Source organism: Copidosoma floridanum, unplaced genomic scaffold, assembly GCF_036245765.1.
Source record: "Copidosoma floridanum isolate Cflo_tuat_1 unplaced genomic scaffold, Cflo_Japanese_pri ptg000013l, whole genome shotgun sequence".
NCBI classification, from domain to species: domain Eukaryota; kingdom Metazoa; phylum Arthropoda; class Insecta; order Hymenoptera; family Encyrtidae; genus Copidosoma; species Copidosoma floridanum.
In genome coordinates this window covers 30,853,305-30,924,900 of record NW_028321890.1, presented here as the reverse complement: position 1 = coordinate 30,924,900, position 71,596 = coordinate 30,853,305, and the positions used below count along the sequence as shown (strand labels likewise).

Below are 71,596 nucleotides of genomic sequence, written 5' to 3'. Positions count from 1 at the left end.
CTCATATCGCCCGCCCGTCACGCGTCAAGAAGCCACTCTCTATATCCTGTACCCTCCTCCTTCTTCGCGTTCATATTTCTTCCCTGCCTACACCAGAGCCGGCAAAAAGTCGAGCGAGAACATATCTCCAACCTCCACTTCATTCATTACACCTGTGTGCTCCTTATCGAAGCTCGACGGCGCGAGCACTGATTTACGACGTGGATTCCCTTTCTTTTGGCACGCGCTTCCTATACGCTTGCTCGGCTTTCCCGTAGTGCACTGGACGAAAATTCAGAGGACTGCATCTGACGGTAAACAACGTTGGCGATCAAAGTTGAGGAAAAAAAAGAGTATAATAAAATATGTATCGCTCGGAGGTGGAGAAAAAGGGGAGGAGCAGAGTGGGCGACAAGCATCTAATAAAGACTATATTTTCCCGTATACTTTTCCATCCATGAGCCCGAGCGGCTTTTACGAGCAATGGTATAGAGAGTTCCTCGGGCTACGTGCAGGATATTGTAACACTTTACGCGTCTTGTCGTAAACCTCGTATACCTGCGAGTCAGGATGCTCCACACCTTTCCGAGATTATTTACAATGGCCTTCTTGCAAACGATTCCTATTTAGTTCTACCATCGTAGTTATTGTGAAAATAACAAACGGCACCTTACACGCGTTCGTCATAAATGGCCCTACAGCGAAACCCAGCGAATAGAGTCGAGAAAAAGAGCGGAGCCAATGAGTCAGGGCAGAGAAAGATGAGAAAAAAAAAAAAACTAAGGTGGTCGCATAATGCGGAATTACCACACTCGTGAGAGCTCCCCGTAATTTTTAATCCTTTTCTGTTGCGGGAGCGCGCACTTTGTGCCGCAAAGACAGGGTGAGGTGAGAAAGTGCCACTGAGCCGCTGCACCGGCTAACAAAGCGCAGGGGAGGTGGCTCCGCGAGAGTTTCGCGTCAAAGAGGGCGAGACAACTGCGAAATTTCGAGGAGATGACCTCTGCCAAGCTTGGATACAATGGCGAGAGCACTCGAGGGGGGCCTGAACAAGGGGAGCTTGGAGAGAGGAGGATACACTACCGGGTGGTAAGTTGTTTTTGATGCTGTGAGCGAGGATGATGCATTTTTTTTGTGCCCTCAAATGTTGGGCGAAATAATATTTTCGACAATGAACTCTGTGGGGGTGGAAGTGAGCACTTGTGGGTTTTGTATGGCTCCTTACGTAGAACATTCACTATACGGTTCAGTGGAAATTGAATTATTTCGTTTCAAGTTGTGTTACCCAAGTGGATGTTGAAATTTCGATGCAATTGTGTAAAGGAACAAAAAAAAAAAACATGCCACATCCATTTTTTTTTTTTTTTTTGCTAGAATATAAACTAGAATTTTAAATGACCATGGTTTTGCATGCAAGCTACGATAGTTATTATGATAAAAAAAAAAACAGGGATTACAAAAATGGAAGGTACGTAGTTTCAAGCTGAGCTTTTGTCATGTAACTTTTACTGTTTCAGAGCATAGTCTTCTGCAAGCTTACGAAAACAAAGTCTCCAAAACGCAAACACAGTTATTTTTCAGTAGTAGAGTTAAATCGATCCTTATAACTGATGCATGATTTTTGTATAAATTATACAAGTTGCAAATTGTAAGAAATTTTTGTTTGATCGGACAAAGTTTGTTTCCTACATGTTTTTAGAACTCTTGGATAAGTTTGCGAATTAGATCAATGGGTAAAAAAAAAGAAAAAAAAATTTAGCTGGTCTTAACCGTATGAAAAATTTATGTGAGAAAATTAATTGCGTTAATCATAATTACTGTTAAGGCAATTACAATATCACACATGCCTGTAATCCAATAAAAATAGTCTCGACCAAAGTTTCAATGAGTTTGGACGCATGTGCGCGAAAGTACGAAAAACATAGCAAAGGAAGAACATAGTTTCTTGCTGATAACTTTGCGAAGCGGCGCAATAACAGGGAACAACTGGGAGAGTTAAGATGCACAGTAATAACAAGCCACGTGATCAGCACAGAGAGCGAGGAAAGATAATGATAGTAATATAGCTAAGGTGTTTCCTAACTTTTACTCCGCTTCACCTTCCTCCTCTTACCTTTGTATGTACGCACACTTTTTTTTTCCTTCTCATCACTTTCCTTCCCCACTCGCTCCTACGTGTATTTTTTCTGACATCTCCAGCCTCCATGCAAACACGCTCATACACTCTTTCGAATGTCCCTCGAGTAATATAACAGTACCGAGATGAAGAATTTCCCCTCCCGGCCAAAGTATACCTGCGTACAAAAACTCACAAATCAAAGTGCGGCTGTTCATTTTCTTTCTCTTTTCTTATTCATTGTGCTTTTTATGTCTCTTTTCTTGTACACCAACTCCCACCTCGAGACGCATTTGTTTAAGCTACCCCGTCCAATAACAGAGATGACTGACGACCATAGTACCGTATACGACTTTCAGCGCCCAACTTTTCGCTCAAAACAAAGTTTAAAACAAAACACCGCACGCATATAACTGGTACTGGGGATGGTAGCGTTGCGAAAAGCTCTGCGTGTTTCCACGTGATTTCCCCCTGCGCCGGGCTAATTTTTCACTCGATCTCCGTCGAGTTCGTGCAAGGCACAGGGGGAGAATTCGGGAGCTCGAAAAGCCAGCCACGCGTGACTGCCAGCTGTTCAGTAGTACGAGACAGTTTTGGTCAGACCGCGAGTGATACACTCGGGAGGCTGTAGTAGAAACCACCGAGTATATACATATTGTTGCAAACAAAAAGCACCTTAATATTCGTAAGTAAAAGACCTCAAAGCTACTTTTCAGCCCTTCTTGTTACAGTACACGTGAGCAAAAGGAACCACGGACTGGCTCATTGTGTCGTCCACGCGCGCAAAGAGGAGCTCAAAGTCTGCAGGCACCCAAGAAACACGCCTGTACCCGGGCAGCTTGAAAGTTCTGGCTTGGCTTAATTAGCCCAGGCTGCGAGTATATACATAGCACCGAGTTACCCCGGCCAGTTGTCATTCCAGCGTGATAGTAGCACCGTCATCAAGACTCGTTTTTCCCTTTAAAACACGCTAGGCTTGCAGTGTGTGAAACACTAAGCCGGCAATTTTTCAACTCTTTTGGCCCGCCCGCTCTACTTTCCCATAAATAATGCTTGCTCGCACTCGTATACGTTTTAGATGTATTCACGCTCTCGAGGGAGCAAAATGATCCGGGGGTGATTTGAATGGGGCTCGTTGGCACTCGCGCGAGTACAACGCGTCGACGGACAGGCGCGGGGAGGAATGAACCGCGGGCAGATTAATAACTGCGAGACTCGAGCAATCGAATGACATACATGGCGCGCGTCCCTCAAAAGTGATGGGACCTTGGTCGTGCAGCGCACATGGAAAGGGGATGAAATTTTTTTGTTACGTGGTGGTGCAACTTCAAAGGGCTCTTGATTTCCGGGGCGCATTTAGCCATCGCTTGGAGTTAAAATGCGAAAAGGTGCTCCAAAGGGTCATCGATAACCCGTGCAAACGAATCAAAATAAACATGACCTACCTTGTCTTAGATTTCCAAAAGCCGCACGCGCGACAGCTGCGACCCTTTCTCCTGCAAAATAAGGCTGCAGTAGCTGGCCCTCCTCCACCAGCGTCAAACTCAGCTTGGCTGTCACTACCACATCTGGCACCCACTTTCAAATTTCATACCGAAACAACCAACACAGGACACACTCGTCATCAATACACAGCAGCAATAATCAAAACTAGGTACTTCAGGGCGTGATCACGTGCGCCCCCCGATCGTAGGATGCACTGGCACATGGGGTCAAGGGCCTCGGAGGAAGAAAAAAAAAGTGCGTTCCCTCCCTTTCACCGCCTGTCGTGCGGTTCACCGACTCTTCCGAGCGCGACTGGGTATGCGCGTAGCACCGAGTCGGCGCTCAAACTGACGAGCAAACAGCCGAGAGGGCGCGCGCCTTCGCCGGCCCGGGTGGGGGGGGGGGGTGCAGCCTCCTCCTTTCGACTCCTACCTATACACGTATATGCAATACACCCTCTCGGCTGCAAAGGGTCGGCGTCCGGCCGGCGCAGCGGGGGAGGGCTCGCTCTTGCGGACCTTCGGATCGATTCGACGTCCGTCTCCCAACTCCTGCTTTCCTCTGTCCATGTACGTGTATGGACCTGCTGTTCGCACTTGCCAATGCTGGGGGAGTCTCTACCTACACTCGTTTTTTTCCAGATGACACCCCCCGGGTTATGTAAAACTATTCGTTCTGATCGATGGATCGTCGTTTCTTTTTTTTTTTTTTTTTCTTCGTATAATAGATCCGTCCCTTGTACTGGGAGTCTCCGTCATCGGTGATATGATGAATGGAGGTAACTCACCACAGAGCTACTTTCAATGTTTCACATGGGTGGAAAATACAATTTGCGCGTAGAAGCGCGGCAAAACGTTGGAAAACAATTGAGACGGGTCTGAAACATTCCCGGTATTTGGCTCGCTGCCGTATGGTATTCAACTTTCGAATGGAAACTCTGGCATGGTGTTTTACTCTTTCAACTCGCGAACCACGAATGCGAGGAGGCGCGCGTGTACGCGTTATTCACGAAGCGTTGCTATTACAAGAATCCCTCTGCTGGTTTTGTCGGCGTGTCCTCCGCGAAAATAGAATTACAGAGATCCCCGCGTGTGAAAGGCAATACGCGCACATGTACATATACATACACGTATACAGACGCAGGTAGGTGCCGTGCATCGACTAAATACCTGTGGTAATGCGTGCACGGGCGTGTAATCTGCCGGTGGTAGTGGGAGCTCCGAGCGACCCCACGTGTAGGTGTACACGTGAGATTAAGGACTTGCACTGTTGAGCCGTAATTGTTGGATTGTAATTGCGCTTGTTCGATGAAAGAGTTCATGTATCGTTCATCCAAATGGTTCACATTGCGAGAATGTGCTTTGTGTTTTTCCGAATCGATCGATTGACAAAATTGAATCATCGCCATGCAGCCGACGACCACATTTCAAGTAGTACAGCCCAGGATTTGGTCAGACATACCATGCATGAATGTCGTATACGCATCGCTACCAATAAATTTGGTTTTTTTAAACTGTTAAACGGTCGATGACAATACTGTTGTTTCCCAAATGAACCACTATAGTTGATCACTCATTTACAATCATTTTCAATAAGATGCGACTCGAAACTCCAATGTCTCTGGTGCTCCTCCCTACTCACACAGCGGGAAGCAAGCGCCTTGATAATTCGGGTACTCCACCTCCTTCCGTCGGATTACGACGCCTGTGGCAATCAACCTTCCGAATCCCCTTTGTCACCTTCGAGACTAACGAGATTGGCCAGTGGCTTCAATTTGCGAGTACCCAGAGTGCACGGAGAGAAATTTAGCCAACCTCGTGTTGTTTCGTTCAACCCGAAGGAAGAAAGTTCGTTTATCCCCGTCCTTTTATTTTACATCCGATTAGGTAACTCACCTACACGCGTCGGAGATTCTTGGCTGATGGAGGAAATGATAATTCGGAGGCGGAGTGCGGGAATTTAATTAGGCAAATCTGGTACAACGACGTCTTTCAATGTCCTCCTCTGTGTGATTTTGTTCATCGTCGCAATCGGGGATGCAATCGTACGAGGCTGAGAGCTCTCGTCCAACAACCGGCATTCGACTAAAGAGAAATTTAACTTTTGTTAAACTGCTGGTGGAGGAGCTGGTATGAGCTACATAAAGAAAAGAAACGTAATTGATTCACCGTCTTTTCAAAGGACCTGGCTATTGTCGTATACCTAATACCATTTTGCAACACATGTTTTTTTTTTCCCCTACTCTACGTTAGAAAAAACATACAGCCTCGCTCATTATCAATTCCGTAGTTGATTCATATTTTGCTTTTATTGCTCGTAATTATGAAGAATTTTTTTTTCTCTTCTTATTTTGCTTGCGCTATTAACTCGCACAAACGTCTTTATCAAAGCAACATCGTGCGCAGGCACTCATCATCCGTCCAGTAAACAGAGCGGCAGCTAAAATAAATTTTCCATCAAGCACCAAACAGCCGCCGCTCTCAAGGCTATGCCTAGTTAAAAAAGTTTAAAGAAGAGGATATATGTATATGTACATCTCGCAGCTTGTACTCTGAGCCAACGAGATATTGGTTCGAGGTTTGGCTCAACAGAGCCCTTGTACAACGTTGTTTGATTGTGAGTGAGAAGCGTATATTTATAATGTAAGTCCAAGTGTATGGCGGGGGGCACAGGATGAGTTTGCATCGAGTGCATAATATATAAAGTCAAAGTTTCACGCTAGGTAGCCACGTGCCGGCAAGTTTGTCTTTCATAACTGCTGTGTACACGTGTACGTGGAGTAACGCCGGCGCAGAGGGAATAAAATTACGCGGCTGTATAAGGGAAGATCCGCAATTGCCTCGTGCCAGGAGGTGACGACTGGAGCTCTGGGAATCGAACGAACGGGAAGAGAGCACACGCGAGCATATATATATACACCGTGTGGGTGCACGTACGTGTTCTCGAGTGAGGAAAGGGGCGCGTAATTGCCGAGTTGCGCCGGCGATTCTTATCCGTCGATCGGCTCTCCCTCTGCGGAGATGGAGCTCGTTATTTCCCCCGCGTCGAGCGATTATATACACCTATATATGTCTGCACTCGAGGCTGAAAAATGTGTGTGCGGCCGAGAGGGTGGGAACACTTATGAGCCCTTTTTTGCCCGCGTGCCGTATTTTGCCATTTTACACTCTCACCCCTTCCACGAGCACTTTGCCGTTTTGAACCGGCTGATGGGCTTTTCGTTTCACTTGCTACGCGACCTAGCATGTATATGCGTGTTTTTTTTGTAGTCTACACGCAAAATGGAACAAAAATTTCGTTTATGAGTTAAAGTGCGCGTGGTATGGATGTACCCGGAACTTTGAATGTAAAGTTTTGAGGTAATTCAGTTTATACTAGTAATTGCATGCGCGAGAGAGGCAGTTAAACTTGTGAAACGTAACAATTACATTTCAAATATTTTTCTACAATGGGTACACGGGACTTTGTAATATTTTACAATTCATACTTTGAATTGTTTCTTACATATGGCATGAATTCGATGGCACGCAAGCGCGTATTGGAAGTTTCGCCGCGCATTTTTCCGCGATTCCATCTACGGAAAAACGCGATGCGTATGTATATCTCCCAAAGCTCAAAAGATACCCACTCGTATACCCACTCTCATCGAGACGCGGGAGAAATGCAATACGTTGTTGTTACTGCGGCTATGGCCCTTTGAAAAGTAAACGCGTGTATCCGCGGTGATGGATCATCTTCGCTCTTTTTCTGGAAACAACTCGTTTCGTGCAACAGAGGAGATAAAACGCGCCCATTCGATTCGCAATAACATTTTTCACGTCGAATTTCTTGCGATGGTGCAATCGCGTCGTTCGTCTCGCAAACATCGAGAGGAAAGTAAAAAAAACATCTCTAATTTTATCATTTATCCAAATCTTCAACGCTTTCCTTAAATTTGTGAGCCTAAAATACCCTTATTGCATCGAAAAAATTCTTCCTTCGAATGTAACCATTTTAGAAAGACGTGCTTTTATTCTCAAAAGTAAAACAGCGTTCTCTGGTGGCGCGTCATCGCCTCTCTTATTTCTCCCCCCCGGGCTATGAGGCAGTAAATGATCTCCGCAAAGTTTCCCGGCTACCAGACGGTGTACCTCCGCGCGAATGAACAGAATCAGATCCACCAAGTTCACAGTGACAGACAACCATAGACCACACTGTCCCCCACGCTCGATCGGAACGCCCAGCCGGGTGCTCTCAAAGATCGGCTCCGCGCTTCGATCTTCGATATATATACACCGTCTTCTGTACATCGATATACCCCAAATCGAGGGGGTTAACTGTTGTACCGCGGGTATAAGTGACACGAGGCACTCGAAAGCCCTTCTCTTCGCGGCAACTCACATTGTTATACGTGCACGGGGCGTTTTGGGCGGGAGAAAACATCCCAGCCATTCGTCTTCTCTGCATACTCAAGCCATCGAGTGTCGGGCGAGGCGCAACAAACTCGCTCGCGCATTTTTTTTTTTTTTTTTCGGTGCTTATTTTCCCACGCCGGTGATGGAGCTCGTTTCGGAAAGTATAAGACGGGCGGGGAGGTCAGACGGGGAGGGCGCAGTCATCCGTCGACGCCAGCCAGACGTGACGATAAATCCTTGATGTAATCCCCTGCAGGACTTTAATTTAGTTCCACCCGTAGCTCTTCTTCCCTCTCTCTCTCTTAGGTATGGGTGTATGGGGGAGCGAACGCTCTTTGTTTTTGGTGGAAAAGTGTTGGATGAAGGCGCGACTTTAATTACTCGACGGACACTTTCATTTCACGCTTTGTGGGAGGTGCGCTCCGAGCGAGTGAAAATTGTCAAAGGTACCTGGATTCGTCATAGTTACACGAATCGACGTACCGGACAATACATGCGTATGGTGCCATTTTCACGACTCCATTACTCGCTTTGATGCTCGTTTCAATTTACGAATACATAATTACTTTGGGCGACGAGAGGAAAAAAATATTCTAAAGTAAACAGAAGAATCCATTCGATCCCAATGCGCGCGAGCACTTATAAACAAGGAGGCACAGCAAAGGAGGGAAGGAAAACTTTCGTTTGAAAAACCGAGATCCCATCCTCTACGTGCACATACACACGTATACACAATGGGGCATGACTATTTCTGTTTCTCAATAGCTCACTTGCCCCGAGTAAACGGGATTGTGGTCGTCCAAACCTCGGCCCTTTGATCTTTCTTTGGTGTTTGCGACATTTTATCCCCGCGTCGTTATGTACCTGCACTGGATGCTTGGCAAGGGTTGTTTGTGTAATGCGTTTAACCATGTGTTTATTGTACTCGCAAAAAAAAGTGAGCTGACTCTGGGGGATCTCGCTGTTTGGCTACCGAAAAAAAGGTCAAAGCAAGAAGGCTTTTTACGTTACAATCGACCTAAAACCGTGATTTTAGTTTTTTCTACTCGTATTGGTTGAGTTGCCTGCAAATTTTTCTACTCCAGGTGAGGATGTTGGGGACGCGCTCAACTAGATCTTCGCTCTTCACGCGCACAAAACCCTTCAAAGAGGGGAGTCAGAAAAAAGCACGGACAACTTGAAATTCTATTACTGCGCCCTGCACGAGAGGAGGACACGCCGAACGGGTGTACAGGGAAAATTCAACGCTCGAATGGACAAGTTGCCTTTGCAAGAGCAACGCATCACTTTTTGCAGTCGTCGCTGCCCATACCTATACGTATTCTCGATTTTCCGATGTCACGTTATTCACGCAAAAGGACAGTACAATGAACGAACTTGCCGTGCAAAACTCCGTGGCGTTTCAGTGACAAACACTGTGAAATAGACACTATCGGCGATCCCTATATACATACGTTTAAGATCTTGGCGCTGTCTTTCTTACGTATACCAACGTATATGTGACGGTGACAAAAACAATACAAGTACGCGAGGGAGCATACGCATTTCGAAAAAGAGGGGCGGAAATCGATGCATACGGGGGAAGGAGGGAGAGGGAAAACAATGACGGAAAGAGAGAACGAAAAAGCCAACTCGCGTACATTCGCACGCTCCGATGCATATCGATTTTCCATACCGTTCGGCGCTTTTCCTCCTCGCCTCGCCTTCATCTCCTCGTTTCCTTGGCAGCTAGACTCCGTATCGCGAGTTAGTAAAACACTGTACACGTGCAAAAAAAAGCACCGTAGCGACGCCAAGGGCCAGGGGGGTAAAAAAAAAACACACTCGGGCAACGGCAACGACAATATAATAACGCCCTTGGGCATGGAGCCATCCTCGCACTCCGTTCGCGCGTGTGTACATATAGAGAGCTGTCGGGCGGATAAGTAGAGCAAAGGCCGATGCATGACGCTCGCGATGTGATTGCACCCCACCGAGCGGGTATCCATGAACTGGAGCGCCATTTTAAAGTCAAAGCGAATGCAGATCCGTACGAGCGTGTAGGTACACGTGTACGAGAATTGTTGTTGCTGACGTCGTTCTTCGATCTCTGCTTCGTCTCCTTCGGCGTACACAAAGGGACAGCTTCGTGCAGAGTTGCTCTTTTCTTTTTTTTTTTCATCCCCATCCTCCATTGAACATTGGCTGTCCACCAGATATGAATGAGCAGCGTAAAGGTAAACGACAGAGCCCAGCAACCAAGGTGTAGGAGGGCAGTTAATTTCGGTAGAAGCACCGCAAGTCCGAAGCTTTTCCTCTCCTTCCTCGGTCTGGTGAGCAGGTTTTTTTTTTTTTCTTTCTACCCCTCCTTGTTCTCCATGCAGCGGTAGTTACGTAGAGAGAAAAGAAGTCGGCCGACTGCACTTTGGAGGGGAAATATGGACACAAGTTGGGAGGGGTGGGGACGACATCCGTTTTCGAGGGAGCCAATATTTACTGCTCGATGAATCGATAGCGGGACGGAGAGAAGGAACAGCACTTCAAAACTCGCGTAGACTCCGCGAGACAGCGTCGTTGTAATATCTGTAATTGCCGGTGGTATTTCAATCTCCCTTCCTTGCGTTTGCTTTCCACTACCTCTCTCCGCCCTTTCCTCCTTTACTGATACTTACAAACCTTGTTTAAAAAATACGTTTGCAGAGCGTTTGGAATTTTTTGGGATTTTATATTGTCTACAGGTTCATCCGGTGACGACATCGTTAAAAATACGGAGGCTGAAACGGAGAAGGTTGATGGTAAGTTTGTGAGATAAATATGCTTTTTCTTTTCACTTTGCAAAAAAAAGAAAGAAAGGCAAACAGTAAGCGTCCGAGTCACGAGTCGTTGAAGGGCGTTGCACGTATTCATGCTGCTGTCGAGGGGATTATACGGTGCGAAGGTCGGGCTCTGTTGGAAACTTGATACGGTATCGTCGAAGTACCGGGGGTCCGAGTGTTTACACAGGGGCTGAGCCATCCTCGACCGTTTCGTCGCTCTTGTACAGATGGCGTGTATTATGCATCGCAGAGGCGCGTCGTACTCTCTTTCTCTCGTCGACTTGAAGATGCTGGATCCCATTGTCCTCCATACGTGTAATGTCCTCCACCCGCGCCCGTCTGTTATACAGGTGACACTACGATATTCAACACATGCTACACAACATGACAATAATAATATATCAGTAGCAACTGCAACGTCAACAAAACAGCAGCATGTGTATGTATGTGTATCGAGTAAATAAAACGGCAGAGCATCAGAAGCAGGTCGGTAATTTTCGAGACGACGGATGATACAGTCATCAATCATTGTTTGACGGCCAAAGGTGTTGCCTCTTTTGGTTCGAGTTGCTATTTCTTAAAAATGGTAACATTAGCATAAAAAAAAAGCCAACCCGTAAGATTAAAGAAGATAAAAATATTTTGAGTATTGCGTACACATTTACAAAAAGCCCAAGGAGTATGACAATTCAATAAACGCAGACGAGCTACATACTCCCTTCTCAAATGACATATTGTACATCTTTGGCCGAGTAGAGAATTTTCTTATAGCGATTTCACGGAGATATTTCAAGGTCGTCCTTGTCTCGAAAAGGAAGTGGCTAAAAAAATGTGCACAGAGTAGCGAATCGTAGAGCCGTTTTACGCAATTCCTTAGTCCACGCAGATGGAGTATCAAAGAACAGAAGTATAGGTGCAAGCAATCTCCGTTACAGCAGGTATAGTTCTCAGAGAGCAAAGTGCTCCCACTGCCAAGGTTAATTATTATTCCATACGCAAATGCACGTAATGGACTCGAGTGAGACGATGCTTCGATTGGAACGACAACAGGACCTAATGGCACCGCTACGTCTGTTTGCACTTCATCTTGCATTGGCACACCTACTGCTCGCCTTACGTGTTTACAATTCGCTATTCGCATGACGCTCAACTGCAGCTGTTTATTTCGTTCTAATTGTCAGGTGCACTTTCATGTACCCACGACCATGTAAACGAAACGTCAGTTTTATAGAGATGGACAAACACTTTTCATGGGTATTTTTAACATGGGAACGCTATATATGAACATTTCAGTGAGGGATACATATTTTAGGAGCCCTCGGATTTTAGTTACAAACTGTGAGAGCGACCATGTATTATTTTTAGTGCAAACTTGCGAGTGTAATTACATTATCCAGGTTTGGTCGGGCGGCGATTTAATTTAAACTCATGAAAATTGACATCGATTCAATTTGGTTTAAATAATGCAAGAGTCATCTGAACGACTTTGAGTCGTGAAACAACTTTTATTTGCTATTTAAAGACAAAAAGTTAAATATAACTGCTGTTGGTCTGCTTAAAATTAATTTTTCCTATTAGTCTCATGAAACACGAGACGCGCAGTGATTTCATATGGAGGTGAAATTTCATATGTGTGAAATACTATATCCTTTTGGCTATCAAAGCCAAAGTGTAAGGGACTTTTCTGCTCGATCGACTCCGAATGTGTAAAATTAGGGTCGTCCACGAAGCGGAGTAAGAATAACTCTATTCTCTTTCGCTCTCTTGGTAAAGTTATTCACCCAACCGCACGTTACACACAGTCATTGCACATGATGTAACATGCATGACAGAATCTTCGAAAAATCTTGGGCTGCAGATTGAAAAATTGCATGGAAACGAAGATTTTCACGTGGCGCACTGCCCAAATAAAAAAAACACTCATATTTTGCGAGTAATCGTGGATTTTGGTATAGGTCTGGTAAATCCGGTTAGCTTCAAGTATTGTCATCCTAAAAAAAGTCGTCCTTTTTCATGATGGTTACGTTATTCTCTAGTTGTACCTCAGCTCAGAATCAATTTGAAATATTTTCTTTCACAGCAGTCGGAAGAACTAAAAAAACAAACTTCAATTTGAGCTCCAAGAGTAGAAATACAACGAAAAAAGTAGAATAATCTTGATTTCCATTAATAACCGTCCACGAACTCGAATAATCATCGTGACAGTGACTCTCACACCAATTAGGCTAATCAAAATGTATAGATAATCACATACTTCTTTTTCTCCTTGCACAGCCGAGGATTTTATGCGGTATGAATATTGAATGGCATCGAGGGAAATAAGAGAATAAGCTCGCGACGAGTACAGAGCGGCGCGACGACGCTTGAATACAAAAGCCGGATTACGTTGAAGTTATTCTCCGACGGGGCAATAAAATTTCTCGGGGATGCATGAATGTATTGTACAGGACCAAGCGAAGGGTGTTAAAAGATAAGACTTTAACTGTTGGCGTTAACGCGTTGCACTTCGTTAAAAGTCGTGTATACATATATACACTCTAACTCTGTATAGCACCCCTTTTTCTCGAATAATGATTTAACGTGCTGTTACCTGCCCGTGTACTTCGATCGATCGTTCATTTTTATTTATTTTTTTCCGTGCGATGATTACCATGGCTCTGAATTTCTCGAATTTCGCTTCATTTTCCTCGATTGAATTAACGATGAAAATGGAAACGTCGAAAATTTCTACTATCCAATGCATCATGTAATTTTTGATGATGCATGAGCTCTGAAAGCTGAAATGGATGCGCATGTACTTTGAAATAATAAATGGGTTTCCGGCACGCGTCGATGCAAATATTATATTTCAATTTATGCGCTTTTCCACACTCGTACAAATACTCATCTCGCGTTTATACAGCATCCATTGAACAAAGTCTCTTTTAATTGGACAAATTTAAATGAAGTTAATTTCACGTCCATCATGAAGCATCGACTCTCGATTCCTGGATAGAAAATACAAATGCCGCAGTGGGACGAGCGAATACTATTTGTCAAGAGCTCCGTAGGAAATATTTAAATAACATATACCCTGGCAATGCGTACTACGTATATCCCTACACGTATTCAGAGCTATACAAAGAGGCCACCTAGTCCGATAAGACGAATCGCCTCGTTTTTTGCCTCTACGCAAACGGACCAGAAAAACAGCTTGTGTTTTTCCTCCTACCCTCACTCGTGTAGGTATTTCGCTATCTGTTCGAGATACATTCCCCGAGAAAATAAGGTAATACAAACAACGAACGCGAGGCGCGCGAAACACCGAGAAAAAGGTACACTATCTTACGTGACGTAAAACGAATTTGCTTACCTCGTGCTCCACTGTTTCTCTCTTTCGCAGTCTGTCTCTCACGCGTTTGTACAAAACAACACCTTTTCTCGTCATTTCGCATAATTCGCTTTGTAATGAATTGCATGAGAATCTCAGGAGGAGCGTGAGCCGCATGACCCAACCATAGAAGCAGCCGCGTGGGCCACAACCGCTTCATGAAATTACACTCTGTCGCGAGATTGTAGTCATGATTTAAGAGCTCCCTCAGGTACTGCTGCTACTGTTACTCTTGTTGTTGTTGCTGCTGCATAATTTTCCGAGTTGAGACGAAAGGGTCATTGACGGGGGGAGGGTTGCTGACATCAAGCCATGTACTAGAGCACTCGAGGACTTTTTTTTATTGAGCTAATTTGGAGAATTGTTTTTCGCGAATTTCATAGTGGCAGTTCTGGTTTTTTTTTTTTAAAGGGCACTTTAGAGACAAACTCTTTTTGATCTGTGGATTACGTCACGTTGCCACACTAGAAAGTTCGAGGAAACAAAAATTCTCAGAGTAAACTGCTTTTTCAACTCAGAATTAGCTGTTTCTTTCATCCAGTCGTTGACATAGCCGCAGTATACATTACTCTTAGGTGTACAAAATATACGGGTATAATCAAAATGCTTGTAATAACGAGTAGAATAATGCGTAAGTGTATAATAATTGAAAAATTCCATTCGTTCCACCGTGCTACAAAATAGCAAGTAGTATGAGTCAGGTTTCGGTCAGACGTAGACATAGTCGCAGTGTATTACCTTTAGGTGTTCAAAATACGAGTTTAATTTAAATGATTATGCTATAACAAGTGAAATTTGTGAAATTAGTACTATTAAGCGTAAATATCTAAAATTTCGAAAATCCAGTTCGTTTCACCGTACGATGAAATAGAAAGTAGTATTGGTCAGGTTTGGTCAGGCGTTGACGTAGTCACAATATATTACTTTTATGTGTTCAAAATACGAGTTCAGTCGAAATGATTATTCTATAACAAGTAAAGTATACAGAACTATTACTATTAAACGTAAAAATATAGATGAAATCGCAAGTAGTACGGGTCAGGTTTTGGTCAGACGTTGGCATAGTCACAGTATATTACTTTTAGGGGTTTAAAATACGAGTTTAATCTAAGCGATCATGCTGTAGCAAGTAAAATATATAAAATTATTACTATTAGGCGTAAACATATAAAATTTCGAAAATTCCGTTCGTTTCACGGCACGATGAGGTCCAAGTAGTATGAGTCAGGCTTTGGTCAGACGTGACATGAGTCTTTTGCTTTTCGATGAAAACGAAAAAAATTATACACGTCACAAATAAAATTAGTTTTAAATTGTATGAAGTTTCATGGAAAATAACTGAATCAAGTCAAATTCTGACGCGATGAACAAATTTTTTAAAAGCAAAAATTACATACTCAGCAGAGCGTACGGGAATACAAAATTGGTCCCAAGATTTATGGCCTCGGTGCATATATACGTACACACATGCGCACCAACTGGAGTACATACATAATATATATTCAACTCAGTACTCTGATAAAAATCAAATAAGCAAGCACCCTCTCTCTCTCTCTCTTTACTATGTATCATATATGTACGAGAGCTCGAAACTCTTTATCAATTCCATTCGAGTCGTCGTATAAATTTTACAAACGCTTCCTCTCGTACACGGTATCCCGGTATGTATACACAAGAGCAAAAAATTTAATGCAACATCGAAAAGTTTAGCTCTGCACTTAAAAACGACAGTATGAATAATATGTTTTATACGAACCTGCTCGAGCTGGGAAGAAGATTCAACGTGATCTTGCTTTTTATCATCGAAGAGCAAACAGCGGAAATTTATGTACGGGAATCGATTTCACGGAGAGAACTAATGCAATGGCACACATTGAATAAGCTCGGCTCGCGCGTGTACTCTGTCTTCCGAAGAAAAGGGAGGGGGCACCACGGGCTCAACGCCATCGCTCAAGCAGGGGGCGAATTATTTCGTCCATTGAAAATCCGTCGGAGGTCGTTAGAGCACGAAAAGTGGCTGCTACGGACGTGCAGTTTACGTAAGAAAAGCGAAGAAAAGGCGAAAGTAAAACAGAAGCTCGTGTACAACGTCGGGGCAATTAGAGCCTCTTGACATGTTTTTCGCGGGGCGCTCTTTTTTTGTGGGAGAACCTACGTGGGAGTACGTGTATATACCTACTCGAGCGTGGGAGCGACAGCAGAGCCCAATGATAAGCAGAAAGTGGAGGGTGGAAAAAGAGAGATGAAGTAAGGTGAAAAAGAATGACGAGAAAAATATGACTCTCTTATACACGCGCGGAGTTACGGGGAAGAGATACGTGCACCATCAGCCAACACGAAGGTATGGAACGTATAAGTCGAAGAATCCCATATGCCGCTTTTTGCTCGGAAAAGGAGGGGGTAGGTATGTGTATAGCGAAAAAGAGATTTCCTTTTTCTCGCCTCTATTTTCGAGTCTGCTTTCGATGCGCGAGTGCAGCGTATCGGCGTGCGAGGTGAGAATAAAGGAAAATAAATTTTTAAGAATTGAGAAGTCGCGGAGAGGGTCTGAATAGAGGTAGAGAAAGAAAAAGAGAGAGAGAGAAATAGGAAAAAAGAGAACAGGCGAGCCTCGAGGCTTCCGAGTAAAACCTCCACGTACCGTAGCTGGTGATGGTTTCTCAGTGGAGAGGAGCAGAGCGCACAGTACTAGCGCCATGGTTCAGCTGGTGGCCTGAATTTATTCTTATTTTTTAAGAAAGCACGATTTCATGTTTCAAGAATTGCAAGGCAAAGGTTGTAGGGATCCTTCCTTGATCCTTTTTTTTTTTTTTTTTTTTTTTTTTTTTTTTTTTTTTTTTTTGCTTTTTTGCTTTGCCAGTAAGTTACAGGGGAGAGAGTAGCGACATCATACAGGGGTGAAATCACGCGCTTCAAATACTTCCTCTGCGCTGCAGTGTTTGGTCCAATGAGGTGTGAATATGCCAATTTGAATGCTGATTGCTCTATTGAAGATATTAATTGCAAAATCATCGACTTTTATCCACTCTTCCTCTACACCAGTGTGCCACATGTCTAGCTGATGATATTTCCATGTAGAGACTCCTATGTGTGTAGCATACGTTCTTTGTTCGACTCGAAGCCAATGACAAGCTGAAAATTGGAAACGCAGGCATTTCGCTGATCGAAAAGGCTCGTGTTTTAAAATTGATGCATCGAAGTAGAGTGTTATTTGAAGGTGAATCTTGTGATCTTTCCATTTAAACGTACTAAAATGTAAGACGTAAATTGCGAAGGAGATTATGAACATAACGCAGCATATATTTACATGCAGATTTCCAGAGCAAAGCAAAAAACAAAAGAAAAAGTAAGAACCACATACCTTCCACGTGCATGAATTTTGGAGATTCGAAAACTGCAGGAGAGTCTCTCGAAAATCAACGAAAAGCTAGATGAAAAAAAAACCCAGTGAGATTCGGCACCGGCGCGGAGGAATACGGCAAAAAAGAAAACTACACCGAGGGAAAGTCGCTCCGGGATGCCTCCCCCCTGCCTTCCCTCTGATTCTACGGAGCCAGGGACAGGAACTCGGGTGATATATTCCCTCTCGCATATTTCTCTTTCCCTCCCGCGAATCCATCTCGTCTTCGTCCAAAGTACTGCAGTTTTGTCAGTGAGCACAAGTCGATGCGCTCGAGCAGTACAGAGCAGCACTGTATGCTCTTTCTCATCTCGACTTTATGTACCTCCTGTTTCGGCTCTCTCTCTCTCTCTTTCAAACATTTTTTTAAGCACAGGACTCCTTCAGTTTTTTCACTTATTTTGTTTCTTTAAACATCAGAGCTTTGAAAAAGGCCAAGTACCGAGTCGTGCTCTTCCTTTCCTTCGGCTAATCGTGTACATTCATCATCAAATTAGGTGTTACTGGTCTTCGAGGAACAGTAATAAAAAAAAAATTCCACTCGCACGTCTCAACGACTTGTTGAACGACTGTACGAAAACACCATCATGTGTACGGAGAGTTTGAATTAGCCAGTAAAGTATAGTAAATTGTAGGAAACAATGGTCGAAAGTTACGGTGTAAATCACGGGATGAAGGCAAGTTGCGAACTTTTGCCGTCCGCGTGCGTGCAGGAGAAAGGAAAGGCGAGGAAGAACAGATGGGCGCAATAATGGTAGAGGAAGGACAACCATTGAATTTACTAGCCCTATGGGTGCGTGGGTGGTGGAGGTGGACTGGTGTTTGTCATGGGTGAGGGGTACAACTTTCTCTCGACTCTTTATCTTTTTATACCTTTCGCTCTGCGGGTACCGTACAACTTGCCTCTGCGCGTTGCGTCGTACGCGGGTAACCGAGCATCTCTGTACAGCCTCGATGAGGCAAACAAATAAGCCGATAGACAGACGTACCGAGACGCAGAGAGCTACATATACGTGATGAACAAATCATCCGCGAAACGTCGGGATTCTCCTGCTGATGGTGCGACTTGCAAAACACAGACGTCGGCGCGATTCGATTGTAGGTGCGTTGGATGGGTCTGATTATATACACTTCCACTCGATGTTTGTACAATCAGTCGAATCGTCTGTTTTTGCTTGATGCTTTCCCGAGTTTGCACCGTAGTAGTATATATTCTCAGAGCTATACTGATAAGGCTGTTGTATAATCATCACTTTGAAGAGATGCCACTTGCGCTAAGATATGCTGTACACGTCACTTCTTAATACCCATTTATACTTAAGTATTAAAAAAACAATATATTCCATATTTACGTACAGTTTCCGTATATTACATTCCTGTTCGTTTCGTGCGCTGCTCCTGTGAATATCATTTACTTGATCAAAACAAAGTCGATAAATCGATCGAATTTCAACGAGGAAAAAAGGCAGTACATCGATAGCGAGCGAGAGTTACTGTATATTTCAAGTGGAAGAGACGCGTTTTATTTTGCCTGAATTCATTCGCCACAACAGCGAACTTTATCGTGACGGGTGTGCGTCGACGAGCACCAGCCAGGTATTTTATTATTATTATTATTATTATTCCGTGCTAGGGGAGCTAAAAAGCGTACAGTCCTCCCAGCAGAGCAAAAACGCCCACTCGCGATACAGCCATTAGTGGAATGCACCAGAGACATTTCGGTGTTTTTTACTCGTAGCGAGTACAGAGGGAGGGGGGGGAGGGCAACGCATAATGAAGCAGTGAAAGGGAGTATTATATACAGAGGTTATATGTTTCGGGGTGTTAATGAAGAGTCCGGGATACAGAGACTCGCGCTGTACTGCACAAAATATTTCAGCGTGTAAATACACCCGATCCCCCACAAATACCCACAGAGGAGCGAACGATCGGAACCAAAGTTGCTGCAGATGATACTTGGTGGTACAGCTCTGCCTCGTTAACAAATAACGCCAATGGATTATATACATATATATATTGTATCGGGGTGGCGGAGAAGGGATGAACTTGGCCACACAAAGCGCTTTTCGCAACTATAATAATCACCCCACTCTCCTCTGGGCGCTGATTTGGTATCCTCCAGCTGGTGCTGTTCTGTTGGTGTACCACCGCCAATTTTGTTTGTACCCGCATTAACGGCGATAGGTATACAAAGGGAAGGAGCAGAGAGAGGATCAAAAATTCTCACCAACAGATTGTGTGCGCACGCACGAGCATTTCCATGGAAATCAATTTATTGTGTGGTTCTGTCCGATGGGACATGCTTTTTTTTTTTTAAACCATCTTGAAATTGCAAATTTATTAAAATTGCTTTTTTTCTCAAATAGCTTTCTTTGACAGGAGCTGGTCAGGAATTGACAATACGCAAATGGAAGTACTAAAAATAAACATTTACACGAGTTTGTTGGATCAAAAATGAAGCTCAGATCAATAGTTGATTCAGTATAACTATTTAAATTCGTGAGTTTTTGTCAAAATTTACCAAATCTGCCTAATATTTTAAACATTTTTTTTTTTAATTCAAACAAAAGTAATAAAAAAAGTCAACAAAACTTTCAAATGAGTCTTATTGAAATAGTAAATCTTGTTGTCTAGAGGTAACTTTAAGTCACATCTGGTGAATTTCGACGAAAAATCGTGAACGTGAAGAGTCGGCTTGAATTGTCCGTAATCGAAAAATATGACAAAGTTGTACATCAAAATAATTGTCAATAATGATTTTCTATCATTTAAAAACAAAAACCATCATCAAGATTATTATTGGAACCATGTGACGGATGAGATTTTTCGCGGAATCGCTCATACGTGTCTTTTGCGATCGATAAGTAACTCTGGCGTGACAATTAGATAATCGCTCCTACTTTGCCGGAGACAATGCGGTACGGCAGTATATATATATATATATATATATATATGCGATCGAATTCTGTCGATGGCTATTGTTCGTTGTCTTCGATATCTAATTGGATCCTTGGCTCACAGTGCACGGTACACCGTATCAGATGATACATAGACACCCATTATTATATATTATTTTCTCGCTATAATTTGGAAAGTTAATGGAGTAATTATACTTGTGAAATGCGGGTGACAACTTCTGCACCAAATACAAAGAAAATTTTAATGATCCGAAAGAGCTAAAAGCCACACTAGAAAGTAATAAGCAGATGAACAACGGGACTCAATTCAAGCTTCGTCTTTGCACTCCCACCATTTACTGTCACTTTGGCTTTTAAAATTCACACGAAGCATTGCGTTCTCTAATGACAATAGATAACAGCACACCTTATACCTTTTCTTACATGCATGTCCCGTCGAGACGAAGAAGAAAATTACGTTTCCCTTGTGCTCCATTAAGCTTGCAGCTATGCATCCAATGCTGCTCTTTTTGTGCTCTTCTCATCACTATGTCTCGGGCTTGTTCTCTCTCTCTCTTCTTGTCACGCGTACATGAAGGCATCCATTGAACGGAGAAACGAAACTATCTACTCTCTCGCACTCGGTATTAAAGATGTATTTTGTTTTTTTAATTCAAAATACGAAAATCTTTTCGATTCGATTCACAATTTGTCCAATATCCTTGTCCATTCACTTCCATTCGAGGCAAAGCAGTCTACTCGCCAACTTGCTGTGAATTACTGTTCAATATCGCTAAAACCAACCTTATAAATAACCCTCAAAAAACACCAGTGGCCGAGTATCATCATCATCATCATCATCATCATAGCGGTCCATCCCGGTTCAAAAGACAGAGTCCGGTCGACTTATCCGAGCGAACAAATCGCTGAAAACTTCGAGCCAGCCATGCAGGTAGCCGTACGGTGTACACAAGAAGCATAGGGCCACTGGCCGAGAGTTTGCGCTCGTAAATTGGACGATTCTTACTGTAGCATCAACGTCATCACCAACACCAAAGTCGGATGTAGGGAAGCAGGGAAGAGTACAGGTATACCCGTGAGTGAGAACAGCAGCCTCTGCTTGGCGTATATACCCATTACGATGACACCACAGCAGGGATGCTGACGTTGTACCGTACTACTTCTTGGATGCACACTAGAGAATCTTCTAAAACAATTGTTTTTAAATTCCAGCTGATTTGGAAGAATCATTCAAACAATATGTTCCAATTTTTTATCTGGCATAGGATATCTTTTCTTTCTTTTTGTCAATAGTACTCTCATCACGGCCCGAAAGTTGAGGCCAAAAACTAACTAGCGACAAAAATAAGCTTCGGTGGTGAAAAAGCAGGGCCTCGTTAGGATGATGTCGATGATGGTGATGAAATATAGGCACTCGATGAGATCGTTACGGATGAACGAGCGGTTGTATAGGGAGGGACATTTAATTGTAAACATCAACATAGTACAGCCACCAATAGCACAATGCATAATGAGGAGAGAAATATTAGTACCGCCTGCATCACCACTGTGGCTACCTCCGCTGGCGTAAAAATTTCATGGCGGGATCTCATTAACTGTTCTCTGGCTCGCTCTTTCGTGCGCCCGTATACACTCCCTTTCTCTCCTTTGAATCTCGTATTTTTATCTCTGTGGAATATCGTCATTTTAGGGTACAGATTATTCTCGCTGTCCCGGTTCTTTGATGAATTTTTCATGCTTTTGACAAAAAAAAAAAAAAAAAAAAAGTTGGTTAGAAGCTTTAGTCACTATTTTATCAAATACGTTAAATTAGACATGAGCACATGCATTAAAAAATTGCTGCAAAAACAACAGCTACCAGATTATCTTTGCTAAGGTAACTAGAGTCAATAGTTTAACGGTTATTTGCAAGTATCCTTTATAAAATAGGGTTTTGTCATTTGAAGGGAAATAAAGAAGTTTAAGAACATATCTCCAATATTGTCTCTCAAACAAAAGTCCATTATTCAATTTCATCACGTATAAGCTAGCACCCATTGCTAATTGGAGTTAAAGTAGTCTTGCACGTTTCCAGTAAACTTTCGAAGGGCAGAGGGCGGGGAGGGGCTCGCACAAGTGAGGGTATATACGAGGCGACGAAAACGACGGGCACATCGAGCAATTATAATTAGCCAACGCGGGGCAAACAAGATGACTTGATGGGCTGTTTGACGGACCTCTGCGGCGCGATAACGGGGCACACCCTGGCAGTGCTCCTGGTACCCGCACGCGTGACGCTAATAGCCGTGGTAAAACTTTTCGTGCGCTATCTCTCGCAAACGGGCGTTTTAATAATACGCTCCTTCGCCTTTTTTAATTATACGCTTCGCGATCTCGTTTGCTCCCACTTTTTTTTAACCAACTGTATACTATCTGGCAATATTTGGAAACTGCATTAAAGTGCAGAAACGGTAATGCGCGTAATTTCGAGTGATAGCACGTAGAGGCGGGAGGACCGGCTCTTGGGAAAACTTCTTGCTTTCTTTTTTTTTTGCAGCTCCTTTTCTCGCCAGCTTAACTCGAGCGCGCAGCCGGCTCTCGGGCGCCGGCGACTCATTATCAAGTTACCCGAGACTTTGCCGAGTTTAACTCGGTTTGCTCGGGGATGGCCCACGTCCGCCGAAACCGCCATCCGATTAATTTTGTTTATGTCCAACGCATCGCTGTTTTTCTGTTTCGTCGTTTTTCGTGTGAATATTTTCTGAGCACAACTGCTCCACTGGGTATTTTCGACAAAGATGCACATTTGGGGAACGATGGATTTTTTTTTAATCCTCAATTGTACGGACTCAACTTAAATTCGGTAAAAAATTTCGTATTCTTAACGCAACGAAGTTTTGTCGGGGGAAAAAATATTCCTAAATTTTTTACAAAAAAGTTTAAAAGGAAAAAAAATAGTGTACACTACTACAACTTTGTAAATAGATGAATTCTGAAAAAAAGTTGCAGATCTTACAATGAAAAGTAGCCTTCTCTACAAAATCAACTGAACACCCTGAAACTCAAAATTAAATGAAAAAAGTATTTTAAAAAACCAGTCATTGACTTTAAACAGTGAAAAGTTGTAACTCTACTGCTTTTTCTCAAATAAAAAATTTTTTAACGAAAAAAACTTGCTCACTCTGTACTGTGGCGTAATGCAGGTGTTAAAAATAAAAAAAAACATCAGATTCTTTGTTCCCAGTAAGTAATGGACATTTATTCAATGCAAAAGTAAGAAATCTCACAAAACATTTTTTTTGTCCCCTACTTTCTACAATTTTATACGATTTGTTTAAGGGACGAAATTAGTTTTAATTTCACAAAAAAACTATCTGACAAAATTATCTGCTTGACATTTAAGGGCAGACTAGAAAAAAAAAAGTTGCAAATATAAAAATAATTTTTGAACACTATATCGTGTACTTGCCTTGTAATTAAGCTTTACTAAGTGTAAAAGCGTAAAGCCATTTCCATAAATTTTGCCTCTTATTTTTATTTTATTTTTCTCAATTAAGGAAGCGTTTTTTTATGCAAAGCGCAGTAAAAGCGTCGATAAACGTGGCCACGCCATTTTCGCACGGAAAGCGATCATTGCGACCTCTGAAAAAATAATTAATCCAAAGCTGATTATTCAGCGCGGAAAATGAAAGCATAAATAATGAACGCACCCGGAAGCTTTTACGGCCGATTTGGGAGTGGAAGATCCGCGACGATAAATAATCCGTATGGTAATTGATTTTTATCATTTATTTGGTGAAGTATCATTTTCAAGCACTGGAGATGATTCAATTAATATCGGACGATACACCAGTCACATGAAAGTCTTTGCCTGATCGTATCACACACGTATGGGTAAAAATTAAAAGCCACAAGCCAAAATAAAAAAAAGTTTAGAGTTTGTCATTTTCATCAAACTTCAGACTTAAATAGTTCTCGCGTGACTGATTGCACAGTAAAGTTCTCTACCTCGGCAAATCGGAATATAACTTTTTAAAAAAGAAAAAGAGCACTTCGATAAGTTTGACCTCGTTTCGGAGCTATCTATTGAAAAGTTGCAGCCGAAGACGTGCGGATTCATACTTTTGTAAAAGAGGATTTTCATCTTAACCGAGCGGTTGAAGCAACCGTCCAACGTCTATAAATGACGTGATGTAAACTTACAAGTGCGTGCAAAGGAAAATTCATTTTTGAACGAATTTCTCTCCCATTGTAAAAAGTTGTAACGCAATCCAATGAGCGAAAATTCCCGTTTTTCCGGACAAAGAAGAACTTTTACAACCAAACGATAAATTAAATCCAGGGTGCAATGGATATACCGACCACGAGTGGCCATAGAGGATCGAAAGGCAGCGTTATATAGGTTACGGGGCAACTTTGGCATAAAGGAATGAAGTTCAAGTCGGGCAAAGAGCCATCAAAGCTTTGAAAGTCGGAGCAAACAGATGAGCCCTAAACTTCCCCTCGAGTGACATTTTATGAAATTCTCCCCTTCCCCTTAAATCTTTCTCGACTTTTCTTAAACTTTTTTACTCTGCTTCACACTTGAACTCCCGTTACATTGTGCTTTTTCAAGATTGTAGTTTTTCGTGACTCTTGACTCAATAAAAGAGACGCGGATAGCCTTAGCAGCGCGTCTATCCACGTTGATAATGACATTAATTTCTCTTTGACGCCGTCGCTCACAAGTTCAGTATATCCATAGATCTAACTCGCATACATACCTATACTCATGTAAGACGCTGTACGCTCCCGTCGTTTAATGCAAATGTATAAGACTTTGCCACCGTCATCCCCCATGCATATCATCGACGTCCACGGAGGTGATACGTCACCGGGTGAACCGATGCATAATTACACCATACACGTGTACCACTGCACTTGAGGGAGAGTTAACTCGTGAAATCGCGCGAGCAGCAATTTATTCAAATGCATCGCTCGGATTATACGTGTCGACAAGCGAATTTACACCCACACAGTATATACATATGTATGTAATATGCTCGGCGACCGTGCACCGTCGTTGTACACTGTGACAATGTAGAGTGGCGAAAATATACAGAGTCAAGTGTGCCATTGGACTCGAGAAAAATGGTACATACTATCACGCGTTACATCCACCCACGTATATAATACATTATGTGCTCGGGACGGTTGAGCCCGACGCTGTGGATGTCGAGATGTCGCGTATGTATGTATGTACATATACGAACAAGCGAGGGGTGAGTTAACGAGCACTGGTTTCCACGCAACAGCAGGTGTGTAGTTAACGAGACTCGCGAGTCGCGTGGAGGGCTGTTGTGGGAATAACGTGTACCACCTACGTATCTCTGCTGTTTTGGCGTCACGATTCGCGACCATATGCATATCCATACGTCTCCACGCGAAGGGAAAAAAAAAGAAAAAATTGCCGAAAGTTGCCACTTGGGGATTGGTTGTTACGCTAGATATCAGCTACACTGCAACGATGTACCTATACCTATAGCTGTCTCATTAAAATGCATCAATGTATTTCTCCTGGTATTTAACGAAACCCTGCTTTCTCTGGGGCCAACCTGGCACCACGTTTGTATGGTTTTTCTGCCGATTCGATTATTTGACTCAAGCGCTTTTTTTTCTCTCATACACCGTATAAGTAAAATTCACAATTTTTACCCATCAATACAGAACCGACATTGGTTTTCTGCTTGGAAATACGAATGGCCACGACTACGCTTGCTCTTGTATAAACCTGCAGCTAAAGCTCTTGATAACAACGAGGACGCCACCAGTCCAAAGCAAAGAGGACTCACATATTATAATTAATCCTCGATAGTGATGCTCGAAAACACCCCATGGACCGAGCATCACGAGGCTGGATGAGCAGCGTATAATATAATATACATGACCATGTGTTTATATTGCGCCACGTGATGTTCATCTCTCGCAAAACACGCTCGTTAGTCGATACTGCGGGTTGGAGAAAGGGTGCAATACTGCTACTGTTGACGCTGGAGGATCGGCAGGATGTCGGGCACTATCTCGGCGCGACACTCCCTCTGTATATGTGGACCACGGCCGCGGTGCCGATGATCGATTATCTTTGACCCTCGTGCGTTCAACGGCCTTGTTTTTATACGCTTCGCTGGTACTTGTTGGCGATTATGTGATTTATATGGGCACTGGGCTGCCTGCTCGTACGACCCCTTTGTTTAAGCCTGAGGTTTTTTTTCGGCTCAAGGGAGTACGGTCGCGTTGCCTATTTTTGTTTCGCAAATCCCATTTATGGAAAAAAAAGCAAAAATTAGCTTCTTCACCTCGGAGCAATGCACGCGCTTGTAGATTGGTGCATACGTTATACATACGCGGAAATCACTGATTTTGGTGTGGCAGGGAAAGAGCAAGGTAATCGAAAGTTTATCCCTGTAAGTAGAAACGCGAGGGCGAGACTATTCGCGACTACATGAAAGTGCAATCTCTGTGTACTCAGCTGTTTGCTCATCGATAATATCGCGGTGTATATAGAGTGTACATGCTGATGTTGACCGTAGACATGGGCAAAAGATCGCTTCGTCATTAAAAGTTGTTGTAGCAAGTGATGTAAATGATGATTTTAGATTTATTTGAACTAAAATTTCTAGGTGCAACTACCACATTATGGTCCACGAGTTTTATGTATGATATATCTACGTTACAAGGGTTGTGCTACGCGAGAGCAAGGTTTGATACCAACGACTTGAGCGACGGTTCTACAGGAGAAGAAAATGTCAAATGATCCATGTCTGATGCCTTTTCGATCATAAATTTACAATAAAAATGACATCGTCTTATACGAGGAGAGTAGTGAACTGTAAAATTCTGATTTCACTGGGCTATAAATGCGAAGTGGTCGTATATTTATGGGGGTTGAATACTTTACTTGACAGTGGCAATACTCAATCGTTGAATGCTTGCAACGCGAGCGACAAACTGCCTTTTATTCTGCATTTGATGGGATCCTTGTATACGTAATTTTATATCAAAGGCAAAGAAAAACCACTAGTTTTACAATCCTATGCCAAAAAGTTAGAGCGCATCCTACACGCTGATACTTGGAGGATACACTTGGATTTTTTGTTTATCCATCTTAATTAGGATGAAGAAAAAAGCAATCACCAATCCAAACTGATGGAGTTGAAACAATAGATTTTGGCTTTAGTTTAAATCCCAACAACTTTTCACCTACACATTCCAGCTATTTTCCTTCAAGCAGCTCCAATGAATAAGTATAGTCAAATGTAATAGATTTCAAATAACAATAGTCATTTAGCTGCCTCGGCATATAAAAACAATGAGAAATGTATCCCTGTCGGACACACCTGCAATTCAAAATACTCACCCTTTGCGAAGCTTGGAATACCAAGCAAGCGCAAGCTTCGACCCAGTATATTAACTCGATAACCGTCAAACCACGCAACTACATATATATACACACAAAACCACCACTTGAGCCGGTAGAATACAACCGCGACGAATCCCAATGTCCGATTATTAACGAGGTATATATAATAATAGTCCTTGTACGGTTGATTGGAGATAGAGGGTGATGGCAACCGTGTATGCGAACAAAGCACCGAATCCTCCAACTCGATTCGAGAGATAACGAAAGGCACCGGAGTCGCTCGTGTCGTCCACAGCGGCCCGGAGCTCGGTCGATACTCCTCTTTTCTTTCCTCGCTTCCCCTACTCTATCGTGCCTGTCCCGTATCGCTCCGGATTCCCGATAACTTTTATTTTTCACACACCCCCGTGGCAGCGAGAGTACGGCAGAAAATGCAATTCAAGTCCAAACGCGTGAATTTAAATCTCCCTCCGCTACGTTTGCCAAGACAATGTACTTGGGACGAGAAAAACACGCCGTTTCGCATGAGTTGGCCAAGAGAGGGAAAAAAAAAAAAATACGCGAAAGCTCTCTCTTCCCTCCTGTGCGAAAGCTACATTCCGAAATTACGTGCGAGCACACGTTGAAATTAAACGCGGGAGTAACAAAAGCACACATTTACGTTCTGCAAACACGACAGAGTGTTCAGTGCGAATACATAGGTACACTGCGTGTATTATATAAGCAGTTTCGATCCAAACGCGTACACGCTTTTGCATATTGTGATATAGCTATGTATATGGATACTCCCTCGGGTGCTCGTATATTCGCGCACACTTCGATGGAAGGAGCGCCTGTATTACGATAAGGAATTGAGGCCAATACGGAGGATATATATACTGAAAAGTGGTTGAATTTGTAATGACAATTTCGGATTTATTACCTGGACAAATAGTATTATCAAATGCCTTTATATCTGTTACTTTGTATATACCAGCTGCTTCGGGGTATATATATAGGGTTTTCCCGGAATTCCCTCGGGATGTTTATTCAATTCCTTTTTTTTTTGATGAAATCTAGGTGGAGTTGCGAAATAGTGGGTAAACAAAATATGCGCGATTTTTTAAATAAAATAAAAAAATTTATTTAAAAAAAGGTGTAGCAAAAGGTCCGAGAACGTGAACAAGGGAGAGGAAAAAAAAAAACGGGGGTGGGGAGGGGGAAGCAAAACTAATATTCTCGGATGAAAATGAATCTTCTATTGTTAAACCAGGGAAAAATATTGGAGCAATTTCAGAGGAGCTCCCGCGAACAATCGCACAGTCCCCGCCTCTACGCTTTACAGCATCGAGATACCGCGACCGACTTTTCCCCGAGTTGTTGGCGAGTTCCCGAAAATTAATCGTGTTTACCCTGCCCCGGCGAGTTTACAGACCCACCCGCGTCTATATGTGTACTTTTCCGTTTCTATACGTGCAGCTTCGGTGGAAGATATGCACGAAGAGGAGAACAGCCGGGAGCCATCGTCTTCTTCCCTTTGGCGCGATGCATGGTCCGAACTAGTTTTTGTTTGCAAGGGAGGAGAAGCAATGACCGAGCAAGAAAGGGAGAGGGAATAAAAATAAATCTAGTTCCGTGACTCTTATTCCGCGTATGGAGACGAATGAAACGCAATGTCGAGAAAAGTTATCGATACAATCAGGGGGCTGAGTAGGCTTGAAAATATGAATACAGGTATTCCGCAAATAGAATATATTTGCGGGGTGGTAAAAAGAGAAAAGGGGGAGAGAGTCGTTGAAAGCAGTTGAGCCTCGGAAAAAGTGGCAGATCAAAGGCGCGCTAGCAGTTTCTTAACGAGCAGAGAGAGAGAGAGGGAAAGGAGAAATGCTGGATGGAGCAAAATTAATTGATTCTCTGCGGGAGGAATTTTTTTTTCTCTCGTCACTTGCATGAAAATGTGCGGAAAAATGCGTTCTCGGCGAACGGAGAAAATGAAAATTTCCAGGACGCGATAATTGAGTCGGGCCGTGATTTTCGTCCCGCCGATGCGGGGAGAGGAAAATGCACGACAACAATCGCCGCCAAGAAAAGCAGCTGGTACATAAATCACCGCGTTTTTATCGCGCCACCGCGAGGCTTGGATTATCATGATTCTTTTCCCCATTGTCACCCCGGAATGACAATGCTCCGGGGGTTATTGAAATTTCATAATTTTGAGCCTCCGGTGGGTACGCCTTTCCCGTCTTTGCCTTCCGCTTGTTCCACAACAATCACGAAGCTCCCGCAAGCTGGAATGAAAAACAAAAATTCTCGCCTGCACGGCTTGGCATATTTTTCCCATCTAAATGAACTAAAGCGTTTATTTCCATTTTTGCCGAGATAAACGACGAAATGCTTTTCAAGTGTACAAATAATGGACGAAACACATTTTACTCTATGAGAAAAGGAACGTGTAATGTACCCACTCACCGTATCTCTTCGTCTCTCTGACCCGGTGAATCAAATTGTCATTGCCAACACCGATAAATTCACCCTTTCGACGTTATGTACAACGAAAATCCCGCTTTTTTTCTATACGGCAAAAAAAAAAAAAGAAGCACCATACATTAATTTTCTGTGTAACGCAAGAGGCTTTGCCGTACAGCCTCGGATGGAAAAAAAGCGTAGAGATGGTATTAACGGCTGGATTTGGAAGTGCAGACACACTTGACCGTTATCTGATACCAAGATGTTACTGCGAGATCGAATAGCTCAATCAATAATGATCAAATGATAAAATCACGAATTTACGGAGGCTGGCGTTTAAACGATGTACAACGAAGTACCAATGAAAAAAAAAAAAAAAAAAAAAAAAAAACAGACAGTCATCTCTCTACGTGTGTCGATAAAAAAAAAAAAAAAAAACGAGCCAAGAGATAGGCCGCTAAAAGACAAAAATCCATGACACGATATGCAGAAATAAGGGCTAAGAAAAACACGTAGGTGCACAAGTACAAGAGATGGATAAACCGATTGGAGTGCTCTTGGCAAATTGGAGCAATCTGATTTTTCTATGATCATCTGTGCTCTCTACCAGCACCACTGTCCCATTCATTATCTGATCCTTTTTGCATCTTTTTTCTTTTTTTTTTTTTTTTTCCCCCAATGAATGCCGTCGAAATTTTCTAGCTCAATTGTGCAAGTACGATAATATCTCCAAAGATTTTCCCTGTTGATTTATCGTAGCGATTGTATAACTTAACATACTCTACCCAGAGTATAATTGTACAAACGGAGGATAGAGAACGTAATATATTTGAGAATATATTAAAAACAGTGCAATGATAAACTCATTGGGCAATATACAATTCATCGATTGTCAATTAATAATTGTACAGTGATTATCTCCAAAATTATTATTATTATTATTATTATTATTATTGTATACGCATGAACACGACATCGTGCCTTTGCAGCTCCAGCATAATCTACATGCGACACGGCATTTATCACTTTTCGACCGTCAGAGCGAGGAAGGAGGAAACGAAGGGGGAGAAATCCCGCGAGCGAAGCTGCGGAGAGCATAGGGAAGAGAGCTGTGTCACCGTATATTATACACTGGCTACACATGTACAGATATACATATATACCTCGGCGGAAGCCAAGGAAAACGTCTTTCGCAGCTTCTCTCGGAAAAGGGGAAAAGAGGCGGATAGGGGGGGGGAAGCAAAAGTAGCGCGTAGACGAAAGAGGGGGGAGAAGGAGAGAGAGCCCAAGAGTAAAAGGAGCGCAGAGAGAACGAGGAGCTGCAGGCCAGCATCTCCGGTGCATCCGCTGATATTACAGGTATATCCTGCAACGAGAGAAGCGAGGACGCGAAAATGCGGGAAATCGAATACCTATTATACGTATATGTATATACGGGGGTGTGGGGAGGACGGCTCCAAGCGGAAGGGAGACAAGTTCATTTTGACGACTCATCGTGTGCCAACAACTCACGTAAGTATATGTATAGTGCGGGAAACTCTTGGACTCTTGACTTGGTCACGATATATGGGAATTAATAAACATTAAGAAGTGACGAAGAAAATTTTTTTAATTTCCACTCACCGATCGAGTACTTGGTTAACTAATTTAAACACAATAAATAACGTATACATCTTGTCACGAAAGTAAGCTCATCCCGAATGATTTCCAACACTTATTTATTGTACTTGTAGCAAGTGCGCGTGGTAATTTTCAAGTTTCAAGTGGATGTTCTCGTCCGAGGGAAAAGCTGCAGAATTTAAATATCTTCACGTAACAAGCTCACCTGTATTATTGTTATCAAGTGCTAAACGGAGGTGTTGTTACAGCTGCGCCTAATAGAGTGTGTGGAATATATACTTGTAGGATATTTTTTCTTATCTACATACGTTACAATGTTCGTGTACGTGCCATGTTCGCACGTAGGGGAAGAGGGAAACAAGAATTTTTTTACCATTGGCCGCAGATCACCGAGTCTTTGTTATTAAAAAATTTCAATTTGGCACAATTTAAGGGAGGTACTCTTGTGAAAAGAGTAATTTGTCTTTGTTGGTCGCTTCCTATTTTTTTTTTTTTTTTCTTCTTTTCTTCCGGAGAGCCGTCCATTGTCGCCCAAAGAGATAACGCAGGATCTTCTAAAATGAGATTTAATGTTTCCGGCACTTTCATTTAAGAAAGGGAATTTTTCGTTTCGTACTTTTCCCTCAGAGCACCGCGGCTGTACGTTAAATCTGAAGCACACGAATGTAAGATTTTTTTTGTTAATTTGTAAAAATTTTTACACGGGAAACAAGTAAGTGTAGAGTTGGTGCACAAAAAGTCGTACCGTACTCCCCTGTGTTGGTGTGGTTATTGGCCTTTTGTAGCATGTACACCGGTAGCGAAAAAAAAACATCGTCCAACTGTCAACGCTGCCCCCCCCCCCCCAAACCACTAGAGGGATGTGACGTTCATTATTTATTTGGGAACGTGGAAACTTTACGACCGAGCCAACCAAGTGTCGCTGAATCCGTGGCACATTAAGTAATGCCTTGCTCGACGATTCGCGCCAGCGATGGCCATTTTTTTCCAATTAGCCGGCGGAATTTTAACTTTATCGCGCGACGACCGTTTTAATCAGTTCATTTATCAATTAGGGAAAGGAACGAGATTTTTTAATTATGCATGAGAAATTTTTTTTCTTTCCGTTTCAAGTTGGTGGGAAAATTTGTGGTTTATCATCGAAGCCACGTAATCCAACTGTAGAGGTAAATTGAAACGTTAGATTTGTTTTTACGACGTATGAGTATAGATAATACTGACAATAGGTGTAGCTCGTGTGAAATTCGGGAGGAAACAATGGAGGTATGGAAGATGATGAAAAGAACGCAGGGGAAAAAAGAGGAGCTGAGTTGGTTGGGCGGAGAGAGCGACGAAAACCAGATAAGAGTTTAATTTTTAGCCACCCATCTCGCTTCGCTCGCTCTCCTTGGGAGATTCGCGGATTCAGAGGTCCTTAAATTATTCAGGTTTTTGCCGCTCCGCATCTACGTGTACCTATCCCATGCACCTTTTTTACTTTAGTCGTGTTTCGTGCTGATAAGAAGAAGAAAGAGGTCGCGCTCACCTCACCACACATCGTCACTCACACACGTACATGCACAGAGGTATGGAAGGATCGAAAATTAAAAAAAAATGTTGAAGAGATTATTTACATTAAAAGCGATATTTAAAGAGGTAAAACCTACATTTAAAGATTGTTAAACGAAAAATACAAAAGAATTTTTTTTTGTTACTTATGTCCTCTTGAACTTACGTTGCACCTACACTTTGAGAATCGATGGTGTCGCAACACCCTTACCGAAGGATACTTTTTTTACCATTTTCGTAAAATAGTAATAATGGCAACAATTATAATAATAATCACGACGATTGACACGTAATCTTAAAAAACCGATATATTTATTCGAATAGGCACAAGAAGCCAAGCGGACAGGGGTTTTAGCCGTGTTAAACATGTACGAAGGGATTTAACAATTATTTTCGGGTACTCGAGACCACGGAGAGGCTTACCGAGATTACACCCCGACAGAGCCGGATTAGCGACAAGGAAAGTTGGAGGCGAAGGGGGAGAGAAACGTGTACAGTGACTTTGATCTCGACAGACGCGCGATCGCTCGATTTGGGATTCATCGTCAGATTCTCGTTCACACGTAGCATTTACACGCGTTGCGACAAAAAATGGTAAATAAATACAGAATGATTAACAGATGTGACGAACAGTATACGTATGTATACACGTGAGCTAATTTGCTCGGCGGAAAATGGGCCCGTAGATAATGGAATTGATTAATCGACTCCTGTCTCTTGCCGCGAAACAATATATCTGATGAGCACGACGCGACAGCTCGTCGAGGAAGGAGCGAGCGTAACGAGCACTACACTATACATACAGGTACGTACGAGATAGGTGTTATCGTTATCGATACCCTTATAGGCTATGTATGTGTGTGTGTGTACCCACTGTCTAATTACGGATACGGATGTGTCGCCCGTAGGTATTACCGGATGATGGATAACGTTTACTGTTCGGGGTATCGCCGCATGAGCGATTTCACGAAAGATTCAAGTTGGGACTACTCCAATAAGTGGAAAATGTAGACTGAACATTTTTTTGCAATGTTCTCTTACACCTTGGAAACATACAACAAAATATTGTGATTTTTTTTTCCAAATTTTTTACTCAAAAACTTTGAAATTAGTTTCAAAAATTTACTAATATTTTTTATTTACTTTAATCGCAAAATGTACATTAAACTGTTTCTTTAAAACTGAAATCGGCAAATAAAATGAAAAATTTTCTCTGGGAACGTCGTAAGATACGTTTGAAACTGAAAAAAAGGTTTGAAATGGGGTTTATCATCCTTTTTCCCAAGTTTTTTTGTGAAATGGCCCGGATTTATACCTAATTACTATTAAAAATTACAGTTTATATTCGAAACCCCTTTATCTTGCGGCTAAAGGAATTCATCAATCAGTAATTGTCATGTCGTTAACATACACGTGGAACGAAAATCAATTGACCGGTAAATCGAGGAAGGTTTGATTTTGACACATTGCGGCGATTAGCGTGCATCCCCTTGTTCAAACTAATCATCGAAGACGCATAGTACTCGATTCGATGAATACTAATGATTTTGTGCACACGATATTTCGGCAACTTGCGTAAAAAGTTTCAATTCAATTAGACGATCAAAACGAGACGAGAATAAAAGGAAAAAGATACGACGGCTCTTCGACCACAGTATAGTCACTTGCCAACGTAAACTCGAAACGTTCAACTACACTGATAAAGTAAAAAAAAAAAAAAGAAAGAAAAAAAAAATCGGCGCATCTCTGTTACAAACAAAAGCCAAAATCGAACGTGCCGTGGTACCCTCTCGTGACATGCATAGTTCCAACAATCGAACGAGCGTTTTAACGAGAAAAGTCAACGCGACGCGAAAGGGAAAAAGCAAATCCCGAGGGGGAAGAAATATATAACGAGTTCGCGGCGCGGCAAACGATTTTTTGGCACATACCCGCACACACACGCACGTATATGTAACGCAAAAACCATCGGAGGATGTATGTATACACTGCACGTGTGCGTCCCGCACGAATCGTCAAATGTCGTTAGGAACGACGCACTACCGGAAAATTTGACGCTAACGAGGCGAGCATTTTTTCCGCGCCACCCCCATCGCCCCCTCCCACCTATACCGACACGTTCTATGTGATGAAAATTTTTCGTTTGGCCTCGTCTTCCACCCCCTCGGTCCACACCCGTATGTAGTTGCACGCGATGTGTGGGTATACACGCACGTCAATCGAATGGAAGACCCGCGCGCCGACGAAATTTGCGGTCGTCCGAGTCGTGCGGTTGCTTTTTTTTTTATTTTTTTTTTTTTTTTTTTTTTTAGAGCAAAGTGGATTTTTTATCGACGAAACGTCAATTCAGCGTGGATGTGCAATTTCGTGGTGTCTTTTGGTTATTGATTGGTTTTTTTTTTTTTTTTTTTTTCACTTGAACGACCCTTGTCGATAAGTATATATGATTTAACTTGTTAGAGAACTGTGGATCATTGAATAAACAAATGCGTCACTTTAAAAATTTAGTCAAGTTTTTTGGCCAAGTATACGTAACATTATTATACAAAACACAATACTATAGCTCCGATCGATCATGTAAATTCAAAAATCCCGTCAAAATGCGCCGGTTCGACGTAAACTCCGGCAGAGGGAAGTGCAGTCGTGTTTTTGTAGTCTTTTCATCTTGTAGCGTACGGCAAGGTACGTTGTACGGCCGAATGAGCCTTTGATTATTTATTAACAAAACTCCATTTGGCTGTGATTTTAACTGTAAATATCGTTACCCACTGCATCATTGATCCTCGCATTCCAATTGTCCGTGATTATTTTACTGATACATTGTTTTTTTACCATTGATTATCGCGGATACGAGTCCAGAGCAGCGTGTCACTGTCCCGTCGTCGCGAGCTATAGTGTGACAAAATATCAGTGATTGAATACAAAGAAGTAAATTTTCGACTAATTTGACCTACACAATAGTTTAGTGCACGTTAATAGTTGCAGTTTCAACTTACCGTTAATTGTGTTGACGTAGATACACCGTGCCTCAACATGTTTTGTGTACCCTAACCTAAAAGCGCGGTGCTGCAGCTACCAAGTGGAGTTTTCGGAAAAAGTGGTGCTTCGGTTGATTTTAAAGTCGTGTCTTTTTACAGAAGCAAGATGACGGACCAGGCCGCTGAACAACAGCCTAAAAAGGCCGTGCCCAAGGACGCCAAAGCCGAAAAGACGGAAAAAACCGAAAAGACAAGCAAGCCCCTCAGGAAGAGGCATTTCAAGAGACACGGTCGTCTCTACGCCAAAGCCATTTTCACCGGCTACAAAAGAGGCCTTCGGAACCAGCACGAGCACACTGCTCTCCTGAAAGTCGAAGGAGCCAAATCAAAACTGGATTCTGACTTTTACATTGGCAAGCGATGTGTCTATGTTTACAAGGTTAGTTCTTTCTGGCAGATAGTGTTTACTACAAGTACCCTTAGAACTAAGATACATTCCTCTATTTTACTGTATTTAGAAGGTATTTGGTCTAGTCTTGAGGGTACTCTTTGTCACTGCAATTTGGCTGCTAATATCAGCTTCATTACAGAGAAATCACTTGAAAATACCATTCACCATTATCCTTCAACTTGTGAATCTATTGTATATTATTTTGGTGTATGATGTTTTCACTTGGCTTCTGTAAATCTCATTCTAATTGTGTAGTATACAGCTTTCTATTACTACTTAATACGTGTTTCTTTGTACTATGATCCATCTGTCATCGAGATTTAGTGTTATTTGAAGTGATTTTATTCATGTTACTTACATAATAATTGGTAAAGTGTTTCAATTTGCCAAGTAGAGTTTCGATTGCCTGTTAAGAAAAACTAATAGAAATTCATAATATTCCAGGCTAAAAATAAGACTCCAGTTCCCGGACAGAAAAAGAAGAAGACCAAGGTCAGGGCTATATGGGGAAAAGTCACACGTCCACATGGAACAAGTGGATCAGTCCGAGCCAAGTTTAAGAGGAATTTACCTGCAAAGGCAATGGGTCACAGAATAAGAATCGTAAGTATTTTTTGTTTTAATATCAAAACTTACTAAATTAAAATAAAAAGAAAAAAATTTATGTACGAATTTTTCAAATTTCATTAACAGTTGACAGTAGAATTTAAACTTGATGTAACCAAATACTATTCAATGTTTATTTTCATTTCAGATGTTGTACCCCAGCCGAATCTAATTATTTTTAATGAGAATGTTGATAATAAAAAAAACCTTTTTGGTACCAATTCCTGTGTAATTATTATACCTGCATTCGTACAGTAATGAACATAACGATTAATGCAAGATTCGTAAAGTTTATTTACCTATTAAAAGTAAATAAATAAATAGAATATAAACAAAATGGAATTATGTTTGTAATTTTTTTGCATCACTATTCTGAAAATTTTGATTCTACGATCGATTGAAAAATAAGAAAGTTGTCTTATCAACAGTCAATGTGAGTCCATGTCAAAAATTCTTTCTTATCGATTGGTCCATGACACATATTCAAAGAAGCCATTCTTTCACCAACATATGCACTGTGCTGACAAAAAGAGTTCCTACCTCGACGCCCTAGTGCCCTATGTCCTTTTGTTTACTTACGTAAAAATATAGTGTATATTCGGTTAATGATTAAAAATATATTTTTATTTTTTACGGGACAAAATAATAAGTGTTAATCAAGTAGTTTGTGGTACCTTAATAGTTGAAAGTTACACGTATTTGACAGCCTAATCACAGAATCCATACAATTTCGGAGTATGGTTATGATGAATCAAGAAGCAAGTGTCAAAACAACTCCATAACACAATGTTTACCTGCTTTAGTAATTGTTTCGATAAGTTAGGCATAATTAAAATTGAAAATGAGCCGCAAAATGAAGAAAACAGTATTGCTCTTGACATTAATTATGCAGGTGATGGTTATTTTGTTAAAAACGAGTAGTCCAGAAACTTTTTTGTCAAATTTTTAAAATATTTAGGGTAATCAGTATTTTATATGAATTTTTTTTTTCTATCAATTTTAGGCCAAGAGGTTGTCATAGTGAAAAATCGCAGTAGAATCTGTGGACGTGGGGGAGTGTTAGGAAATGCACCTTTGGTACAAAGCAAAAGTTACTTCGAAGTGAAAATACAACAGGATGGCATTTGGGGGATTGGTATTGCCACCAAGCTAACAAATCTTAACACAGCTGTAGGTGGAACAGATAACGAGAGCTGGGCTCTTAATTCTGATGGTGTGATACAGCATAATAAACAAGAATTGCATAAAATACAGAGTAAAGCACAAGAAGGAGATATTATTGTAAATTTAAATGCAATATATAATGCGTATGGTTACATAAGCCTGTCATCTACAACACAAGATGATTTTTATGTCTTTTAGGGTGTTTCTTACAACCATGTGGAATTGAATTTCTATTTAAATGGAAAGTCTTTAGAAGTTCCGGTTATGGGAATCAAGGGTGCTACTTATCCTGTCCTTTATGGTAAAAGGTTTATAATCTATTAGATGACCTAATTTAAAAAATATTAATTTATGTTAATTTGTTACAGTTGATGATGGAGCTATTTTAGACTTTATTGTAGATAATTTCTTATTCAGTCCTCCAATAGGCTTTGAAAACATAATGCTTGAGCAATCGTTACTTTAAAACAAATACTTTTATTTTCACATGCATTCCTTCCAATCATTGATACATTTACATTATGTGTCAAACATTCATTTATTTATTTATTTATTTGCATTTATCATATAATGAAGCACTTGAGATAGTGATCTCAATGATTGAACCATTAAATGTAACAAGAGCATTTATTAGTGAACGTACTGTTAAAGAACTTTTGCTTTCAATGTTGATTAATGCTTCAATTTTTTAATGACGAAAGTAAGTAAATTAAATGTATAAACATTCAAGTTTAGTTATCGTATTGTAATACTATAAGAAAATGTTGGTACAGAAAATACGTATATACATATGTATATATACATATATATATTTATTGATACAACATATAACTCTGTTTAAATGTTATTAGCTATTTTTATTGTAATGATAAATGGATTTCAAAAACTTAACACGTACTTCAAAAACCAAACACGTGAGAATTCTCATGATTTATTAGAAGATTCACATAATATAAGGACAGCTTTTTAATAAGCTGCATTACAACTTTTTTATTTTTATAGTATTAATATACTGAAATCTTAAACACATTGGTGTGTATATTTTTTTTTATCGCTAATATTTTGATACTTGATACAATATTTACAGTGTTTTTTGCTTCATTAGGCATACGTCATGAATTCGTTGACAAATTTTAACTTACCAATATTCATTATCTAATGGACAGTAACATATTCTAAATTAGAGTATAACACCCTGTTGAAAACAAAATTTTTTATTTTATGAAATAATTTTTACTGGTGATTTTAAGAAATAAATAACTTGCTTTTCAAGTCCACTAAAAATCTCCCAACTTATTTATTAATAATTGATTCAAAAGTCGTGTTATGTCTTTGCGAATCTAAAATTCACTTATGGCACTGTTGTATTGTGAAAAATGCTCTAATATTCTCATGTATTTTCACTAGTGAATAAAATATTGCCAATTGCAAGACAAACTATACAAATTTTTAATCTTACTTTCTATGTTCTTGAGCAAACTGTGGTAACTTATGAAAATAAAAATAATAAATTCTATATAAAAATTGTAACAAATACATTGTAGTGTGATCGGATGTGCAGTTATTTCCACAACTTTTCCATAAACATAATGTTATCTTTGGTCCTTAGAATTAGTAGTATCCTTGAAATATAATAAAGATGTTACATATGTATGGTTATACACATTTTAGTCTTGATGAAGTAATTCTTTTTAATAACGTAATCTTTAAATACTTTTTGTATATTATAAGCTGTATTCCTAATATTAAAATTATTTTTTTATAAAAACGGCTATTATGAAAAAATTGTGGTTTTTCAACATAGGTAGCAGAATAAATTTTAAAACAACGTAAATAAAAAAAAAACCAACTTAAACATTGACTTAAACAATAGTTACAAATAATTCAACCTTAATTCACCATTTTTTCAAACTAAAAAAATTAGATCAAACTTTAATGGAAATCATTTACAAAGTTAATTTTTTTATAACTACTTTTACGTTGGATTTCACGTGTGTGAAACATCTCCTATGGTAACCTACATTAATATTATTGCACGCATCAAGTGAGTATTATTTACTTTATACTTATAAGTGATAGTACAACTTTGATTTTAATTTTTTTCGTAAAACAGTATCTGTTATGTATGAGAACGATTTTTTTAAACACATTTTTAATAATTATGTAGCAAAAACTTTACAAAAATTTTATTAGTTTGTACAGTGTAGTAAGACAATATTTAAAAACATTTTTAGCTGAAATGTTATCAAACCATTCATAGTTAACTTTCGATAATTACGAATAATAAAAAGTTGGCTTATAAAAAATTACTTTCAGTTTCAATAAAATTTCAAAAATCGATAAATTACATACAAAATTTAATTATAACGATTAATTTATAATAATGTCGTTCGAATTAGTAACAACTTAAATACGTTTAATCTAAGCTACTCGCTCGTAGTTAAATTTTATGTAAAAATAAACATTAAAAAGTTTGGTAAGAAAAAAAAACAGACACATTAAACGGATTATTAAATTTAAAAACCTACAACTACATAATCTTACGCTAAATATATGTTCACAGTCCAGAGATCTTTATGGCCCTATCATCAATACGACTGATAAAATCGACTTTGTTCGCGACTTTTAGTAAATTGTAGTATACACAGACAGAAGAAATATCAAAACTCTGTATTCCCTTGTAGACGTAATAATTTTTCTTTTTGACGTTAAAACTTGAGTTGGAAGAGCGGAATCAATATGTAACGTTTGTGTACATTGATATTGAGTTACTTTTGCTGATACCCCCTGATAGTAAGATTTTTTTTAGTGGTAAAATATCTTAAAATAGTTTATGAATATCACAATTGTTCAATATCTCACGTTTCATTTGCACTATCACACATATACATTTTGATAACAATAATATTTAACATGTCTAAAATCAGTTTCTAACAACTACTAAGAGAAAGATTTCATTTTTATAAAAAATTTAGGTTATCTAGTTTTGAGATTACAAATAAATTAATGGCACTAATAAATACTAAATTTGTCATGGCAGTTACTTGTACTTGTTTAATCGAGAGCAAAAGGTAAGACTTAATGTATAAAGCGCGGAGTTTTCTTACAAAACGTTGAAATGACGAATTGATAATTCACACAGTGCATACTTTTTTATGAATTTAAAATTCATTAGTAACGTGGCATTATAAAAAAAAACCACATGTGCGTACAAATGGAAGAACTCTGATAAAAAGACGTCTTGAAAGTCCATGCGATAAAAGTACATAAAATGTTGTTTAATATGTATAGGACGATGTGTGTCGTATGTAACAGTCGCAAAATAAGTATCGAAGATGGGGCCTACGCTTTAATATAATAATTTTTCTTTGGTGTCGTCCAAAAAAGCTTTCATAAAACTTTTGGTGATTTTTATCGCAGTATCATTGAAATTGTCTACTGCGTGGAAACGTTATATTTACACGATTTTTTTCTAAAAACGCATTAATCCACGAGACAAATTCTCGTGAGAATACTAACTTTGTCAAAAATCACCACGCAAATTTTAAATATTTCATGGCCTACTGCAATAGGCAGATGAGCAAGCAAAAACTACAATCTAAACTAAAAAATCTTAACATGAATGAAACATATTTTGCCATTGCCTTGAGAGGAAAACTTTCACATATTGTGTTCGACTTTAGTACTGTACACAGAAACGCAGTTTTAGTCAAAGTCCGTAGTATCCTCGACCGCCGAGTCCCAATTGAACTCGGTGGCACTTTGTCTCGAGGGTAACTCGCCAAGGTGCTTGAAACGTTGAACAAAGTACGGGTCACGATCCCGTAGTCGGCGGAACCTCTGAAACGCAAGATCCGTCGCAAAGCGGTACAGTTCAAGGTCCAGCTTATTAAGCCGCTGAACAACCTCCAGCTGTCCCGGAGTAAGAGTTGCCATAGTTGCAGCACTTAGTGTTGCATTGTGCTGCTCAAACGCGACAGCAAATCTCAGTTTGAACGTTTCTTCAAAGGAGTATTGCCCTACCTAAAAATAATTATTTTGTTGCTCTATCAACCATTAATCATTAAAATATACATCTACTTCAAGAGCGGTGCAGCCTTGGAATGTGAGGGGGGATTAACATTCAATCGCAGAACATCGTGTTTTGAAAGTCTTTAGACATTATCTTCTCGAATAATTCATGCATTATTGTTGTAAACGTTGTTTCACCACATACAAAATTTATTTATTTATTTGTTTTTTTTTTCTTCAAAACCAACTTATCAACTTTATTTAGTGTGCATTTAATCTTGAAAAGAGGAATGAAATGTTTAAGTCACAGTGCTAGGGTAAACGTGCCTAAGCTAGGAGGTAGGGATGGGGAAGAGACGCAGGGTTTCAAGATAAATATACAATTGAGGGGGAGAAAGTATAAGAAAAATAGCAGAAGGTGTGCACATGGTGCTTGCGAGTTATATCAATATTTATGTTAAAAGACGAGCTTAAAATACAGTTACAAACTTCCTTTATACGAGATAAAGGAAAGATAAATATTTAATGATGGGTGACATAAAAATGTGGTGGAGATGGAAATTTATAACATAAATAAAATACTAACCTTTTGATATTCTGTGAGCATAAAGAATGGCATGTATTTCAAATTGCGCTTGGCACTCGCTAGCATTAACCGATCTCGTTCTTCAGGGCTCAGCGAGGAATTGTAACAGCCAATGAGAGATAGATCCGCTAACATTCTCGTTTGCCTGTTGTTTGCTAGATTGTAAGGGCAGGCCATGAACTGAAATGTCATAGAGTTCAAGTTATATTCTCCATAATTGCAAGCAAATACTTAAAGAAATATGAAACTTACCTCTTCTAAGGACACTCCTTGCCAGTTAATACCTGGATAACATTGGGGTATATTAGCTTGAGTTCCACCGCACCAATGTCGAGCACCTTTCCACGTAGCACCCCTCTGTACATGCCTGAACTCGGACAGATATCTTGCAACCGGATCTCGGATGATCGTTATATAAAAATATCTTCGCTTGAAATTATTCCCTTCGATTTTGTTAAGCTCGGTATCAACACAGCTCGTCAATTCAGTCCAATCGGCATGTAAACCGCACTTCCACCCAGTGGAGTAGCGCGAAAATAGCCAATTTTCCTTGCGATATGGACGGTGACAGAAGCAACGCTTGCGCCGCCTCTGACATGTGCATGGCTTTGTCAGATCAAGATCACGAACTAAATGTTTACCAAATAAGGTACCCCCTGTAAGGAAAGAAAATCAGATGCATGATAATTACCATACTACATACAGCGATTTCATACAATTTTAGAATTAAAAAATTTTCGACTTAAATATTGAGGCTTCATTCTATAAATATTTGCATATGCAAATAAGCTTGAATGTGTTTAAGAACAATAAAAATTATTTATAGTATGCAAAGTATTTAAGAGTAGCCAATGAATTATGCAAGAGGACAATGCAATGCTGTTAAAACAGGAAAAGCAGTGCCTTAAACTAAATAAAAATTCACCTTTTTTCATTCGAAATTTATGTGTTGATGAATGTATTCACTTTTAACGAAATTAAAAAATTTAATACTCAAACGGTAAAATTGCTCTTACCAGTCTTTTGGATGTGCAAGAAAACTATTACATCATGTGCACTGATATTAAACTGAAGGGTATCATTGAGAAAGAAGTCGTCATAGCCAAGGCTTCCTGGAATACTCTGCAGTTTAAATGCTGGATGCACAGGCACAAAATTGTTCTTCTCCAATTCCAGTGAATTAGATCCCAGTCCCAAAGTGTTACCTAAACAGAACAAAAGAAACACCTTCAGAGAGACAATCAACGGGATATGAAATTAACGTATATTCTCTCAGTTATCAACAAGCATTAACGTAAAAATATACTAATAAATATGTAGTGTTTCTGCAACTTTTGATATTTAAATGATTTTCTGATTTGCACGTTTATTCTACATCGTACTTAATGAACTGAAAAAGCGTTATTGAATTATGAGGTCAAAGCTCATGAATAAGTATAGTAATGTATAAAACAATTGACGCGTGTGACGTGACTCTCGTACCAAAGCTTCCCTCGTATAGGTATGTATGTACAACCTACATTTCCTTTTGTGAAAATGTAAAGTCGAGAGAGAGAGAGAGAACTACCTCATGCAGTACCTACTATCTCATAAATTACTTATAAGTAAATATATCTCGGAGTAAAGTGCGTGATAAAGAGTAAAGCATCAGCAACAGCTCGGCGGTGCAGCACAACAATCATATCAACAGTTCTCTCCAAAAGAGATGGTATACGAGTACTTGCTCTGCATGCTTCCCCCCCGCAGGGACGAATAATAATAAGCACGAGTACGAAAATAAGACGACGAAGAGGATGGGAAGACGAAGGGTAGAGAGAACAAGAAGAAAAGTGAAACGCGCGGCTCGCGCGCTTGTAAAAGTAAGTGCTTAATTAAAAAAAACTTTGCAAGACAGTATAATTGTATAGCTACAGCACATGAGAATTGAAAAGTATATATGATAGGATTTATAGCGTGTCACAGGCTTCATTTTCTAGATTCCTCGTGATACCAACCCGAAAGTAAGGGTTCGGTTATCCTGGCGGTCTCCTTGAGATCGCGGCTGGTCAGGGCGCAGACGTGCTCCGGACAGAAGTAGCCGAGGTAGAGCATGCCCGCGAGGGCGAGCAGCAGACAAACGCCGACGACGCGCAGCCTGGCCCTACGAGGCGCTGATCCACCGCGTCCGGACGACTCGCCGCCACCGGCGCCTCCACCAGTGACCATCGAACCCTCGGCCACGAGCAGCAGGGCCAATTCGCTCCTCGTCGCCGCGGTTATGAGCTTCTTCATCCTTTCCCCATGACCTCCTCGGCCACTCAGCTGCTTCGTCGCCACTTCGGCAATACCTGCACGGGACGATTCATAGCCGAGCTACGGAGAGGGAGAGCAAAAGGAGACTCCGAGCTCGACCACCTAGACCCGCTGCAACTCCACGAGTTTTGCGGGCATCGGCCATCGCAGCTTTGTTTGCGGTGTACAGTACTTGCAGAATTTACAGTCTTTGGACTCGTGGAGTTGGTGTTGTATTGTCCTCTATCGCCCCGAGTCCGTAACGTACCCAACTCCGTACGAGTGTCCACAATCCGCGAATATTTACGAGCGAATGACACAACACGCACACACAAACAAGACGCACCAGCTCCAACGAGCAAGACCTGACTGAGGCTTTTCGCTTTTGCTCCGCTCTGTGAGTGCAGAGAACGAGAAGTGATGCAGATAGTGCAAGAATAACGGGGAGAGTGGTGGTGGAGAGGAGTCAGCGCGGAGAACTGGAGGAGAGAGAGAGAGAGACGCGCGCTATATCCGCAGCTAGAGGGTACGTGAGTATATACAGGTATATAAACCATTGTGTAAGCTTAGATCCATTCCATTCCAAAGATGTTTTCTCTCGCTCCCCTTGAGCGCGTGTGTGGGTGTGTATATACACAGGTATATTGTTCTCTTCCCTCCACCCCCCCAACGCCTATATATGTATATATATATATATACTCCCTCTGTCTCTTCAAGCTCTTATCTTCGGTCTGTCTGCTTGCAGTGCACCCCCCCCCCCGGTCATACCTATACAATTTTTGCTCTCTGCAGCTTTTGCGAGAGATTTTTGCAAGCTCGCGACTTTTGAAAATTTTCTCGGTTGTACAACTTAAAAACTGCTGGACGGTTTCTTAGTTTTTGATTTTTTACCTTTTTTTTTGCTCCGATCGGGACGTTAGCAGGAAACTTATACACATAATTACTTACCTATAATGATCATTGTCTGCGTCAAAGTTGAATTAACTCAAACGGCAGTTTGAAGCGTTGTACCTACATACATTATAACGTTGGTGCAAATCGGTGATGCTAAACTTTCTCCCTTTTCGAAAAAGCATAGTTTTATTGTTTGCTGCTATCATCTTGTTCATTCAGCTATATATACACAACAGGAGCAGCAGACGGTCTTATTGATTGGCTCATCTTCGATTTATACCCCATTGTTTTCAATATTCCGTTGTACTCGATGAAAAATTGCAGAGTATTATATATATAAACGTGGTATCGAAAACAGATTTATTCAACAAGACGACTGTGGGAGATAAAAATAAAACACACGAAGGATCGATCGGTCGAGCGCGAAATCGGCTACTTATGAACAGTAAAACGATTCGATACTTACATGGAATTGAAAAAAAAAAAAAATTTCCACATGAGATGTACGTATGAATTAATTTGTTTTAAACATGTAAGTAATAGATTTTCTGGGAACCGATCATTATTTTGTGCGACATGTTCCAAATCGGTTTCTACAAACCCATTGCTCCCAGCCGCGCTTTTTTTTTCGCCTCGGAGCGCGGCTCGTATACAATTGACCGATTGAAGTGTATCTAGCTATTAGTATAAGTAAATATGGTTGGTTGTTATTGCCTCGAAACCCAGTCAAGATGTGTAAGTACACTTTTATCGGAAGGCAAAAGAATGTGCACAGATTGAGCTAAAAAAAAAGAAAAAAGAAAAAATATACCAAGCAACACATTTACATCAGCGTCTTCGAAAATTCAAAAGAAAAGTATAGGTAGTTAATTAAATTATTTTACAGCATGTCTTCGCATGTATCGGATATGATGCGACGAGCGTCGCAAAAAAAAAAAAGAAAAAAAAATACTCTCGAGAGATGAATAGTGTAAGCAAGTCCATATTATATACTATGGTATAAAGAAAGAGTCATATCAACACCACGAGAGTATTGAGTATACGTGGGATATAAAATATTTTTCTTCCTCTTTCTTTATCTCTCTGATTCTCTGTTTACTCTCAACCGCACATGCATGCGTATATCAAAGGAGTCGTGTAGAGTATCACAGTACATGCATGTTTTGGGGGGGATCGTATATGCATACTCATATATACATATATGTAAAAGCAGGTACTTGAGTAAACATATAAATTACCGAAGCATGTATATATTTATGCAAGTTAAGCGGAAGAGGAATATAGTGAGTAGATTGGAGAATAGAACGGAGCTTGAGCTCCTCTATACTCGCCTGCGAGCTTAAATTAATGTTATTGTAAGATCCGCGGCCAGACTTTTTAGCTCTTTTAGCTCTCGTCTATACGTGCACCCCATAATTCTTTCTCTCCCGGTGGGCGCTTTGTTTATACTTGCATATTATTTTTACCCTCCGGGTGCCATACGTATACGTACGTTTCCCTCGTATTTGCGTACACGTGTATACGTATATATGTATCTGGCCATACTTTTTTAGCACTGCTTTGTGTGCGTGTGTGTGTGTTCGCGGTTCCCGTGAAATCGGTGCAGCCCCCTCCGGAAAGGAAAGGAAGAAGAAGAAAAAGAAGGAAATGGGATAGGGTTTATATATATATATATGTGCTTGCACGTATATGCAAGTATAGGTGGTGTACATACATGGAAAGGGAAAGAGCCTCTCGAGTTGGGTGTTCTATCTCCGAGGCTCAAAGGGAAGTATAAGTACTACTATATGGTAGTATATATACCCATACTTATGCATGGAGTAGTCCGCACATTGTCGCAAAAAACACATTATTTCCATAAGGTTTTGACAAAAAAATGTAGGGAGAAATTTTTTTTGAGCGAAAAACTGTTTCTCCTGCAACTCGGATCGATTTGTTGTTTTGGGCACTGATTTGTTCAAGATGCCTGCGGGAGTGAATAGAGGGGAGGGCTACGGATGCCGAAAATCTGGAAACCATTACAACGACTACATATGTATACATATACACTTATGCATTTATGCCTATTCCCTCTTTACTAAATTGTAATATGTTGTGCACCTGCACAAGGAAAAACTTAAACTTTTGTGCTTCCGTACCCATGCACATGCAGATCTACTCCCATATTTTATAATGCATACTATAAGCAGGGTGCACAATAAAAACAGGAACATAAATCAGCCTCGTATGTTTTTTATCAAGCTTTTTTTATCTTTATTGGGTTTAACGGTAACAAAAAAAAAAAAAAACAGCTGAAAACGAATACTGAAAACAAAATAGGTATACAAATATTTTGAAGATCACATTCTGTACGATCGGGTTAACAGATTGATTTACACCTATATATGAGTTATGATTTTCCATTTCTTCATCGTTAGTTTGAATACTTTTGTTTATTGACACATGATGTCGAGTGATATTTAAATACAATAAAACGTACTACACTAATTTGAATATGAGTTTTTGCATAAGTGTTTAAGAACAATAATAATGCCTTTAAACTTTTTAGTGTGTTTCGTATCGCCAACACTTGCTTGACACATTTACCCTTGGCGTGACATTTAAATTTTGCCGCTTTAGACTTGATCGAACCGACTTGTGCTTTCTGCTCCGCGTGTTCTTGGCATATACCTATATATGTATGTTGTGTGTGAATCAGTGTGTTCAACAACAATGGATCTGTCAAAGTTTGATCTTTGATTGATAGTTGATACCAATAAGTAGATATGTGTTTATTTTTGTTAACGAAAGCAAATAAATACTTGAAAGATTGTTGTGGTAATAGTTGAAAAGAATAAAGTAGAAGCAGTCGTGCTAAAAAGTCGTGCTTCGTCGAGGCTTCTTTTGAGAAATCAATCTATTCAAGTGAAAAGTTAAAAGTATCAAAGATGAGGTGAGTAGCGTATTTATACGTAGGCAAATTTTTCCTTTTCAAGTACCGAATAATGTGAATTTAACACTCATTAATTTTATCAACTTTCATAACCTATAACACGTTCAAATATGCAACTGACTGCAATTTAATATTAATTACAGTGAAGTTACTGAAACAACGGAAAGTACAGAAATACCAGAAACTACTGAGGAAATTTTAGAGAAGAGGATTGCTGAATTGGAGAAAAAAATATTTGGTTTGGAGGGAAAGCCAAGCGATGAAAGTGTGATGCCAGAATCCACCATCATTGAAAGTATGGAGCAAGCACAAACTATGATTTCATCAGCACTTTCTGGCAGAGAAAAATTAAGCGCACTAGTGGAAAGGCTACCTGAGTTAGAAGAGTATGAAAATGCAGTTTTGGAGCCTACGGATCCACAGATTGATGTTAAACTTGAGTATATTTTAGCCATGGAATCAGAAATCAGACAGTATGTCGAGAACTTGAAGACAATAAAAGAATTGATGCCAGTGTTGGATAGCAATCGGTTCGATAATTTGCCAGAAATGGCAGAAAAGTTGACTAATTTATCTTTACAACATATGGAATTGGGGGACCAAGCAAACGCAGTAGATTCAGCTACAAAAGAACTGATGACTAGGTATAATAATATCATTACAAATATATCTCAAACTTTGATTGCCTTGGACATAGAAATAACCAAGTTGGAAAAGGAGAAGGAGCCAAAAAAAGTGATTGATTGAACAATTTATTTACTTTTATTCATAAGAATAATATATTTAAACAACATTTTTAGTAAATGTCTTGGAAGTACGGACAATTACATGTCTTATTATTCTTATCTTATTCCTTAAGATACTTTTATTCCTATAAATGACTATACACATGCAATATTTTATAATTTTCATTTTTCAATATTATAAACTTTATAACAATATCTTAAATAACTATTGATTTATATACATATTCATTTTCACTGTTTCATTGCTTTTTATCTGTGAATTCATTCAAAGATACATTATTCAGAACGATCCTTATAAATTCTTTCTTTAAATATACACTAATTTAACATAATTTTTTTTTTCTTAAATCTATAGTATAACTGTAAAAAATCATTATAACATAAAGGATTTAATTCTTAAAACTATAAATATTTTTTATACAGTATTTACATTAGTTTGTGAAAGTATACATTTTTACGTGTGCCTGTAAAGTATTTACCTCAAATAATTCATAAGGTTTCACGTTTCAATATTTGTGTGTATGCTAAACTTCAAAAGTATTGTTTACCGTTTGGCACTCGTGAATTTAAATATTTTAAGCCCTACAGGGGAAATACTTAATTGCTAAATTTTGATTATCTCATTGAGAATTGGAAAAAAAAAAAAAATTATCATTTCATGATTTCGTTTGTAAAGCTGGTACAGAATTTCTCAGCCACGAAAGGGCTGGTGCCAAACTCGAATATATCGCAGGATGACCCTTTGAGCATCTGCTGTGATGGCTGAGCAAGCCCTGAATCTCCCATCGCCCGGTTTCGCTGACACACATCAGTGGTGCTCCTTCGTCATTCTGAAAACGAAAATAAATTTTACAACGAGCTCTTTTCTTTCAATTGACAATTAAATTTAAAAAAATGGAATCTTGGTAGTTACATAGCAAGGCCCTTTGTCCGTATCGGTGAATCCAGCGCAAATGTTGTGCTTAGTTATGTAGCCCGCGTAGTGGCTCGTTGCGTTACACTCGTCGGAATCGTAAATCGGCACGGGCAAGAACTTCAAATATTGTTGCAAATCCACTTCTCCGTTAACGGGGAATCCCCAACCGGCCGTGACGCACAGCTGTCGCGGCTGTAAGACACGTCGAGATTCCATGAGATGTAATTTTAACCATAACAATTGCCCATTCACAATAGTCCTACGAGATACTCGGAATAGCTTACCTGGAACGATTGACTTGGAAGACACACGGCACTGACGTTTCTCGAGAACACTAGAGGCTCGGTCAGCTCAACAAGTGCGATGTCGTTGTTGTACAAAAATTGATTGTATTTAACTTGCGGGTAGGGCACGATGGTCCTAACTTTGTATGGCTTCAACATGTTGCCTCCCACAAACAACGACCAATCGTTACTCTGCCTGTGACTGAAAATACGTACGATGCAAATCGTGAGACATTCCACTTTTTTCGGTGAAACGATGAGTGGTGCAGGGTATATGGTACATACCTGTGAATACACGAGTAACTGGCCAGTGCAAACATCGGACTGAGAACGCTCGCCGTGCAGGCGGCCCCGTACTTGGACTCCTTGAGCAGAGCTACGCTGGACCACTGTCCTTCGCTGGCCGACGTGCCACCGACCAATCTCGCGGTGGGACCATTGTTCTCGTGGGATCCGCAGGAGAACTCCTGACACGATATTTCCACAATCTTCCTCGACTCGCACGACTCGGCTCTCTCCAAATTAACGACCAGAGACGAGTTGAGGCTCGCGCTGGAAATCAGTCGTAGCAAACTTTTATCGTCCTCGTGATCGGCGAACTGCGTCACTTCCGATCCCGCAAATCCTAAAGATCTGCAGTACTGGTGACTGTGCTCTTGCGACCAGCCGTCGGAACAAACGTGTTGGAACTCTCCGTTTCGTCGTCTGGAAGGAGAAACAATGGATTGTACTTATTTTCACTTGGAAACAGATGAATAACAAACAAAATTGCATACCTTATTTTCAGGGGACTGATCCGCGTTGAGAACTCATTGTCCTTGTTGTCTCTGTCGGGATCGGAACTGGACGACGAGTTTTTACTGAAACTACCAACGCAGTCCCACTCGTCCGACCTGTCCGGGCAGTGTTCGACTCCGTCGCACAATTGCTCGGCGGGAATACAACCTCCGGTGTCGCATTTGAACTGATCGAGGGCACAATCGCACAACTTTTCGTCCTCCCCGTTGACGCACTCTGGCACTCCGTTGCACCTCCACGTTTGAGGTATGCACCACTTTTCGGTCGGGCAGAGGTATTCGTCGTTGCCGCAGCTATCGGAGCACGAATACTCGTCCGTGTGGTTTTCACAGTCGGGACGACCGTCGCACTGCCACACTACTGGTATGCACCTCTCTGTCAAAGCAAAAGGTATTTGTGAGACTTTCAATTATGTCTTTACGGTTATACCAAAAGGAAAAGAGAAAAAAAAAAATTTACCATTGGGGCATTTGAATTCATCGAATTCGCAAGTCCACTTTTGACAGTCCTTTTCGTCGCTTCCGTCGGCGCAGTCCACGATGCCGTTGCAAACGAGGTGTCGTTTCAAGCACTGGCCGCTGGCGCACTGGAAGTTGCCTGGGCAGCCTTCTTCTTGGCAATTGGTTTCGTCCGATCCGTCGGAGCAGTCGTTCTCCGAGTCACATTTGGCAGAAAGACTGACGCAGTAAGCTCCGTCTCTCGAGGTCCCGTTGACGCATTGGAACTGACCGCTCTTGCATTTGGAGAATAAAACTGGCGATGGCTCTTCTTTGGATGTTGAAACTGACACCGGAGAATCCGAGTTGACTTTATCTTCGGGTTCTTTCGTGTCCTTCGCTGTGGCCGTGCTCGTTGGGGAAGTTGACGTGGTAGTTTCTGAAGTATCGGTTACCTTTGGCACTATCGAATTTTTCAGTTCACTCTCGTTCTTTGCGGTCTTTGGTGAATCATTAGTTGTCACATTGTCGTTGTTAAACATCATGGCTGGAGGATCAGTGAAGAAATTGATACTTTCATCTATGTTCTCCGAAACTGGAATTATATTTGGATACTTGGCGGTGCTGTTTTCGTTTTGGGTATCGGCGTCGTGATTATAGGTGACAGTGTTTGTCAAGTTTGAGTTTTTTGAAGCGTCCAACACCGAAGTGCCTGAAATCAGTTTTGGTATATTGTCATCGTCAATGTTTCTACTGCTTTTTGTGACTGCACGATGCGCGTTTGATGGACTTTCGGCATTTTCGTCTGATATTTTTAGATCGAGTTCTTTCTCTGTTTCCAGATTTGCTTGCTGCTCATCGGACTTCATGCCATTTCCAAATTTATCTTTCTCCTCCAAGGATATGACACGTAGCTGTTCGTCCGATAGTTCTTCTAATTCTGTTGTTGATACGGGCTTTTCCGTAGAAGTGGTGAAAAGGTAGTGATAACCAACTGTTTGTGGCATGAGGTCGTCCGCTATTGATTCTGAAACCGGTTTAATACTATTTTCTGCTACAGATTCAGTTGTTTCGTTAAACATGTCATAATTAGATGTGGTTTTGGATAAAATTTCCTCAACAAAATTGTCAGTGGTCGTCATTTCAATTTCGCCATCACTTGAAACGGTGGTTTTTATCATGTCCTTTGATTTTTTGCTACCATCATTTTTTTCTTCGTTGTCACTCGGCGACTTGTCAATCTTTTCTTCGGACGCGTACGCTACTGTTGATTCCGTATGTTCTTGTTTGTTAACGTCTGTCGTTATCATCTCTTCTGGCAATACGGGGATTTGTTCTGTTGTTTTTGGTAAAATTGTTGTTGAAACAGTTTCTTTTTCTGGTTCTGGAGATGTCGTTGTTTGAACGTCGGATCTTTCGATAGTTTCAGTCGTTGACATTTCCATCTGAATTTCAATGGGCAAAATAGGAATTTGAGAAGTCATGCTGGAATCTTCTAAGGGTTTGATAAAACCCTTTTCTACTGAAAGTGGTGTCGTATATCCAGGTGCTGACTTATTGTATTTCACATCGTTTTTCAAAATAATAAAATCAACATTTTTATCTTTATAAACTTTATGACTCTTCTTTTCGTCTTTCTTTAGAATCCGGGACGTGTCTATATCATTCTTTTCAAATTCTTTGGGAACTGATTCATCATTTATATCGTTGTATTGGTCCTCAGTAGCTTCCTCATTTGTCTTGTTAATCCCTTTTATTTTTATTTTATTACCAACCGATCCATCTATTTTATCTTTTTTAGTTAAAGTTACAACATCTTTCACATTAAATTCAAAAGGATTAGGGTTTTCTCGCTCATCTTTGTCAAGACGAGGAGCTTTTTTTATATATATTATGCTAGATTCAGAATCGTTTTTCTGTGTTACTAAAGAATGTGGTTTAACTGCCATTTTTGAAAGTGTTTCTATCCCTGCGTTATGTTCAGAAAGTGTTTTATTTTCATGGCTCTCGTTTTGATTAACGAGCCCTATAACTGGTTCATTATTTGATATTGTGGAAAATTCAAATTCATTAAAGTGAATCGATTTATCATTTTTCAAATCGATTTTCGACAAAGTTTCAATAATAGGTTTCTGAGTAGTCAATGTGTTTACGTGATCTGTATTGTTGAGTAAATTCTTGGAATTTAATGATCTATTTCTTGATTCTATGACTTGAGGGGTTTCAGGATTTTTTTTCGATGTTTCGGAAATGATAGATTCAGTCTTCAGATCATTAACGTCGGTGTTTTCCGTGGATGATTCAACATCAGGTTCAAATTGAGAGGTGGAGTCTTCAATTTTAGTGTCAACAACTGATATTGGCTCACTTTTTGGCTTAGTAATAGGCTCAGTGCTTTTTGGTTCGGCAGAAGGCTCCGATGTAGGCTCTGCAAAAGGCGTCACCGAGGGCTGGGCAATAAGCTCCGATTTGGGCTCCATGGAAGGCTCTGATGGTGGTTCCGCAGAAGGTTCTGATGTCGGCTCTGCAGAAGGCTCCGGTATAGACTCTACGGAAGGCTTCGATGTAGGCTCTGCAGAAGGTTTTGATGCAGGTTCTACGGAGGGCTCAGACGCGGACTCTACAGAAGGTCCCGATATAGGCTCCACAGTAGGTTTCGACATAGGCTCCACAGACAGTTTTGAGGCAAGTTCCGCAGACGGTTCTGATGTGGGCTCTGCAGAAGGTTCCGATGTAGGTTCCGCAGAAGGTTCCGGTGTGGGCTCTGCAGAAGGTTCTGGTGTAGGCTCTGCAGAAGGCTGGGGTCGTAGTTCCGCAGAAGGTTCCGATTCAGGTTTCGCAGAAGGTTTCGATGTGGGCTCCGCTAAAGACTTCGGTGTAGGCTCTACAGTAGGTTCCGATGATGGTTCTGCAAAAGGCTTCGATATAGGCTCTACAGAAGGTTCCGATGTGGGCTCCGCTAAAGACTTCGGTGTAGGCTCTACAGTAGGTTCCAATGATGGTTCTGCAAAAGGCTTCGATATAGGCTCTACAGAAGGTTCTGATGTGGGCTCCGCTAAAGACTTCGGTGTAGGCTCTACAGAAGGTTCCGATGATGGTTCTGCAAAAGGCTTCGATATAGGCTCTACAGAAGGTTCTGATGTGGGCTCCGCTAAAGACTTCGGTGTAGGCTCTACAGAAGGTTCCGATGATGGTTCTGCTAAAGGCTTCGATATAGGCTCTACAGAAGGTTCTGATGTGGGCTCCGCTAAAGACTTCGGTGTAGGCTCTACAGAAGGTTCCGATGATGGTTCTGCTAAAGGCTTCGATATAGGCTCTACAGAAGGTTCTGATGAAGACTCTGCAGAAGGCACTACAGAAGACTTCGATGGTGATTCTGCAGAAGGCTCCGATATTGGCTCCACAGAAGGCTCCAATTCAGGTTCTACAGAAGGTTTCGAAGTGGGCTCTGCAGATGGCTCTGAAATAGGCTCCACGGGAGGCTTCGATGGTGGTTCTGCAGGAGGTTCCGATATTGGCTCCACAGAAGGCTTCGATGGTGGTTCTGCAGAAGGCTCCGCTGTAGGTTCCACGGAAGGTTTCGATGGTGGTTCTGTAGAAGGCTCTAAAGGAAGTTTCGATGTAGGTTCTGATGCTGGCTCCGCAGTTGCCACCTCTACTTTTGGTGTCCTTTCTGGTTCAGCTGAACTTTTGAATCCGTTCATCGAATGTGATGTAGCCTTTTTATCAAAATGTTTATCAAAATAAGTATTTTTCCAATCATCATCGTGATCATTGAAAATGTCATCGGGCGTTCTGCTTCTTCCTTGAACATTATCCGAAAAACTACCTTGAAAATCTATACTTCTCAGGTCATCATAACTAACGCATTTTTTGCCATCTTCGTGTAATGATTTGCCTGCAGGACACACACAAGTAAACCTTGCTTCAGTGTAATCGTAAGTACAATTATAACTACATCCTATACTTCCTGAATAGCATTCGTCGACTAGTGATCGAACCTTTAGTCGATTGACGTGATATTTGCTAATTGAATTTCCATTCTGTCGGAATTTGTTCTCAAGTTGATTTTGGTTATCTTCTGGTTTTTCAAAAACTGGTTGTGCAACTCTAAACTTGACTTCACCATCCTTGGATACAAAATAAACCTTTATTATCGGTATGTTTTCATTAAAACGTAACATATCAACTAAACTATTTTCTATGTCTTCCACAATGTGTCTGTACACTCTCGACTTTGGATTGTTCATATCATCATCCCATTCGAAATCATCCAATTTAATAACCCCTTCTAATGCCCGAGGAACAAGTTTATAGATCGTCTCATCTGTTGTCGGCCACGGTGGAAACGTTGATGTTGCAGGTGGTGGACTTGGAGGAGGATTTTTCACGTATTCTTGACTTCCTGCCGTTTTTACGTCACTGAACTGACGATAACTAGTTTTGTCGACATTGACAAGTGGCTGCGTGGGTTCTTGCGTGAGAATTATGCCAGCTAAAAGTATCGTGTAAATTAAGTTTTCATTTTTCAATTGTTTTTTTAAAGAAAGCAACAAACGAAGAAAACCCACTTTTTGCCAATATCACGACTATAGCGATAATGGCTATGACGAAAAAGGTGCAGCCGTAACATAGTGCCCTTCTCCAGTACGACCCCGTGGATCTCTTGTCCTTTGTGACGTAGAGTTTTTCTCCTCTGTAATGAAAACAAAAAATGAAAAACAATTAGTTATTGTTTGTCAATGCGTATAGTTTCAAGTATATCTAAAGCATTTTATACAGCTGTGCAATGTATTTAATGTCAGCCTCTAATTTGCATTATCAAAAGCTCCCTCAGTTTTGTTAAACCGATGTAAACCTGACGAACCAAGAGTGCTTTATTAATATTATTTCTTAATATGGTGATTTGGTGTTAAATGGTTCATCCATGCCATCAGTGTCGACAGCCGCCTCCACAAGGGGTTTATGGGGTGACGGTATTTAAAAAAACCACTGTATTTATGCCAACAATCGACACTCTACCACACGATGCAATAACTTGTGTTTTCTCTAGTCCTATGGTCTAAAATGATCTTGACTATTATATATGTATAATATGTATTCCAAGTGTACCAGTAAACTCGCAGTCACGGGGTAAATCTAAGATCTAAGGATGCCCCGAATGTATACAAATATTAAGTAGTGAAGCAAGTTAGTGCGAACAATTCCCGGACCACATAGAGCCTGCAACCATGTTCATCCAGGCCTTTTGATGATTATGTGTATACGTATATTATACTCAATTCGAGTATAAGGCACACCAGCTGTCGCATGAAAGCATCCGTGGCATTGATGAGTATACCTGAGGGCGTTTAGCCAATGGGAATAGTCGACCAGTCCGGCGGTCGGGTCTCTTAGGCTGAGTCCCTCGCGGCCGACGCCCGGGCCCAAATCAAATCGAACTCCTGCCACGGTCGTTTCAACTTCTGTGACGGGGCTTCTGCTTATTTCGGCCGGGGATCATTATATACCAACAACAACACCAGTGTGTGAGAGACAACGAAATACTTGAGCGGCTCTTGCACGCGCGCGTCATTCATAATTACACATATGCATATGGTTTATCCGTGACAAGACGAAGCAAAAACAATAAGCTTTTTTTTTCAGCCTACATCGCGACACCCAAGTACATCATGTAAGTCTCATGTAAAAAATATCGTATCGGCTGACGGGAGAAAATATTAATGGCCATTGAGAGAAACGAAAAACATACAAACGATGATGATTATAGTGAAATATAAATATACGATGCAAGCTCGCCAAATTCTGACTGTGGAAAAAAAAAAAAAAATCGGGGCTCACCTGATGCACTTTTTGTGTTCGTTGACGGGTACGAAGTACTCCTCGTAAGGATCGACCGGCACTTCGCAGGCCTCCTGGTTCTTCATTTGCATGTTGTTCTGGCCGGCGTACGGTTTCATCGACACCAGCTCGAGATTCACAGCCTCGATCGGCTCTTTCTTGTCGCCAACGTCTAAAATTCACGAACAAAAAAAAAAAGCTGTGCAACGTCCCCGTACTAACCCTCGCCACACGTGCAAAATATCCGCGCATACCATTACTGCCATTGGATGCGCTCTTGGTCGTCGACGTCGTCGTGGTGTTGAGGTAGCCGGGGTCGGTATTATTGGCCCTGTGTCCATTCTGCTTGGCAGCATCGGCGTCATCTCCGGGCAGTTCGATCCTCGTCTCGTGTTTTGCGCGTCCATTGGCGGCCCCGGCGACCGGCGAGCCGGGCTTCGAACCCGCGCCCTGTCCGTGGCCGGCGCTCGCCGTCGAGTTGCTCGAGTTCCCGCAAGAGGTCGTCTCCTCGTCGTTGCTGAAGCCCGGATTGTCCGTACCACCGTCCCCGTCGTCCGACATGGCTCCGCGGACAATTGCGCGTGTGTCACCCGTGTCGATGCAATATCCTCTCCTCGGCCTCTTATCCTCCTCTTCTACTCTGTTTTACTACTCCCTGGTGTAGATCCTTTGCAGGCTGGTTCGGTCATGCAGTGCACTTGTGCTCTGAAACAAAAGTAAGAAAAAAAAAAAAAAAAATCATTAGACATACCGAAACGATGACGTTTGTTGTTTTCATATGTACAATCATAACACCAGATGCCGGCGCACGATTTTACGGTTGTTTGTACCTCCACATTCGCTACGTACGCAGCCCTGACTTTGCAGCTTTTTTTTATTTTTTTTTTATCTTTGCCGCGCGAGACGAAAACCCAATGACCGCAGCTTATGTAGCTTATGTGTAATTTTCACGGTCACGGTGGCAAACAAATTGCATCTGGTTGATTATTGTACGGTCGATCTCGAGAAACGGCCTCGCAGCCGCCAAACGAAAGAAGCGCTCGCAAATCATCGGATTTGCAAGTCGTACACACATAGACCGAGAGTCCCATATATTTATAATTCCGCGCGCGCGTCCAGGGAGTCCTTGCATACACGGTATGCGAAATATATATATGTATGTACGAGCACACTCGGGGGAGAGAAGAAGGCTTGCAAGGAGGAGGAGAAGCGTGACGTCATCGGCGAAGAAGCTCCGCGCGCGAGGGGATCCTCTTCCCGAGGAAGCGAAAGTACTGGACCTTTGGCACGGTATACCTATAACACACGTGCACGCACGTTGGCAACTTGTTCTTCGTATATCCTCTCTTTGGCTTCCTTCGAATCCCATGGTACTTATAGGTACATTATTTACTGTGCACCCGCGCGCTCCCCATACAACTCCTTCATCTTTTTTGTTTTCTCCCAACCTGACCGGCAGTCCTTATACATCCTCCATGCTCGTTTCGATAAAAAGAGGCCTAGAGGAAGATCCACGAGGGTGGACTGATGGAACACGGAGTGTATTCACCAAGAGAAGGATCTACCGCTATCTATATCAACTCATCCACCAGGGAGTGGATATATTGTGCATAAAATGGCACTTGTGCAATCAGCAGTGTCGTTAGGTGTGCAATATTGTTCACAAGGAGCCGAAGTATCATAAAAGTCCTCGATTTGTCATTCCAAGAAGGAGGAAAAAAAAAAAAAAAAAATGAGCCAGCCGCAGTCGTTGGTAGGGATCATTTTCGAGATTCGCAGTATTGCAGAAGCCGCGATTGGCGAGGGGGCACGTGTATTAGCTCCGGGAACCCATAAAATCCTTCCTCTATATACATGACGTGTACTTTTGTGTTGGTCGGGGTTTGCCGCCACGGCACTGATTTTGACGACTCTCGGTTGAGGAGAGAGGGAGCGAACTCCAGAAAAAAAGAGAGTAAAAAAAAAAAAAACCACCAACCAAAGAATAAAACAAAAAAAAAGAAGAAGAAGCCCCTTGGTTTCGTTCGTTTCTCTCCGGCTTATTCCCTCCTCTTCCGAAAGACCCTGGAACGACCTGTAGCTCTGCACGTGTGCAGTAGGTATATATACACCCTGCACCTATACACGTTCAATGTATAGCTGGGCACGTACAGGAGGTATACGAGAGCGAAAGCTCCATTTGCTCCTCCTCCTCCGCGTTGTACTTCTGCCTTCTCATCGTGCCCAGGGGGCAAGCACAGCCAGCACGAATATAAGGACCCGAGATACGCGATCATGTGTGCAGGCGTGTAAACACACACACGCGTACACCCACTCGGTGAAAGAGGGAGGAAGGAAGAAAGAAAGAGAGAGAAACCAAAAGTGGTTGACCCTGAGCCGAGTCCGCGCTCGCGGCGGTTGCAGGTATATGCGTATATAGCAGCCAAGCGTATAATATACGTTATACACAAAGGGTGGCCCCCGCGAGAGGCAGGAGAGTATAGTCTCTCTCCCACACACGCGGAACGTATCGACGATTTTCCTCCTGACGTAATTTCCGTGCTCTTCTTCCCCCATTAGCGCTGATTCAGATCGGCTGCCAAAGCAAGAAAGACGGGGTATATATATATACGAATTACGCTCCGTCCGAATCATATCGCGTATGTGTCCCGCGTGCGCTAGGTATACGTATGGAGAACTGACAGCGCGCACACAATGGGGCCTGCCCCTCACGGGCCCGGACTTTTTCGCGGGAGCAGGTTATCCTGGCCTCGTGTATCCTATACTATACTCGCAGGAAAGGGTATACGGTGCGTATATACGAGCCAATACGGATTTGCTCCGCGGGTTTACGTACGGTTTTCCTCGCGAATCTGCAGCCATTGGTAATCGCCGAGCGCGTAAATATTATTCACCGAGTGTATGCGTACCGGTCGAATGGCTACTTTTGCATTCCAAGCCTGTATACCTAGATCACACGACTCGATTTTCGATTCTTTTTTCGTACACGCGAAAATCGGTAATAGATCGGTTGCGTGTCACGTGTATAATATGTATGGCACTTGCACGTTTTCACGGGTGCATGCCTATTATATATGAGACATGCAATAGTATACGACATAGCCGTCGAGGGTATACCTACGCACCGATTTTCTCGTGCCGAGCGAGACGCTTTTAAGCGGAAGACCGAAGAAGACGGAGAGAAAAGGAGCCTCTCGCTGTTATTTTTTGCCCGTTCCCACGGCTGACGCTCTTATATATAGCACTACACTACAGAGAGAGAGAGAGGGCGTGCGCGCATCCGCGCCAGCGTTTTGTGTTTTCATTGAGTCAGCATCACCGAGCGCGCAGCCTATATTATACCCATCGGGGTCTCGCAGGCCATAGTGTTTTTGGCACGCGTGCCTCAGGTGCCATGCACATGGGCGTCGTGGCGTGACAGAGCCAAGCAAGGCTTCTTGCACCTGAACGCGGGGAAACTTTGAAAGGCTACGCATTCCAAAAGTCCTCCCTTCCGTACGGCGCGACAACACCACTTTTGAGGCAACTATTTCGTAGCGCGAGCGCTTTGCGACGATTTCACGCTTCGTCGGTGTATTTAGCCGAGACGATGATAATGACAAAGATCGCGAGGACGCGATTAATCCGCGAGCCCCGGCTAATTGGAGACGGGGTTGCGCCAGTTTGGCTGTACATTATTTCGCGTAACCAGTTATTATTTTCTGGTGCAATTAATCATATATTGGGAAACAGAGCGAGGGTGCAATGGGTGATTTGCGCACTTGTCGAGTTTTCGGTTTCCCTCATTTCGCTCTTACCGATTTCATGCGCGTAGGTATACGCATGATGTTTGGATGTACGTTGTGTACCCCACTCGATTGGTTATGGCGATTTCCCCTCCGTTCAGTGTATAATTGCGCTTCTCATTGCCGCGCGCGTTTACCTCATCACCTTTCGGCAATCAATTCCGGCTCGACTCTCGGTGCTTTCGATTCGATCATGCAGATCGTTTCAATGCTCTCATTGCAGGTATCCTGCGTATCTTTGATGGATTTTTGCAAAATCGTAGAAAGTCCGCGTAGAAGCTTTTCTCGCTCTTGATATCGTACGCGGGCAATGGAGTATCTCCAATTTCCTCGTGCACTTAGAGCGCAATGAGGAAAAAAAAACGCGACTCTCGAGATCGATTTGATAAATTAATATACGAGTGTCGAATGTTATTGATTGGGGGCACATTAATATAATATCTAGTAAAGTGAGTACTGATGAATGGAAAATCTCGGGATTTCTTTTCCGTATTTTCCGCGACGAACACTTTAAAAATTGCAAACTTCATCCCTCCTGCAAATCACGAGGCTCATGCGTGCCTCGATTGAAAAATTTTATCAAAGTACGCTCTATGATGTATAAATGGATACTCAATCGATAGGTCACACATCAGAAAATGGAATTCGAGAAACTCTCGCTTTTCAGCTCGGTAGCATATTGTACGACGTGAATCTAACCAAGTGGAGTCCCAACGTTGATTGCCCATTGTACGACACAAATGGCGTCGTCCAAGCCCAACCTTTAACAGACGAGAGTCCAACGATTCATTTGTACCGTTTCCCTTAATTAACTCGAATTGTTCTATCCGATAAGCTATACATATCAGAGCACCTATTGTTGGAAACGGTCGAATAAAGAAATTGAATGAGAAATAAGTAAAAGGGCGTACCAAAATGATTTGCCAGACGAGGCAACTCTAATGTATCGATGGGGCATACAATGTGCCGAGTGCTACTACAAGATTTTTGAAAATAAACCAAATGTCCCATAAAGGACCCAAGGATAGGAGCCAAAGGTTCAGCGAAAGCGAGAGCGGAAAATACAAACGTATATTGTGTGTACGGAGGAAACTTTCCGCTGTCGGGCGAGCGTGACGTACACACACGCGCATAAGTCCGATTGAGATCCGGCCGAACCAGTTTTCAGCAAACGCCCAATCGGGAAAGCTCCATTTCCTTCTTCTTCTTCTTCGTTTGTTTTTTCCTCCCCGCGCTCGGTCGGCGCGCCGGAATTTCGCCAAACCAAACAAACAAGCGCGCGCCGCGTTTTCTAAATACCATGGCGTTTCGAGGCGATGCACTCGCGCATTAGCGATAATGGCCCCCCCGCGTGTCACTCCATATTAAGTGTTAATAAATATTAATCCACGCGCGGATGTATTTAATGTTGATAAACACGTGTCTCTTGGAATTTAGCACCGAGAACCGGAGCTGTATATTTACCTATAACTTGCGCGCGAGTGATATCATTAGAAATGAGTTTCTCTCAATTATGCTTAACGACGCTCTTACTTTTCAAACATATATATATATATGCGTATAGGCACTTTGGATCAAAACGTTTTAATGGATCGCGGGTTGATTTGATTGAAAGTTGCCCAAAACATATAGCGGAGTTTGTACTGTCGATACCAGGGTAATCGGCGTATACATATATATAATTACATCGATAGGGCTGCAGATGAATTTGGCACTGTGCCATCCAATCGCGGAATGTATACGCATAGGTATAATATACCATTGGAAAGTCAATGTACCTGCGCACGAGTGACACAAGTGCTGTGCAGAAGAAAAAGAAAAAAAAAAGTACTAGCTCCTGTCTCGGGATTAGTCGACGAGTGATCATAATATTAATGGAAAGGTTTTTTTCCCAATTACAAAAGTTAGCTCCACCCTCGTTTTCATGTTAGCCTATTGTACATACATACAGGCGCGTGTATTACCATTAACAGTTAGGCGTTGCGGTATTGTTGACTGTAGGTGTGGACGTATAACGCGCTTTTTTTCAATGTGCCGCTGCTGCAATGATTGCTGTAAAATATCCTTCCTATGTTACAGGTGGCACGGTTGTCGAAGCGATCAAAGAGGCAAGGCTTGTTCCCCTGAAAGGAGGATCAAAGTATGTACCCAAAGAGTCGAGTCATCCGACAAAGGAAGGGCCGTGGGTATACAAGTGCCATTTATTACCACCAGTAGCCTCTTGCTTTTTCTCTTCCTCTGCGTGATGACCTTTGCAGCTCACCTGCCCGGTGTTACTTATATACCGCCCTTGCAATTCTTATCCCCAAAGACGTTACTTATTAGGTGCTATTAGTAACGTACCTATACTTCAATTGGCCGAATGGGCTCCATGTATATACAAATGCACTGTACGTGTGCCTATATTTTATACCTATATACTATACACGTATGGTATCCTGCTGATGCAAGTGGGCCTTGCTTTCGCCGTACACAGTACGCATACTTATATATTATGTACACGTGATATACAAAAGGTAATACTTTGGTATTCGCGCGTATGGAGTGGTATACATATTACCTAAGAGTGAAACATGACTTGTACATATAGCTACTTTACTTTCTACATTCCACGCGCGTGGAACACAATGCGAGAGAGCGCCAGTCCCAAGGGTATATACATATATATATACCTATAAATATATACATCTGTATATGATGTTTGGATACGTGTGTGCATAAACGCCCACGCAATCGCGGAGCCATGAGTACCTATATATTATGTACACAAATGCAGTGCAACCTGGTATTTATTCCAGACGCGCGTATACACCGCAGACGCAACAGCGTATTTGGTGTACTTACTTATTATTACCCACGTTGCAGCCACTTTTTTTTTTTTTTTTTTTTAGATGACGACCGATAAGTCATCCATATACATCTCTCGTCTTTAGTCCGAATCCCTCTGTATATGCAATTACACGTGTACGAGGTCTACACGAACTGTGTACCATTGTATTCTTTTTCCCCTCCTGTGCTTCGTTTCTGGGGGTGTATACAGTTTCGGATGTAGATCTCCCGAGTTCAGTGGCTGACGTTGATAGATCGGTTGAGACAATCCGCTCCGTATATATACAATGGTCCTGCCGATCGGGAGCCCAACCGAGCGCGAATACCGATGACGGAGGATTTCCCGATCAAGAGGAGGGATGAAAATCAATCGCGCGCGAGCGATGCTGCACGGCAATTTCACTGCCCCTGAGATGCTGCGCATTGTGTCGGTGGAAACAACAACTGCGGTGGTATAAATATATTATACATTTGTGGTGTCCAATACGCATCACCGCGCAGAGTCAGATGCATCAAGCAAAATGCTTGTAAGTGTGCGAAAAATCGCGGACTCGTCTCGATTGGAAAGCACACCCTACTGGGGAACGGATATACATGAACGCGCGCCGCTTTGTGAGCCAATACAAATTCATTTGACACCCGTGATGTACGGCATATTTGTGCGCGCGTATATTGTGCCACGAGCGTGTGCTTATGGATTTTCTAAAAAAAGAAAGTTCGACCCGTGTACGCTTACAATAGTGTACATGAGTTTCCATGCGTAGCTCGTTTTCTTTTGGTGGTGCAGCTATCGTTGGCTCTTTAACGATGAGGAGACTCCGCGTGAAAATCTCGCGCCGGGAGGATGACACGGGGGAAAAAGATTGATTTTTCTGCCGCGAGCGCACAAGTAAATAAGTAAGATTTCACGCGCCGAGCTGGAAAGGAAAAACTGCACGATCTCCCGTTGTTTTCTTCTCGGACGACATGGTACACATATATGGGCAAATTTTATTACGTTTACAAAGTATCGGCAATGACTTTATACTCGTTGGGCTAATTGCAGAAAATAAGCACAGTAAGTAGGTATATAGTGTGGCGTTTGGTATTTTAATGTACAGTGGCGATCTCAGTGGCTTCGATATATCCCGGAACATACAGAGGCAAGGTCCATTCGTTCTTTTCGCGGGGAATATTATATTGCACTCTATCGGTCAGCGAAGGGAAAAAACACAGCCCTTGGCCGCGAGCCAGTCGCGCGAGTAGATACTTTTTCCGAATGCGAAATCTCGAAATCTTTTCTTTCGATCGAGGCAAAATCCTCTTGAGCACGTACACCCTGATGCACCTACAACCGCGTACGATATACGACGCACGTGCTCGAGTGCATCACACCATGCACATGTATGGTGGAATCCTCGCGCGCGTCTTCCCACGTCCTGGCACGAAAAATTCGCGAGTGTGTGTTTTTCTCGAAGAAAGTAGGTACGAAGAAACAAAAATGGCCCTGCAGAGACTATTGTACAGCACATAGACGCAGCGCGTGGAACAAAAGTATATGAGTTTGTTGCGTATTTTTTTTTTTTTTTTTTTCCTATAATTGCGTGTAGGTGTATAAATAAAACATTGACGGGGGAGTGACACGTCAATGACATGACATCACAAAAAAAAGCCGAGCGTACCGATCACACGTACAAGTATACCGATTTCGCAAAATTCGATTTTTCCCCCGTGCGATACGACCTTGTCCCCTTCGCTTTGGTATTTTTCTTTCGCACATTCAGAGGTAAATACAATACCTGTATAATATACCCATGGAGATTGTGCTCATGTATAACTGTAATATACGCTGTAGCTGTACACCTACTTTGCCGATCACGTGCAGCCCGCACCGTAAGACACGGGCACGTATACCATAATCCTCTCTTCGTGGGTTCTTTTTTTTTTTTTTTGTTACTCGCGAGTGGGTGCTAATATCGTACGTGTATACATGGTACCGCCGATATCACCTGCAGCCGCGAGTGCCATTTCTTTTTTCTCTCTCTGTGAATGTGTGCGGTTATTTGGTTTCTTTATAAGGCCTTGAGTAAACTTTTTTTTGTTTTTTTTTTTATAGCTTAGCTCGACACGCTTGACGACGATTTCACTTTAGGAGGATATAGGTCTCTCGTCTCGCGGATTTTACCCGCGTTTCAACGGTACACCTATATACGTATAATACAGCCGGTGCTTGGGAAGGAAGCAGTTTTTACACGCTGCTTCGTTAATTACTCGCTGAACTTTTACACAAACGCCGTAATCGAAGCAGTTTTATGTTATACGCACACATGTGTTTTGAGCTGATCCATCAAACTCGTCCATTAATTTTTATTTATTTTTTTTTTTATGGAAGTTTTCACTTTTCGAAAATTCATCTGACACTCGCTTACCCAATCAATTCACACTTTTATGAGAAACAGAAATCATCGAGTATTTAAAGTATACCTATAAAGTCTCTCTTCATGCAAACACGCTGTACCGTCGCTTTCGAAATACCGAAAGCTCGCGCGCGACGCGTTTGAAAAAAAAAAAAAAAAAAAAAAAAAGACTCATCTTTAAATACATCCCTGCTTTCTTTAATCTTTCTCAAACGCTTGCACCTTGAGTATCGATAAAAATCATTGGAATTAGATGCCTTTGTGATTTTTTCTCCCCCCAGTATTCAAACATTTTTACCGATTAAACGAGAGCAGGATAAAAATGGCTTTTGCACTGATCGGCTTTTGTTGTTATCATTATTATACGTTACAACTATTGGTAGTTTTATACATATATATATATACCTATGCACGAGCTATTAGAGATGGCACGTAGACAGATCCATCAGCCCTATATTATATGTATGTGAAACGCATCCACTTGTACTTATTGTAACGCACGTGCAATAAATAGCCGCACGCGCTCACCACCTTGTTGATAGCATAGACAAGGGTACATGACGTATAGCGCACGCGTCGCCTCGCGTGCGTTGTGTTACAAGGTATGCGTGTATTGTACCATATAGGTACTTACTGGGTTCGGAAAAATTAGCAATTCATAAGAGAGAAGGATTTTCCCCGCTTCGACCTCGTCTCTCGTGCCTATAGAGGTAAGGTAGTATGTATACTGTACGTATATAGTTGCACGCCCCGCGCCCCATTATTATTCCTCCTTCGCGCGTCGCGAATTAATTAACTTCACCTCCTGCATTTTGCCCTTGAGGGAAAAAAAAAAAGTTTTTCTTTCTCTCGCGCGTGGAATGGCTTCGCTTATCGGATGCGTCGCACGTGGACGCGCCCCGGCGAAAAAAAAGGCCACAACGGCACGACGTATACCCGCGCGCCCGTGGAGTCGGGGAGTTATTTTTTCATTTGTTTAAAAGAGAGAGGATTGATTCGAGGCGTGACTCGTGACCACCAAGCGGAGCTTCATGGAAATACATGCGCGAAGAGCGTGGATTGCATTTTACAAAGTTACACATCGGGGTGTAGGAGGGCAGGCGAAGGGTGTTTTATTGTTTTTCAAAACGTGCATGCGTGACAAATGCAGTGGAAATACCTGCATGTGGTTTGCATATTTTTCTCGCATTGTTTACATACACAAGCAGGTAGTGCCACATTCTCATGGTGAATGTGCCACTCTGAATCCGAATCAGTGAAAAACCACGTTACTGGTGAACATTCGCAATTTTCATCCCTCTTACTGCCACTATTTAATCTTTTGTTCTATTAATTTTTTCCACTGATTACTTATAGGTATATACCTTATTTGTCACCTCATTCACAAAATAGTGTGTAGGTATATTTAACCAGAATTACGTCAACTGTAGTTGAATACGGCTATGTACGATGAAACGCCCCGATGATGGGGGAACAAATTTATATGAAAAACGTATCTGTAGAGCAAACTCTACATTCTACATTTTTGCTCTTACGTAAGCAGTCAAGGACACATTCTTATTTGTCCCCTCCTCCGACAGGATCCTTGTAACCCTAAGAGAGGACCGGCCATCGGCAGGTATACAATAATCGAGCGTCAAAGTTTCGGAAGTTGCGGATTATCTATCTAGAGGATACGAGAGAGAGAGAGCCAGGGGCATATTATTACGTACTTAGCGAGAGTGGTCTGCTCCTTTTACTTTTCATCGGACACACTATTTATGTGTGTTGTCGACTTTTGCTTTCGACCGGTCGAACCTTGATTGTAAGTTGTACACCTACTGCTCTTTGCGCGGATCAATCTGTGATTGATGATAAATTTTTTGCACGACGAAACTCGTCACTATATGCGAGGTGAAAGTTTCTACGTCCCTTCGACGCGTATCTTTACATCATATATACTTTTGATACACGTATCGTTGGACTGGAAAGACGTACAAATTATATTTCAGAACGGAGCAAAGGTAATATCAATCATCTCGTCGATGACAATCGGCAGTCCCGCGTTCTCGCAAGGGGCCTTTTATTTCTAAATCACAAAGTACCTTTTTTCCTCCCGGGATGAGTTTTTTTTTAACGGAAGAATACTGAATAACAAGATAACACGTTGCATCGGGGTGTATGTACGGAAGAGGTGGACGCGGCAACATGTACTTTCCTCCGGCCAAGAGGAAGTCGGCGACCACTCCAACGTGTGCTTTGATTCTTGAATTGCAAGAGTAACTAATGACGCGCCTCGGCCGAAAGAGAAAGAAGCCATCCGTCCGGTGTAGTGCGAGGCTTACACGTTATACAGCCGCAATGAAAGTACAAGTTGAAAAAGCCAAAGCTCGCGATTTCGAGACCAGACGCGTGTTTGTTTTTCAACCTCGAGGGGGGAAAAAAAGAAGCTGATTTCGGAGTTTGTAGGTGTATACTTTCGAAAATGTGCCTATATAATACACATGCACGGCGCGGCCTTTCTGGTGCAAGGACCCCGTGCCATTTATACACATGCAGGTAAGTGAATATATATGTATATAGACACAATTGAAAGTTGTTTTTGAGATGTATATACCTCGAGAGCTGCTCGACCATAGCTCATATATATACGTGACCGAACACCGAGCGGTGCATTGTTATAGCCTTCGCGCTCTGGTGCATGAAATACCATTGTACGGAACACTGGCTCTCAAATTATTCACTTCTAATACATACCCGTACGAGTATATATTATTATTATGGGTGTTGCATCAAATCACCAGTGGTCTCATCCAACTGTCAGGATGTATACCGACACTGTACCTTGGATGTATCTATATATGTATCCGTCAAAAGTAGGTATATTTAATCCATCAAACCGACAAGATAAGAGAAAAAAAAACCCTCCTGGGTTCCGTTGACAAAAAGAAGAAAAATCATTTCAGCGTGGGAATTAATGTTCCAGCGCCGAAAGTGAAATTTGCCGTCACCGTCTTTCAGACCGGGTACACGGAGGGACGAAAAAAAAAGAGTGACCCACGGGAGCCAGCAAAAAATCAATTGAGCCCACGTATAACGCGTACTCACGCGCACATAGGGTATACGGTTATTGGGTTATTGGTCGTTCTGGGGTGGATTCCTGGAATTTTAGCGCGCACCAAGATTTTCCATACCTGTGCCATTTCCTGATGCGGACAGTGCGCAAAAAGAGAAAAACAGAGGAGCAAAATGTCCCCGCTCGTGACCAGCTCATTTGTGATCCCCCTCTCTCCCATGCCCTTAAGCGGCATCCCGTCATCCGCGCTTTCGAGCCGTACAGGCATGATAATAAATATAGTAATGATGATAATGATAATAATAATAATATAAAAGTAAGTGGGAAAGACAAGAAAAGCCTGTAGCCGAGCGCTGCAGGTATACATATATATGTGCACAAGTATACCTATATAAGGACCCCGGCAGTATAGAGTGGTACGCCCATGTAATACGCCTCCTCCAAGTGAGTATGGCCAAGTGTGTGTGTGTAGGCAGATATGAAAGTGCCGGTGCAGCGAGTCCAACATCATATAGGGTACAAGAGAAAGAAAACGGCCTTGCTGTTGAGAGACAACTGCCATTACCATCGCTACAGTTATCACGTTCACATTTGGTATAATGTGTATATTTATGTATACGTACACGGGATATTGCAGAGACAGACGCATGAAATACAATAATTATCGTCTCAGGAAATCATTTCAATTTCATCCTTTACTCGGCCGAGGATCTAGTTTTCTTTCCTTCTCATCTTTTTTTTTTTTTTTTTTTTTTTTTTTTCTTCTTACGCTGGCGACGCTAATAATTACTCCGCGTATCGTTAGCTGTATAACTGTGTATTATGTACCCACTAACGGAGATTTTCGCGCCTCGGTTCCGCAATACACCATTTCCCGCGGCTCTAATTGTTTGCACGGCGCCCCGCTCCTCTTCTTGCAGTGTCTTCTTGTCGCGCGCTTGTGATTCTCGCGATGATAACTATATTATACACTGTCTCTGGCAGAGTTTGGCAAAGGAGATGTAGACCCCCTGTCCCGCCGTTGCTCTTCGCGTTGTTATTACACGTTGCGTTGTCAAACGGCTTGGTGTAATTTTCATGTAGACCCCCTCCTTTTTTTTCGGGAACTCAAGAATTTCAAACTTTCCCTCTTTCGGACTGACTTTGGAAAATTTTCCGTCTCTTTGAC

At 41.6% G+C, this 71,596-nt stretch overlaps 5 protein-coding genes across 7 annotated transcripts; 3 read left to right on the top strand and 2 right to left on the bottom strand.

The window, feature by feature from the left end:
• The first annotated feature begins 36,086 nt into the window (after window positions 1-36,086).
• On the top strand, window positions 36,087-37,704 carry RpL35A (ribosomal protein L35A). 3 transcript variants are annotated; one of them, XM_014354930.2, is made up of 4 exons: window positions 36,087-36,130; window positions 36,586-36,865; window positions 37,322-37,480; window positions 37,632-37,704. In XM_014354930.2, exons 2-4 carry the CDS (start codon window positions 36,593-36,595, stop codon window positions 37,653-37,655), a joined length of 456 nt encoding a protein of 151 aa, XP_014210416.1. In that variant the 5' UTR covers window positions 36,087-36,130; window positions 36,586-36,592; the 3' UTR covers window positions 37,656-37,704. The 3 variants fall into 3 exon arrangements, with proteins under 3 accessions (XP_014210416.1, XP_014210415.1, XP_014210414.1); XM_014354929.2 differs by lacking the exon at window positions 36,087-36,130 and adding an exon at window positions 36,150-36,199; XM_014354928.2 differs by lacking the exon at window positions 36,087-36,130 and adding an exon at window positions 36,223-36,376.
• Window positions 37,705-38,015: 311 nt separating this feature from the next.
• On the top strand, window positions 38,016-39,415 carry LOC106640793 (SPRY domain-containing protein 7). The gene is made up of 4 exons (XM_014354936.2): window positions 38,016-38,375; window positions 38,487-38,764; window positions 38,846-38,948; window positions 39,016-39,415. Exons 1-4 carry the CDS (start codon window positions 38,270-38,272, stop codon window positions 39,111-39,113), a joined length of 585 nt encoding a protein of 194 aa, XP_014210422.2. The 5' UTR covers window positions 38,016-38,269; the 3' UTR covers window positions 39,114-39,415.
• Window positions 39,416-40,657: 1,242 nt separating this feature from the next.
• Hs6st (heparan sulfate 6-O-sulfotransferase) lies at window positions 40,658-45,944 on the bottom strand. The gene is made up of 5 exons (XM_014354926.2): window positions 45,239-45,944; window positions 44,261-44,449; window positions 43,497-43,900; window positions 43,245-43,424; window positions 40,658-42,670 (listed from the first exon to the last, which is right to left on the bottom strand). The coding sequence occupies exons 1-5, from the start codon at window positions 45,513-45,515 to the stop codon at window positions 42,353-42,355; spliced, it is 1,368 nt and encodes a 455-aa protein (XP_014210412.2). The 5' UTR covers window positions 45,516-45,944; the 3' UTR covers window positions 40,658-42,352.
• Window positions 45,945-49,107: 3,163 nt separating this feature from the next.
• Window positions 49,108-50,311, top strand: LOC106640800 (dynactin subunit 3). Its single transcript, XM_014354945.2, has 2 exons — window positions 49,108-49,341; window positions 49,485-50,311. Exons 1-2 carry the CDS (start codon window positions 49,337-49,339, stop codon window positions 50,086-50,088), a joined length of 609 nt encoding a protein of 202 aa, XP_014210431.2. The 5' UTR covers window positions 49,108-49,336; the 3' UTR covers window positions 50,089-50,311.
• Window positions 50,085-59,064, bottom strand: LOC106640776 (uncharacterized). Its single transcript, XM_023389539.2, has 10 exons — window positions 58,618-59,064; window positions 58,364-58,535; window positions 57,864-58,004; window positions 57,094-57,218; window positions 52,545-57,017; window positions 52,064-52,460; window positions 51,573-51,992; window positions 51,288-51,489; window positions 51,001-51,195; window positions 50,085-50,917 (listed from the first exon to the last, which is right to left on the bottom strand). Exons 1-10 carry the CDS (start codon window positions 58,922-58,924, stop codon window positions 50,744-50,746), a joined length of 6,606 nt encoding a protein of 2,201 aa, XP_023245307.2. The 5' UTR covers window positions 58,925-59,064; the 3' UTR covers window positions 50,085-50,743.
• Between the last annotated feature and the right edge of the window lie 12,532 nt (window positions 59,065-71,596).

Bases quoted from the DNA above. Each gene is read 5' to 3' on its own strand.
- Hs6st (XM_014354926.2), bottom strand. From the start codon at position 45,515: ATGAAGAAGCTCATAACCGCGGCGACGAGGAGCGAATTGGCCCTGCTG. The intron at 44,450-45,238 runs GTTGGTATCACG...TGTTCTGTTTAG, and splicing joins AACCGAACCCTTACTTTCGG to GTAACACTTTGGGACTGGGA. The intron at 42,671-43,244 runs GTTAGTATTTTA...AATTATTTTTAG, and splicing joins TGCTCACAGAATATCAAAAG to GTAGGGCAATACTCCTTTGA.
- RpL35A (XM_014354930.2), top strand. From the start codon at position 36,593: ATGACGGACCAGGCCGCTGAACAACAGCCTAAAAAGGCCGTGCCCAAG. The intron at 36,866-37,321 runs GTTAGTTCTTTC...ATAATATTCCAG, and splicing joins GATGTGTCTATGTTTACAAG to GCTAAAAATAAGACTCCAGT. The intron at 37,481-37,631 runs GTAAGTATTTTT...TTTTCATTTCAG, and splicing joins TGGGTCACAGAATAAGAATC to ATGTTGTACCCCAGCCGAAT.
- LOC106640793 (XM_014354936.2), top strand. From the start codon at position 38,270: ATGTTTACCTGCTTTAGTAATTGTTTCGATAAGTTAGGCATAATTAAA. The intron at 38,376-38,486 runs GTGATGGTTATT...TATCAATTTTAG, and splicing joins TCTTGACATTAATTATGCAG to GCCAAGAGGTTGTCATAGTG. The intron at 38,949-39,015 runs GTAAAAGGTTTA...AATTTGTTACAG, and splicing joins TACTTATCCTGTCCTTTATG to TTGATGATGGAGCTATTTTA.
- LOC106640776 (XM_023389539.2), bottom strand. From the start codon at position 58,924: ATGTCGGACGACGGGGACGGTGGTACGGACAATCCGGGCTTCAGCAAC. The intron at 58,536-58,617 runs GTATGCGCGGAT...CGTGAATTTTAG, and splicing joins CGCATCCAATGGCAGTAATG to ACGTTGGCGACAAGAAAGAG. The intron at 52,461-52,544 runs GTAAATTTTTTT...TTGCTTTGACAG, and splicing joins TGAATTCAAATGCCCCAATG to AGAGGTGCATACCAGTAGTG.